The 72,089-nt window shown below is 32.3% G+C and overlaps 3 protein-coding genes, 1 long non-coding RNA gene and 1 other non-coding gene across 8 annotated transcripts; 2 read left to right on the top strand and 3 right to left on the bottom strand.

The window, feature by feature from the left end:
• The first annotated feature begins 15,212 nt into the window (after positions 1-15,212).
• Positions 15,213-26,551, top strand: LOC126720250 (cysteine-rich receptor-like protein kinase 29). The gene is made up of 5 exons (XM_050422565.1): positions 15,213-16,038; positions 24,472-24,609; positions 24,727-24,796; positions 25,975-26,125; positions 26,243-26,551. Exons 1-5 carry the CDS (start codon positions 15,213-15,215, stop codon positions 26,549-26,551), a joined length of 1,494 nt encoding a protein of 497 aa, XP_050278522.1.
• A 4,413-nt stretch (positions 26,552-30,964) lies between these two features.
• LOC126720372 (putative cyclin-B3-1) lies at positions 30,965-49,268 on the bottom strand. Of its 3 annotated transcripts, none has more exons than XM_050422789.1 (25): positions 39,892-40,026; positions 39,557-39,611; positions 39,416-39,473; positions 39,244-39,307; positions 38,707-38,758; positions 38,533-38,578; positions 38,349-38,442; positions 37,998-38,030; positions 37,663-37,720; positions 36,458-36,515; positions 36,293-36,350; positions 36,042-36,074; positions 35,897-35,951; positions 35,667-35,715; positions 35,287-35,374; positions 34,507-34,555; positions 33,920-34,264; positions 33,713-33,835; positions 32,825-32,914; positions 32,525-32,686; positions 32,355-32,414; positions 31,989-32,087; positions 31,667-31,845; positions 31,384-31,589; positions 30,965-31,293 (listed from the first exon to the last, which is right to left on the bottom strand). In XM_050422789.1, exons 2-24 carry the CDS (start codon positions 39,569-39,571, stop codon positions 31,454-31,456), a joined length of 2,004 nt encoding a protein of 667 aa, XP_050278746.1. In that variant the 5' UTR covers positions 39,572-39,611; positions 39,892-40,026; the 3' UTR covers positions 30,965-31,293; positions 31,384-31,453. The 3 variants fall into 3 exon arrangements, with proteins under 3 accessions (XP_050278746.1, XP_050278748.1, XP_050278747.1); XM_050422791.1 differs by having other exon boundaries at positions 36,458-36,503; XM_050422790.1 differs by lacking the exons at positions 39,557-39,611; positions 39,892-40,026 and adding an exon at positions 49,210-49,268.
• TRNAI-AAU (transfer RNA isoleucine (anticodon AAU)) lies at positions 40,201-40,274 on the bottom strand. Its single transcript has one exon. It is a non-coding gene; the product is annotated as a tRNA-Ile (tRNA).
• A 4,972-nt stretch (positions 49,269-54,240) lies between the features above and the next one.
• Positions 54,241-68,426, bottom strand: LOC126720371 (2-dehydro-3-deoxyphosphooctonate aldolase). Of its 2 annotated transcripts, XM_050422788.1 has the most exons (15): positions 67,800-68,426; positions 67,639-67,699; positions 67,411-67,508; positions 66,443-66,539; positions 65,338-65,403; positions 64,895-64,954; positions 64,696-64,770; positions 64,500-64,584; positions 64,086-64,144; positions 62,632-62,676; positions 61,934-62,032; positions 61,549-61,596; positions 61,373-61,420; positions 54,744-54,821; positions 54,241-54,536 (listed from the first exon to the last, which is right to left on the bottom strand). In XM_050422788.1, the coding sequence occupies exons 2-14, from the start codon at positions 67,672-67,674 to the stop codon at positions 54,765-54,767; spliced, it is 873 nt and encodes a 290-aa protein (XP_050278745.1). In that variant the 5' UTR covers positions 67,675-67,699; positions 67,800-68,426; the 3' UTR covers positions 54,241-54,536; positions 54,744-54,764. The 2 variants fall into 2 exon arrangements, with proteins under 2 accessions (XP_050278745.1, XP_050278744.1); XM_050422787.1 differs by lacking the exon at positions 54,241-54,536 and having other exon boundaries at positions 54,538-54,821; positions 67,800-68,425.
• Positions 68,427-69,516: 1,090 nt separating this feature from the next.
• On the top strand, positions 69,517-71,337 carry LOC126720370 (uncharacterized). Its single transcript, XR_007653360.1, has 2 exons — positions 69,517-69,721; positions 71,045-71,337. It is a non-coding gene; the product is annotated as an uncharacterized LOC126720370 (long non-coding RNA).
• The last annotated feature ends 752 nt before the right edge of the window (positions 71,338-72,089 follow it).

Raw genomic sequence — 72,089 nt, 5'->3', positions numbered from 1 at the left:
GTAACAAGTTTTCAACAGGCAGTTTTTGAAGGTGATTCAGAGTCCATTATCAAGTCTTTACAAGGAAGTGGTATGGAAATTCATTGGGTGGTCACATTATTAAAGACATTTTGTCTGATGCAAACTCTTTAAAGAGCTTTTAGTTTTTCTCTCCTATTATTAGGCAAGGTAATGCTGTTGCACACACCTTATGGTCTGTTTGGAAGTTTAGAGAGGGAGGAAAGTAGAAGAGAGTAGAGGGGAATAGTTATCCTCCACCTTGTTTAGATGTTTTTAAAATTAGTAAGGGGAAATGGAGTAACTAGTCATTCCTCTTGTTTTGATGTTTTAAAAATTAGGATGGAAATGAGAGGAAATGATTTAAATAGACAAATTTACCCCTATTTGAAAATGAACTTGCAACATCGGTATATGATTAATTTGTTAGATTAAATAATTATTTAATCAACATTCTCATTCCATTAAATACCACTAATAAAAGTATAAAACAACTATTAACTATTATAAAATAATTTTTATTACCTCAAAATTTTTTTTAATAAAAATAAATTCAAAACCCAAACAAAATTCAAAAAATTTCTCAGTAAATAAAATTTCCAGTTACAAACAAGCGAAATTACCATAATACCCTTGTACAAATTTATCAAATTTGGAAAAAAAAAAGAAAAAAAAAAGACAAAGATTAGAGACACAATAATTTTCATTTCCAACCAAAAAAAAAAAAAAAAAGATAATTAAAGATTGATCGAGAAAACGAAAATCAGAAACTAAACGAAGCACCGGAATCCAAAATAATGGCTCAGAAAGAGCTCGCTACACTGGCACCGAAATCCGGTTAACCCTACCTTCCTCCTGCAACCGAAGACCGGTTCACCTCTCTCTTCACCTTCGATCCGAATTCGAAACTGAACCCCTCTGATCTAACCCAATCCGACGCCGCCACCGCTGTCACAACAACGTCCTCACTTGACACCTCCATCGTAGTAGCAGATCTGAATGAACTCACACTAGATCTATGATGAACCTTCAACAAGTTGTTCATAGAAGAAGAAGACACCGTTGTAACGGTCGTCGTCGTTGTTGATGATAAAGCGTTTGTTGCTATTGTAGAGTTCGTGTTTGTGTTTGTTCTGGTCGTTGTTGTTGTTGGAATTCGAGGTGTTGAAGCAGTTTTGGCACATGTTTAGGGTATTATGGTAATTTCGCTTGTTTGTCATTTGTAGTGTTAAATTTTCTCAGGAAACAAACAAATATTATTTATATAATCGGTTTGTAATTTTGTTAATTTAGAAAGGGTAAATTGGAGAATTTATTTGGCCAATAATTTATCTACTTTACTCTCCCTCCAAATCTCTCCAATTTGGGAGAATTAAAAATGAGGGGTTAGAAATAGTTAAAACTCCTCCAAACCCCTCCAAACTCCTCGACGTCCTTCCTTAAAAAACTTCCAAACAAGATAATTGAATTACTCTTCCTCCCTTTGCTCTACTCCCCCTCCATTTTTTAAACTTCTGAACAGGCCATTAGTGTAGAAAGCAAGACTTTCTTTTCCTTTATAAGTTTGGGTGAAATTTGTTCCTCCTGATTTATTTTCTATTTTGCTGACTGACTTTTCAGTCCATGAATAAAAGGCAACATATTCTTCTCCTCAAAAAACAATTAGAAAAAAAAAAAAAAAAAAAAAAAGTCGCACATTTCACATGGAAAAAAAAAAGTAAAAAAGGGTTGGCTGGGTAACGGTGGCTCACATCTGATTTTACACGGATAAATCAATGAGTCAACTGACTAAACACGGTCTAAAAAAATAGCAATGATTTAACATCATGAAGGATGGCTGAAGCTGTAACACAGCCGAGAAAGTTTTAGAGCCAAACCTGAACGCACAGGGAAGAAAAGTTGCCTTGTTGAGACTTTTTTTTTTTTTTTGTTGAGAAACTGCCTTGTTGAGACTTGAGAGAGAGATTTCAACTTGTTTGTGGGGGATTATAAGTTCGGTACTCTAAAATTTCCGTATACAGACGAGCCACAAATATATTTGCTTTTCCTTTTCACTTCCACCGGCCACATAATTTTTTTAATCAAACTATTTTTTGGTTTGATAAAAAATATTGTTTTTTTTAATACTGACTAATGGTTGGGACTTTAATTAATAGTGTTACTCATAGTTGTTAAAATGTGAATCATCTCGTAAATCGATTTTTTTATTTTTTTATTGTATATTATAAGATACACAGACACCTAATAAAATTTATAAAAAAAATATTATAGATATACATATAAAATACATATTCATTATAAATTTAAAATAATCAACTAAATACTAATTTAAAATATTGTAAGATCCACCTGCCTTTGAAGCGTTGTATATTGACTCTTCTTAATATTCAATGAAATTTGCTTTTGGTTTCAAAAAAAAAAAAAACCTATGGCGTCTACTCCTGATGACCAAGACACCAATCAATTTTTGGTGTAGACAGGAATTAAACCCCAAATCTCTTATTCAACCATCAGAAACTTTACCAGTTAAGCTAGCTGGAACCCACAATCATTACTTATGTAATAATATTTAACAAAGCTAACTAAATAAATTAAATTAATAATTTCTAACTTACACATTCAAATTAATTAAAATCAAACGTTATAATACAAGACATATGTGCCGAAATAATAATTTTTTTTTTATACTTATAATATTTTTAATTTTTGTAGTTGGCCCCTCTTCTAAAACCATAAGGCTCCTCTTCTCCCCAGTCAATTTAGCCAACCTAGCACAACTAGCAACTATTCAACCCAAAAACTTAATAAAAATAATAAAAGTATTAACAATGGTAATTGTATTTTAGCAACAAAAAAAAAAAAAAATATATATATATATATATATATATATTTTACCACTAAAGAACCAAAAAAACCATGTATTATTGGAGAAGCTAAAACTAAATTTTTAGCAACTATAGTAAATTGGTATAAATATCAGTTGATTGTAGGAAGTTGTTAAAAATAAAATACAATATTTTATTAAAATTATCTCTCTTCCTTCAATTAAAAAACTCAAATTCTCTCTTTTCCTTATTATTTTAATGAGTTGTTTATAGTATTTTAAATGAAGTGGTAAAAAAATAGAAAATTTGATGTTAGGTGTATTGTAAAGTGAGGAAGTAAAAATAAATAATGTAGCTTTCTAAGGTGCTAAAAAATAAATTTTTTAGCACCACCATTGTGAATACTCTAAATTCATAAAATAAATAAATAAATAAATAAAAATCCTACCTAGCCTAGTATTAAAAAAAAAAACATTATTTTGTTTGTTTTTTTGGTTTTTTTGGTTTTTTTTTTTTGATAGATGATTGCATCCTAATGTATTAAGAAACAATAATTTTGTATATTTATAATTTTTTAATACCATATGGATGCTTACTTGGAGTGTTTTTTTTTTTTTTTTTTTTTTTTTTTTTTTTTTTTTGCTTACACTCCAACCCCCTCTAACTTAAAATCATTGGTCCGTCTAATTTGATGTATCGTACAATTCATTAGCATTTCTTTCTGATAAACCTTTACAATACAGAACTTTTTATACACAATTAGCTTGTAACCCATGCATATGCATGAATACACTTAAAGATATACAATAAGATGCATAATATAATATATATATATATATATATATATATATAATTAAAATACTATTGATAGTCAATTTTATATTTTGTTAACTCTTTAAAAAAAATTGTAATGATATTATTAGGTATAAAATGTAAATTGTCCATGTTTTTATTATTATTGTGAAACACTTTTTTTTTTTTTTACGATTTATTTATTCTAAACTCTTTGGTTTTAATACTTAATAACTCACTTAGATGAATATTTATGATGTGGTCCCACATTTGATTCTAAAATTAAGAAATAAAACTCTTTGAGAATAAATAATTTAGAACACATGGCGCAAAATTAGAACTCTAATTTGGAATTCTAATTTGAGTTTCTCTCAGCTTCACCTATTATTATTATTATTATTATTATTATTATTATTATTATTATTATTATATATATATATATATATAAATTAGATTCTTAGTATTTTGTACTCATTAACTTACTTGGCACAAAGAGTAAAAAACTTAAGCAGACACATGGTACAATAGATTCTTAGTATTTTGCACTCATTAACTCACTTGATACAAAGATTAAAAAAATGAAGTAGACACATGACACAAGCTTAAGTGGATAATTATGGTGTAGTTCCCACTTAAATTTAGACACATGGCACAAAATTGGATTAAAATTTCAAATTCTAATTCAATTTTCTCTAAACTTTACCTATTAATATATATATATATATATAGGACAAAATTGGCATCTGTCCTTTTCGGGCAAAATAAATAGCATTCTACCCCATTTTCCAAACTAATTAGGGAAATATCCCTCTTTTGAAAATCGACTTTCTCAAAATCGAGTTAAAAAAAAAATTCAGGAGCCCTACAATGGCGCTTTAAGGAGCCTATAGTGACGTTTTAATGACCTATAGTGGCGTTTTGTAACTTGATTTCCATGAAGTCAAGTTACATGCAATTGTTTTACCTATAACTTGATTTCATGGAGCTTGAGTTAAAAAACGCCACTATAGGTCCTTAAAAACATCACTATAGGTCCTTAAAAACGTCATTATAGGACTTAACTTGATTTTGAGAAAGTCAATTTTCAAAAGAGAGGCATTTCCCTAATTAGTTTGGGAAAGGGGGTAGAATGCTATTTATTTTGCCCGAAAAGGGCAGAAGCTAATTTTGTCCTATATATATATAGATGACTTATAAATTTGAATTTTTTTTAGTTATATGATTATGTTTTTTATGGTTTATTATATTGGACTCTTCGTTTTCTACACTAAATTAACTAATTTGACACAAAATTTTAAAAATTTAGATTAGATAAGACACATGCCACAAAATTAAACGTTAATTGAAATTCAATTTTTACACTAAACTAGTCGCTAACCCATACGATGCACGGAAAATGTATTGAGTACAATATATAATTTAATCTTTGTTTATTTTACTACAACACCAAAATTGAATTTGTAAAATAAAATCATATAGCTAAAACATTTGTTAACAACTATACGTTTCAGACATTTATTAAACTATATTATTATTATTATTATTATTAACTTAACAGTATTTTAATATATGATACCTACTCAACTAAACAGTTTGATGAATAAATATATTACAATCTATAATATAAGCCAAGAAATAAACTTTGAAACCAATATGAACAAAATCCACGTCAAACAAAACCATTTCGATCATTAAGAATATGACTCACTAAAGTCATGAAAAACACAGGATTCATTACCAAAAAAAAAAAAAAAAAGCATCTTTAGTCTTTATAGATTTTGCCTAAGTACCCAGATACAATGACACATACTCACACAAAAAGAGACATAAACACGAACAATTAAAGAAAAAATAAGAAAAACAAAAGAGACGTAAACACGGACAATTAAAGAAAAAATATAGGAAAAAAAAGTTAGGAATAGAAATATAAGATAAAGATGGGTTACCCTCAAAAAGAATAATCCATGGATATGTTATTATGTTAAAACTTCCAAAAGGCCAAAAAAAAAAAAAAATTTAAAAATCAGAAGATTCAAAGTTTCAAAAGTATTGAAATAAAACAATATATATATATATATAAATATATATAATTACGCAATAGAGAAATACAATAGAAAGAAGGGAATCCATGATTATAGCTTTTCCACTTATGTATTGGACTCCTCTCCTTATTCGGTCAATGCATCAAGGTTAGGGTTATTTGATTTGTTCAATAAAAATTTGAAGATTTAATTAAAAGATTCAGGCCCAGCAATTAAATAAACAAAACAACAATTGACAAACTTATAAGAAAAAGCAACAAATCTATAATTTTTATTGAACAAATCAAATAACCTTGATGCATTGACCGAAGAAGGAGAGGAGTCCAATACATAAGTGGAATATGTGAATTGTGAAGCATGAGCCGCCCTAAAAAAAATCTTGAAGAAAAATAAGTTTTAAGGAGAAAATTGTGTTGCGGCAAAAATAAGTTTTTGGGGCTTAGGTTTTCTACGCAAGCAATTCTTAAATAGGAGAGAGTAGAGGCGGTGGGAGAGTGTCCTTATTTGGCTAGAAGTCTAATTTGCATTGGAAAATGAAAACAGTGATGAGGTGGAAAATTTAATTTAATTTAAATATTGTGCTGACGTGGAAAATTGTGGGAGTTTCAAAAGTTTCGGTTTTATATATATATATATATATATAGATTAACTCACTTAGCACAAAATTCTAAAATTTAGATTAGATGAGACACATTGTGTAAAATTAGACTCTAATTGAATTCCAATTTAAAATTTAATTGAATTTTCTCTCTATTTTACCTATTATTATATATATAGATATGATACATACCATATGATACGTATTACATATCGTATGATACTGACAATTATGGTGTTACTTGTAAAGAAATAAGTTAATACTACTAATTAAATTTGGGAACTTCTTTAACTTGGGGCTTTAATTAGGCTATTGCCTAGCTAGCTTAGTGGAAGAGTCGGCTCTCGAAGAGTTCCTAAAATCACTCCCCTGATTAGTTGAAAAACATGCAAACGAAAAGTCATAAAGAGCACTTTCCATACTAACATTCCGTCTTGCGTCGCAAGTTTTCTTCACCAATTGAATTTTCAAAGAGAAGCCTACCAACGATAAAAAGAGCAACACGTGAAATGTTTGAAGAACAAATCACCGACCTTTTACTAGTCAATGATGACTCATATAAAAAGTAGAATTGCAAAAACCAATATGGGAGGGTAATTGGTTTACATTGTAATGTCAATGTGAATCTTTTCATAAAAGTGTACAACAATGTACATATTTATGTGTAGTTTACAATATAAATCTTACATTACTAATACAAAGTAAACTAATAATTTTTCATTGGAGGAATGCCATCATCACATGTATCACACTTGCCATTTGAAATGGAAGGAAGGTAAAACACAAATTAATCACCAATGAGTTCTAGATAATAGTATATTATGAAAATTATAAAATTATTATAAATTTTAAGTTAAATTATAAATTGCAATCTCTAATTTTGTCCAAAATTTAGTTCAATTCTATAAATTTTTTTTAGATAATTTCAGTTTTCTAACTGTATGTGATAGTCCTTTAATAATTTAAATCTTCTTAAATTAAAAAAAAAATCCAAAAACAAAAACAAATAAAAATAATTATTTAAAAAAATATTTGATTTCTCTCCCTAGCCACCATCGAAAGTCTCTCTCTCCCTCTCTCTCTCTCTCTCTCTCTCTCTCTCACATCAAAAATTGATTAGTGTCTTGGTTTGATGTAGGTGAGAATTGAACCCCAAATCTCTTATTCAACCATAAAAAACTTTGATAGGCCAAGAATGTATTGACCCCTTGTGATAAATCAATTGATTAATTAGCTAAGTTTATTAATTAATCAAATTAACATGCAAAGCATGTGATAGCACAAACAAATCACCAATTATCTAAAGTGTGCAACGGAAAATAAATTAACACGATGATTTGTTTTCGAATGGAGAAACCTACACAGCAAAAATCCCACTGGGTGATTTTAAGGTCACCACTCCCGAGAATCCACTATTACCAAAATAAACGGTTACAAGTAAAGGAATCCTAGTACTTTATACCAACTTACAGTTGAACCCTTACCTCAATACCCAATTGGATTTGTTCTGTAGTAACAATCTCTCATTTTCAATGCACGGCTCACAGTATGTGACTAACCAATTACGCGGATCCCAGCATGCGACTTGATCACCAACTTGAGAAGGATATTGGCTGTAAAGTTCTTCAACTCATCACACGATGAAGATCATGAAGTTGCTTGGTCACAAAACCCTAAGGTGTGCAAAACACAGCAGCTTCTTCAAGAGAAAGAAGAACTAGGGCAAACTAGGTTACCGGTCACACCTTTCTTCACATTTGTGGAATTGTGATCTTGTGCAACTGTGCGTCACCTTTTACGGCCCTTAAAATAATCCTTATATATGTTTAGAGTTTTGAGAAAAGAAAGGCCAAACATACATTCACAAATTAGATGAAAATTAGCTTCAAAAACTGAACTTGATAAATCTCGACAGATAGGGCTGAAACAGCTCTCTTTAAACCTTGCTAGATGCTAGCTGTTGAGCTTTAAAATCCTGAACTATTTGACTTGATTCTTGGATAGACTTGCATAGTTTTAACACTTGAACTTGAAACCTTGTTTATTGAAGCATTAAACACATCCTAGATCTACCCAATTACAAGTAAAGTGCATTTTGTCAAAGGATTAGCCAATTACATAAAATATTAATATATGTTCCTAACATCAAATCACATACGTCCTAACAAACATTACTAGTTGAGCTAATTGTGTTCCACTGAAAAGGTTTGATCTTTGGAACCCGATATATGACAAAAGTCCTCACAATAGAGAACGCAAAAAAAAAAGAAAAAGAAAACAGGAAATAAAAAATTTTATACCCACGGAACTTTATGGAACATATCTTACTTAGAAGAGATTAGATCTTTTTTATTTTATTCTTTTTTTTTATAGAGTTTCAACTTATAATGTCTACTTTAGATAACTGTGCTCTTTATTATCAAACCAAGACACTAATTAGTTTTTTATGTAGACGGAGATTAACCCCAAATCTCTTAGTCAACCATAAAAAACTTTACTAGTTAAGCTAATTAGGTCCCATTGAAAATGTTTGATCTTTGGAACCTGATATATGACAAAAGTCCTCACGATAGAGAACCCCAAAAAAAGGAAAATAGGAAATAAAAATTTTTATACCCAAGGAACTTTATGGCACATATCTTACTTAGAAGAGATCAGATTTTTGTTTTTTAATTTTTTTTTTTTATAGAGTTTGAACTTATGATGTCCGCTTCTAATAATTGTGCTCTTTATCATCCAACCAAGACACTAATCACTTTTTTATGTAGGCGAGGATTGTACTTCACATCTCTTATTCAATCATAAAAAACTTTACTAGTTGAGCTAATTGGGTCCCACTGAAAATGTTTGATCTTTGGAAACCAATATATGACAAAAGTCTATAGAGAACCCGAAAAAAAAAGAAAATCAGAAATAAAAATTTTTATACCCAAGGAACTTTATGGAACATATCTTACTTAGAAGAGATCAGATTTTTTTTTTAATTATTTTTTTATAGAGTTTCAACTTATGATGTCCGCTTCTAATAACTGTGCTCTTTATCATCAAACCAAAACACTAATAAATTTTTTATTTAGACGGGAATTGAACCTCAAATCTCTTATTTAACTATAAAAAAAGGTTACTAATTGAGCTAATTGGGTCCCATTGAAGAGATCAGATATGATTTATAAATGATGAATTTAAGAGGTAAATTAAACCTACTTCTTTGTATGGTCGAAAATGAATTAAGAATTCACATATCAAACACATACGAAGTGAGAGTGTGAGAGAAATAAATAAAGTAAGGAAGTCAAACCCAAAAGGACCAAAATGACCTTGTTTTTTAAGTGACTAGCGATGCATTTTTAATGGAATGACTAGATTGCATAATAGTAAAAGATTGAAATGAAAATTAAAGAATTTTAAAAAAAAGTTCGAGGGTGTAATTTATTACATAAATTTTAGTATTAATGTAGCAATGAATATAATTAATTAGTGGATTTCAAAAACAAAAATAATTGTTAGAATTAGTGTCCATTTGGCATTAGCTTTTTTCTTAAGCTTTTATATTTTAATTGTTTTATATAACTTTATAGAAGCTGAATTTTTTGTTTATTTTTTCAAAATATAAGTATAGTTTAATACACTTTTAACCCAAAAAAAAAAAAAAAAACAAAACCAAAAGTTAAATAAATTAAAGTTTGTAAATTTTTTTTTTTTTTTTTTGGAGAAATCATAAAGTTTGTAATTGATGACACCAGAAGTTTATTTTGTAAAATTATATATATATATATATATATGTATATCATATATTATATAATAAAAGTAGAGTTTAGACGTCGTGGTTGCGCCAATTGGCATCACCAAATTGCAAAAAAATTGTTAGATTTAAAAAAATATATATACTAGTTAAAGGCCCGTGCGTTGCACGGCTTGATGATAAAATATATAGAATATATGTAAAAATAATTATTATAACAAAATAAATAATTCTTATTAGTTGTGTTATAATATTATTTTTAGTTACATGTATCAAACTATTTGCATATGAATTCTGCATTTAATGAATCTATATGTGATTACAAACCTTTCCTAGGATATGCTTGAAATATTTTATAACAAACCTAGAAAAAAAAAAATCAAGACTTTCTTAGGATATGCTTGAAATGTTTTATAACAAACCTGGAAAAAAAAATCAAGAAGAAAATTAAATTGAATTAAAAAAAAAAAAATAGAACCATATAGATTGTAAAGTTGCATATGAGTCTATGACTGCTTTAAAATAAAATTTTAAAAAGTAGCTATCATTTCAACTTTGATTTTACTATTTTAGTCAAATAAGTTTAGTCAAATAAATTCGATAATTGCAAAGGAAAAAAAAAAAAAAAAAAACCCTATTTTATAGTGATGGCTGAAGAGTAAAAATAATCAATGCACAAAAAAATTGATATTGGAAGAATGATGACTTTTTTAAGATTATGAAAATTCAGGAATTAAAGTTCCAAAATTTTGCAATTAAAAACCAAAAAAAAAAAAATGATTAATGAAAATTTGTTGGGAATAAAAAATTATACTAATAATTAGAAAAAAATATTAATTAATGTTGCAAACCAATACACAATACTATGCATACTTTACATAAATAAGTATTAAGTCATAATATTCAAAATATAAATATAAAAAAAGAAAAGAAAAAGGGAACAACATGAATAAATCCAATTAAAAAAAATAAATTTCATTTTGTTTTAAAAAAATTATATAAAAAATCCTATTAACTTAATAGTGGTGTATTTAAATTATTCAAAAAAATAATAATAAAGCATATACTTTTGTGCCTAATCACATCTAGCAAATAATAAAGCATCCAAAATATTGAAAGGCAATTTAAATTCATGTGTGCTTGCATGAGATAAGTACTTATCCACCTTTGCTGGAAAAAAACACAAAAACAAAGAATAGAAATACATACCTGTAATACTTTGGATGGTAGGTTTGATAAAAACTTTTACTATGGATTTAACAGACATCAAATTGCCTAAGTAATAAGGAAAAAAAAAAAAAAGGAGAGTTAGATTTTTAAACAACATAGAAATTATAAAAGAATGAGAATTATTAATAATAATGGGGGAGAGCAAAGAAGAAGAAATTGTTATGCCTAAGAATATATAAGAATACACGGAAAAATAGATAATAATAGAAAATAAAAAATATTTTGATAATATAATTAAATTTAATAACAAATAAAATGAAAAAAAGAATTAATTCAAAATTTAAGATTAAAAAATAAATTGTACTTGTGCACTTAAAAGAAATTTAATTTTTATTTCTTATTTTGATATTTAAATAATTTGTTTTAGTGTTGATTTCATTCAAAGGATTATAAGTTATATCAACCCTAAACCAACATATATATCCATATGTAACATTCTATATTAATAATAAATAAAAACATAATACTCTAACTTAATGTAACATTCTAATTTACTTATAAATAAATATAGCACCCTAACTTAAAGTAATGTTTGTAATTGTATTGTGTTTTAGCCTTTAAGAACACACACACACACACACACACACACACACACACATATATATATATATATTTTATCATTAAAAAACACAGATATTAATATTACACACGAAAAAATAATGAATTCAATAATTGAAACGGTTGAAAACAAAATTAAGCCAAAACCTCAATTCATTAATGAAAAAATATCCAAATTTTTGAGCTTAAAAAAAAAAAAAAAAAAAAAAAAAAAAAAAAAAAAAAAAACTGAGTTAAGTAAAGATTGACTTACATAGAAATTTGGATGGATGGATTCTCTCGTATCAATTTCATGTTTGACGGCAAATTTTGCTTTTAATTAAAAAAATATAGATTACATGGAACAAAGCACCAAACAAAATCCATAACAAATTAAATCCATTTTAAAATATTGATGTCAACAACAAATAATCATGTAATAAGAAATTAAAAAAATACAAATATATTCCTTGCTATATTGACTTCTAAAAAAAACACTAAAATGTGTGATCAAACATAGAATTTCAACCTATCTATAAAACTTGTTGATAAAAATCATATTATATATAATAAAAAGGCAACAAATAAACAAAATCTATTCAATTTGATTAAAAAAAAAACTACCTGCGAGGTTGTAGGTAGGGCACAAAGGAGAAGTGAAGAATATAGCAAATAATGAAACACCAAAAAACTCTGTGTATATATAGTGAGAATTTTAGGTTGTGGAGAAGATGATATGAACAAAAAGAAGTAGTTTAGGTGAAACTCAAATACTTTTTTTTTTATTTACTTTATTATTAGGAAAAAGATGACATCTAAAGAAGAAGAAGAAGTAAAACTCAACTTAACTTATTTTTTAAAATTATCTAAAGATGATTTATTTACAATTTTTTTTTTAAATATTTCAAGCACCTAATCTAAAATTTTTTAGATAAAAAGGTGTCATCTATATCAATTAACATAGGCCTTCATATATAATTTGGCCAAATAAATACTCACATTCTCTAGTTTCAAACTCAATTCTTGAACTTTCTTCTCAGCTTCATTTACCCGAGATTAAGGCCTTCGTCCCTTTTCAGTTTGTCAGCCTGTATAAAATATGACAGATCATACAGCAGCCATGGTTTTCAACAGTGTAAATAGTTTATTTGCTTGCCTATATCTTACCTGCTTCTCTAATTCACCTGCACGTGCATTAGCCTCTCCGATCCGCTCCTCAACATCTATCGTTCCTTTTTTCTAAAAATAAAAATATATATACAATAAGTAATAACATAGAAATCTTGTTGACACAGAGTTAAGTTATTGGTTTTGGGAAGTCCAATGCTAAATGCTAATGCCTCACCTGGAGAGAAGCAACCTCACTCTACAACGACGCGATGCTATCTAACTTTTCTTGAATGACTTTTTCCTTCGCCGCTATAATCTCTTCCTTTGATATCAATTCTTTGGATTTCTCATCAACTTACGTGAAGCAATATTTTTTTTTTAAGAGATAAAAATGAATTAGAGTCTTAATCTTTTGAATTAGAGATAATAATGAATTAGAGTCCTGATTAATCTAATACTAATCTACAGTTTTTTTAAACATGAATTAGAGTCCTGGTAGTATACTGTTCATTTTTAGTTCTTTAAAAATCTAAAATTTTAATAAAATTTCTGCAATTCGGTGAAGCCACGTGGTGCAACCACGGCGTCTAAGCCCAACTTTTATTATATATAATATGATATATATATATATATATATATATTTGTCCTTATCTTCTTCTCCTATAATTTTTAAGTTGATAAAAATTTTAATTTGATTACAATCCAAAGTGAAAGAATAGTTAAATAAGGACTCTAGAGTCTAGAGTGAGATCAATTTTAAATCTTTGTTTTTTATAAGGATATAACTTTTTGAAAGTGTTTCAACCTATAACGTCCGCTCTTGATAATAGCTCTTTATCATTAGACCAATATACCAGTTGATTTCCGGTGTAAGTAGGGATTGAATCTCAAATCTCTTATTCAACCATTAAAGACTTTACCAGTTGAGCTAATTTTAACTCACATAAGGATATAACTTCTTAATTTGTTGAAGTTTTACTGAGTTATTGGTTTTTTTTTTTGAAAGAAATGATCATTGGTTGGATTATGGATGGACAAAATTTCATCTTGGTATGGTCAGTCTAACAAATGATTTTTTTACCTAAATTATATTACTACACATTTTTATTAAAATAAAAAAATAAAAAAAAAGCAACGTTATTAGCATTTTTAGATTTTCAAAATAAAAAAAATACATAAATTATATTAACGTAAAAAACAACAACGTTAGTTCATATTTTTTGGACTTTCAAAAAATAGATATAATATTTTATTCTTATATTCTTCTCCTATAATTCACAATTACACAAATTAGATTCACATTAGACTATTTGTTCATATCAATTTCTTCAATGTGGAGTGTATATATATCAAATAATTCATAACAAATACCCACCATATGGTTTTTTCCCTCTATTCTTCTCTCCTTCTACCTACAACATTGCAGGTATGTATTTTTTTGTGTAATTTTTGTCTTATGTTTAACCTAATTTTATTAAGTTTTATCCAATTTATATGGTTATGGTTTAAGAATCAATCATTAAATATGCTTAGACATTTTTTTTTTTATTATGGTTTGAGAATCAATAATTAAATATGCTTATACATGATTTTTTATTATTTTGTATATAGTATATGAATTAAACGTTTATGACATGGGTTCCAGTGGTGATATGTTGTTACACATTTATATTTAATATGTTTAGACATGATTTTTTTTATTATGGTTTGAGAATCAATAATTAAATATGCTTATACATGATTTTTTATTATTTTGTCTATAGCATATGAATTAAACGTTTATGACATGGGTTCCAGTGGTGATATGTTGTTACACATATATTTAATATGATTAGACATGATTTTCTATTTTTTTTATATCATATATGAATTACACGTTTATAACATGGGTTCCAGTGGTGATATGTTGTTACACATATATATTTAATATGATTAGACATGATTTTCTATTTTTTTTATATCATATATGAATTACACGTTTATAACATGGGTTCCATTGGTGATTTGTTGCTTCTGTTGATCAATTTTGACTTAGAGAACAATCTTATTTTTAGCTTATTATTAAGCATGTCTTGATATAATTTGATGGTAAATTGTTCCATCTATTTTATTATTTAATTTTACTTAAATTAAAAAATGTTATCTTATTTTCTTTAGTTTACACATGATTCTTGATTAAGCCGCGTATTGCACGGGCATAACACTAGTATATAGAGAGAGAGTAATGGAGTGGTTGTTATTGGGGAGAAAATTCTTATGTGAAAGGGATGGATTATAATCCAGACTACCTAATAAATTTCTGTCTATGAATTCATAATTCATAATTGAATAGGGGTATAATGTTTTCTCTCGACAATTCTAGAGCCTTTCTTTTGCTATCACTTGTAGTTATTGTGCTTATCAGCTCTTGTAATTCCGAGACACTAGACTACAATAATTGGAATTGCAGGACGGAACTTCGATCTATTAATGAAACCAAGGACTATTATTACAAATCCAATCTCACAGACCTGCTGGATACTTTATCCATCAAATCTCTTGATAACTACAGCTTTCACAATGACACCTCTAGTAATGGTGTCATCTACGGCCTCTTTCTCTGCCGAGGTGATTTTTCTAGTAACGACTGCCAAAGATGTGTCGGCAATTTGAGAAGTTTCACCAATCGTAATTGTTCAAGTGGTAGAAGAAGCATCACGTGGCTTGAAGACCAATGCATGATAAGGTACTCTGACATTAATTTCTTCGGAGTCGCAGATACAGAGTATTTCTCGGGGTCCTTGATTGGCGAGAATTATAGTTCACCAGCAGACGCTAAATTAGGAATACTTGATCTAATGACCGAACTAGTAGATGAAGCTTTAAAAAGTGATAAGTTGTTCAAGGCAGGTAATCGGGCATTGGAAAACGGGAATGGTTTTGTATATGGGTCGGTACAGTGTACAAGAGATCTCAATAGTACGGAGTGTAGCAAATGCCTAAAAAGGTTTATGAAAGAAATCCGTGACTTTTGCGAGGCGGGGATAGACTGTAAGGTGCTTGCCTCAAGTTGCCTTCTAAGGTATGCCAACTCCTCTTTCATAGAACAACCACCAGTGTCGCCGTCCCTCTCAACACTGCCGCTGCTGCCACCGTCCCCGTCACAGAGGCCGCCATCTGGTAACGGTAAGACATGTAGATTTCTATTTCACATGGTAATTTTCCCTGCATATTTTGGCTTTATTAAATTTAGGCCCATTTGTATATCAATCCCACCGTTTGTGCATAGAATTTGAATTATTGGGATTAGAACAAACTAATCTGAAACCTTTTTTTTTGGGAAAGATTATCTCATGTAGCAGTCGTAGGGAATTTTCCTCGCATAGTGTGGGTCTCACAGGTGCTTGGGATCAACACTATGTTTGGAGGCTCCAGATGGTGGTCTCATCATATCATTTCATAAGATATGGGTATTTTTTTTTTATATTTTTTTCCCTCTCTGCTAGTGGCCATTTTTAACTCAGGAGTACATGATTTGACCAACAAAAATAATCCCAGGACCATGGGACTATTAAATATTTTGAGATTATTATATCTATTGTTGAATTTTCATAAAATTTCTTTAAATGAAATTTATCTTCTTGGTGTATATAGAATTATAGATTGAGAAAATGATCATCAAGTTAGAAATTTATCTTCTTGGTGTATATAGAATCATAGATTGAGAAAATAATCATCTGCATTAGTCAACTAGATCTGTTTCGTCATGATCGTTGGATGAAAATTATAGTCATGCAAAGATAAAGTTAAATGTTTTCAGCCATATGATTTTTTCATGGATTTTTTTTTTCTTTACCAATTCTTTGCTAGTTTGATCTATAGTTGGTCCTAACCAAAGTTTTAAATTTTATTTCGTACTGTTCGGTAGTGATTTGATATTTTTTTGAACCAATAGCCTAACCACTACTTTTCCCTACTCTTTAAACTTTACATTTATCGCTTATTGTACTTGTTTATGGCTTATAGTAGTATTTCGGGTTATTGTACTTCATTTACTCTTATTCTGCACTTAGATAAGTTAGAGTAAAAGCAATTAAGCCATTATTTAAAATTGAGAGTCTAAACAAGGATTAGTGTTTTCACACTAATTGAGCTTTCATAGTGGTTAGGCTATTGGTTCAAAAAACACCCTATAACAGACTCTAGACTTAAACATGAGTTTGGGAACAATGGCAAAACTCACGCGCACCTAAATCTAAAACCTGTGATGAACTTGAAACATATATTCTTATAACCTAAAACATTTGCACAAAACACATTAGACCCTCAAGGTAAAGCAAGTAATAAAATGACAAGTGTAATATAACAAGTAAAATGCGATCAAATAAACATGATGTGAAACAAATAAGAGCAACTTGATCATACACCAAATAATCATATGGAAATTACTACAATGATTATATAACAAAGCAAATGATCATCCGAACATACAATCAATGAAGCAAAATAATATAAGAATGTATGCATGTCTAACACATAAACACAATACGATGAGAACAACAAAACATAAATACTAAATGTAACTCAAAGCACCATATAGAAAACAAGAAAACAAACAGAACATGGTTTTCTTGATAATAAATGTCTTCTCTCCCTTGGTACATGCATCTCTCTTAATACTTTCTCTCCCTAAGAATGTTCACAAAAAAATAAATTTCTCTATCAGAGAATGTGCACAAAGTTCAATAATAGGTTTATCTTCAACACGTGTATAATGTGGATTGTGGAGCATGGACTTGTGGAAATCAAATAGTAGGTCAAGCGCGTCAGGTTATAGAATTGAGCAATACCAGTCTGGTGGCGGTGAGGCACGTGAAGCCAAGGGATGCAATCTATGATAAATTGGTGATTGAAACAATGGCAAAGAGATTATTTCTTGCCCCATTAGTACACGTTTTCCTAGGTAGTAGGATAACTGAACTAGTTTTCTTTCACTCTAGCTATGCATTTGAATTTAGATCAGCTACATTATCATTTTTTTTTTTTTTACAATTTTCTTTGTTTGCGGCAGACCAAACCGTATGTTGCGGTATCTATTCTTTTTTTATTTTTTTCCTTTAGTGTGTTTATTTCTTATGTGGTGAGGAGTTGTGATTTCTGTGTCAATTAACATAATTGAAGAATATTCTTTGCACTCCATGGCTGTGTATCCCGTGTTTACAATAATTATTAATTTTGGTTTAGCAAATATATGCCCTTCATAACAACATGCTTTTGATTTTTACAGGAACAACTCGAACTGTCATCGTCATTGTTGTCACGACTGTTATTGCTATGATATTTGTCGTTAGTATTTGCATCTTTTTTCTGAGAAGAAGTATTTGCATCCTTTTAAGGGTGAGAAAACCAAAGGATTCTATTGAAAGTAAGTTCAAAATGTCGTTTGTTATTTTGAAAGCTATCCTCATATATTATAAAATATTGCAGCTTTAATAATGTGAAGCATAGTACTTGGGACAATATTATATACACGCACATTAATAATGGAAAGTAAATTGTACATTGTAGGCAAAAAAGATTCTTTAAAAGTGGCAAATATTTGCTACTTTTAAAGTGGAATGTAAATTGTACAATCTTTTAATTGGCCAAAAATGTACACTTTGCATTCCATTATTAATGTAAATTAGTAATTTTTTATATATGTGTGTGTTTGATAGAAAGTTAGAAACCATTCTCATAAAATTGGCACATGACTCACTCTCCCTTATTAAAGTTAGAATTTTTCCTCCCGAAATATGCAACATTCAACAAAAACTTTCCCACATAGTTTGAAAATTTGGTTGATGAATTGGCACCAATGTCATTTTAACTGTGACACTTCTTAGATGAAAAAGGAAAGGATAAACTATCATTCTTTGGTCCCTAACATTTGCTTTATGTGTCAAAATGGTCCTTAATGTTTTAAATTTGTAATTATAATTCCGATAGTTTGGTATTGTCTCAAAATAGCTACTGTCGTTAAGCGATGGTCGAAAAATACAAACGTGACTAATGTTGATAATAAATCAAATTATGTTTATGACTTTATACCACTAAATTGCCATGTGTACTCCCATGTGGCCTGAAATTAAAAATATAAAAAAAAATAAAAAATAAAAACTAAACTAAACTAAATTAAACTAACTAAATTGGTATTCACAATTTTCCACAAATTGTGGATTTCAATTAGCTCAACTGGTAAAATCTATGATGATTGAATAAGAGATTTGAGATTTAATCCCCATCTACACCAAAAACCGTTTGGTGTCTTTGTCTGATGATAAAGAGCTATCATCAGGAGTGGATGTTATATGTTGAAACTCTCTAAAAAAAAAAATTCCACAAAATCAACTACATAAATCTAACTAAATTTTCTCTCAATCTCTATACACAAATTAAATTCAAGCAAATACACAATCAAAAAATGCATCACATTCTCACACCCAAACTACTTCCTTACCTCACTTTCTGAACCACCAAACAACTTCAAAATCATGCATTCATTTTTATTCTCTCAAAATCTTAAATTTTCATTTTCCCTTAAAATTGAGTTGAATTAGAGGAAGTGAAATTAAGTTTAATGAAAATTTCACTGGAACTCCTAAAATACCCCTTTTTTTTTTGAGAAACAAATACCCCTATATATTCAATCTTTTCTTTTAAAATGATTCTATTCATTTCCCTTTATATTATTCCTAAAAAAGGTTATTTACTTTTTATTCCTTTATTTAAAACATCCAAACAAGATCGCTTAATTTTATTCCATTCATTTTCATCATTTAAATACAATCTATTCATTTCCATTCCTTTATAATTTACACATTCCATTCCTTTATGGACCTCTAAAAAAGTGTTAGAAAGTTAAAAAATAAAGAATAGTGGATGAACTTTGGTGCTCATATCTCCAAATTTCAATGATTTTATTAAACTTGAGAATATGGAAAACCCTAAGGGTATGTTTGGTTGGGTGGATTTTAGGGAGGATGAAAAAAAAGGGAGAGAAAATGGAAGAGAAAACACTTTTGATGGTTGTTTGGTTGGAGGGAGGGGAGAAAAAAAAATTGGTGGGACTCGAGTGTTTTCTCCACGGGCCCACCAAAATGTTTTCTCTCCAATTGAAGAGAAAATATCATGCCAACCAGATACCATATTTACCACTTACATTCACAGTTTACACTGTATTCTCTTTTTTTTTCAATGTCTTGCCTTTTTCTTCTTCTTTTTTTGCTGAATTCGTCTTTCCTTTTTATTCAAATTTTCAAACAATTTCTTTTGCTTTTTCGGGCACGTTGCCTCTTTTTTTCTTTTCTTTTTTTGGTTTCCTAGGCTGTGGGTGTGATAGTTGTTTTGTTCTCCTTTTTTTTTTTTCTTTTTTTTTAACTAGACATGATTTTTATTTTTAAATAAATTGGGTGATTGCTTTTTTTTTTTTTTTTGGTAATTTGTCACTTTTTTTGTTTTAATTGGACATCATTTTTTAACAAGGGAATATAAGTAAATTTATATAAACTCGCTATTTTCTATCCTTCCACTTTTCCACTCCCAACCAAACAAAAATGAGAGAAATTAAAATCTTTTCTATCTTTCCACTTTTTCATCCTTCCACTATTTTTTATCCTCCCACTTTTCCACCCCTCCAACCAAACGGGCTCTAAGAGATTTGCATTTTATTTGATTAAGGGTTCTAAGCATTTATGGTGTCTGGAAGATAAAGATTTGATTTGGGGTTTGGGGCTGACTTATGGAGGAGATGAGCGGCTCGCCTATCAAAACAATTTTTTTTTTTAAAGAAATTTAGTTTAATTATTTGATTTGGGGTTGGGACTGGCTCGAGGGAGGAGATAAGTCTTATAACTCAACTAGTTGACAATTTTTTATGTTTCTAACAGAGGTATCTAGGGTTCATATTTTCCTTCCCCATCAAAAGTCTCGTAACTCAATTGGATAACACCTCCTAGTGTTTCTAGGACATCTAGGATTCAATTTCTCATTTCCCATTATAACTGTCAAATTATAAAAAAAAGCTATAGCTATTTATTTAAAATTTTCTCAATTTTTTTTTATATTATAAACACTGACAACATTATTATACCACAAATAAAAGTTAGTTCGCATATTGTTGTTTGCTTTCACGTTAAGTAAATAAATTTTTCTTGAAAAAAATTAATAGAAATTTATGTTTGATATGATATATTTATTGGCTAATAATTGCAAATGTGTTTGTAATATGAGATTATGAAATTTGCTACAAATATTATGACCAGTCCTCTTATATGAGTAACCATTTATCAATTACAAGCTCCTCTATTTCAGTGTTTTACTATAATTTAAAGAATGCGATTGTATCAATTGAATATGTATTAACATATTCCTCTCGTGAATCTATTACGCTGATTTAAAGAATGTGATTGTATCAATTGAATATGTCTTGACATGTTTCTTTTGTGAACCAGTGGATCAAATAACAGGAGTGGAATCCTTGCAATTCGATTTCATCACTATTAGATCTGCAACAGACAACTTTTCTGATGCAAATAAACTTGGGAGAGGTGGATTTGGGGCAGTTTACAGGGTAGGAAAACATTATAATATGAAATGAATTATTTTAATATCCGAGTTGAACAATTTTATTTCTACTTTTTATATATATATATATATATATATATATATATATATATTCACGTGAATATAGGGTAAGCTACTTAATGGACAAGAGATAGCTGTGAAAAGACTATCAAGGAACTCTGGACAAGGCAATCTAGAATTTAAGAATGAGGTCTGGTTAGTGGCCAAGCTCCAACACCGAAATTTAGTTAGGCTCCTTGGATTTTGCTTAGAAAGAAGTGAGAGACTTCTTATCTATGAGTTCGTACTTAATACAAGCCTTGATCACTACTTATTTGGTACTGTTTCATTTCTTAGTTTCTTTTTTTTTCAATCAAAATTATTAGATTCAGTAAGGAATATATATGTATAGTGTTGAAAAAATAATTTTTTAAAATATGTTATTAATTGAATCTTTAGATCCAATGGAGCGTGCACATTTAAATTGGGAAAAACGTTACAAAATTATAAGAGGCATTGCTCGAGGGATACTATACCTTCACGAGGATTCTCGACTTCGAATAATTCATCGTGACCTTAAAGCTGGCAACATTCTATTAGATGCAGAAATGAATCCTAAAATTGCAGATTTTGGAATGGCAAGGATGGTTGTATTAGACCAAACGGAAGGCAGCACAAATAGAATTGTGGGAACTTAGTAAGTACTATAACATGCCTGAGCTTATGAATATAATTGTTAATGCTTTTTATATTAACTAGATGATATCCTGTGCGATGTGCGGATTACTTTACAATTTCATTTGAAATCATTTTATGTATATTAAAATCTACATATAATACTTAATACTTATTTTTTTTGTATAATATTTATGTTTGCCCACAATATTGTTAACTTTGAAACTTGATTTTCTTAATTCATATTTTATTAAAAAAAATTGTATAACACTATAAGATTATAATATATTATAATATTTACCGTTGAAAGTAGATTTTATTTTTCAAATTGATTAAATGATTTTGAAATCTACAAATAAGAATTTAAAGTATAAAATATTTTTATATCCTAAAATTACATAAATTTAAGCAACCTATCAATCACTTTCTCAGCCACTCTATTCTCACAACCAAATATGGAGACCTTGATCATAAACACCCAATTAATTATCTCAATAAAATTAAGGAAATCATTTGTAAGTATCAACAAAAAGAGAATGTGATTAAACAAAGAGAAATTTGCTAAAAACACATTCATTTATCAAAATTCAATTCTCTTTAGTTGGGCTTTCGTATCCTTTAAAAAAAAGCAAAAAACACTTTTAAATCACGATCGATTTTTGTTTTTATAACTATGGCTCATACCGCACAAAATAGCAGTAAACAAAACTTACAAAGAAACTTACAAATTATGAATTCTAACACAAATTTTTTTTTAAAAAAAAATAGCTAATTAACTTCATAAATAATCAATTAGAATGTTTCTTTTTCTTTTTATTTAGTTCTAAAAAAATATATTTATAACTTTCCCAAACCAAAATCTCAAACACACAAAGACTCCAAGTGAATCATAATCTTCACAAAATCTACAATGTCTGACTTCAACATCAAAACCGTAAGCTATCGTCACTAAATTAAAAACGCAAGCCCCCTTCCTTGGTCACAGCCTACTTATACAGGTTACAATTAAATGATACTACAACTTTGGAGTTATCTAGGTGTCATTGAAAGGTTGAAAGCAAATGACATTGTTTTTTGTCTAAGTGTATTTGAGATAGGATGCTATGAAAGCTATGGACATGTGTATATAAAGGAGTAAAAATGAAAAGGGTGAATGGAAATGCAGAGTTTTTTGTGTGTGTAAGAGATGCAAAGTCTTGAAATATTGAACCAAATGAAACAAATAATAGTCTTCAAACACTGAATAAATAATGTAACAAAAATAGTCTTGAAACATTGAACCAAAAGAAATAAAGAGTCTCTACTTTTAAATTTGTTCTTATCTCTAATGTGGTTTAAGAGTATTTCAATTCTCTTCATAGAGTGCACCACATGACAAAACCTCATGCTCTCTCGCATGAGGTCTCTGCTTATATATATAAATATATATATATATATATATATATATTTATATATATTATTGTTAAAAAACTTCTCAAGGTTGGTACCATTAAGCCTAGCCAAAGCCCTTTTTAATCTGCTGTTTTGTTAGTTAGAAAAGCTTTTGTCTCTTGGAGAATGTTTATAAACTATAGGGCCTTGAACCAAGCTACTGTTAAGGATAAATTCCCTATTCCAGTTGTGGATGAACTTCTTGATGAGTTGTTTGGTTCCACCATATTTTCCAAATTGGATTTAAGGTCTAGATACCATTAGATTCTAATGAGAGTTGAGGATATCACTAAGATATCATTTAGAACTCATGAGGGGCACTATGAGTTCTTGGTTGTCCTTTGGGCTTACCAAGGCACCTTCCTTTCAAGCACTCATGAATATGTTTTCAATCCTTACTTAAAGACAGTTTGTACTTGGTTTTTTTTTTTTTTTTTTTTTTTAATTATTTTCTTATGACATTGTGGTCTTTAGTAAAACTCTGGCAGATCATTTAAATCACTTTAAGGGTAGTGCTAGACTAATTGCTTTGGAGCCATCTCTATGCAAAGAGAAGCAAATGCTTTTTTGGTTGTACAAAAGTGGAGTATTTAGGGCATCTTGTGTCAGGTGAAGGGGTTAAGACTGACTCAAAGAAGACAGTAGCTTTGCAACAATGGCCTACACCTACTAGCATCGAGGCTTTGAAGGGAATTTTGAGCTGAACTGGGTATTACAGGAAGTTTATTCATCATTATGGTCACATACCTTTGACTAATTTTCTCAAGAAGGATGCCTTTACTTGGTCTGATCAGGTTGAATTTGCATTTCAGCAACTCAAAGCTGCTGTGGCCAATCCCCCTGTCTTGGCCTTGTCAGATTTTTCCTAGCCCTTTGTTATTGAATGTGATACTTCTGGTGTGGGTATAGGAACTGTTCTGATGCAAGGGCAGAGACCTATTGCTTTCCATAGCCAATTCTTGAAGGGTAGGAGTTTACATCTTCCCGCTTATGAGGAGTTCTTGACCTTGGTTAAAGAAGTTAAAAAGTGGAGACCTTATCTTCTTGGTAAGCCTTTCGTTACCAAAACTGATCACTAGAGCTTGACGTTCTTGCTGGATTAGAAACTAGGCACACCAGCATAGTAGAAATGGATTTCCAAACTTTTGGGCTATGATTTTATAGTGGATTACAAGAAGAGCCAGGAAAACAAGGTGACAGATGCACTATCAAAGTTAGGTTGTCTTCTGAAGAGGTAACTGACCCTAATGCCCATTTATTTCTCATCACATTCCCTAGTATTACTTGGATTGAGGATTTGCTGTAGAGTTACCTCCGTGATGAATTAGTGCAAAAACTCTTAGTTGATCTTATTGAAGGAACACCTAACAAATACTTTACTATATATAATGACTTGACTCTCTATAAAGGCAGAATCTACTTGGGTCCTACATGTAGCTTGAAACCTAAAGTGTTGTCTCATATTCATGACAACCCATTAGGTGGCCATTCTGGTTACTTGAAATTACTTACAGGTTGAAACAAGACTTTTGGTGGGTAGGTATGAGGCCTGACTTGAAGAAACACATTAAGGAGTGTGTTATGTGTCAATAGATGAAGCATGATACTTGCAAACCAGCTGGGTTATTACAGTCATTACCCATTCCTTATGAACCTTGGTCTGATATAAGTATGGACTTTGTGGAAGGCCTTCCTAAGTCCCACAGGATGGATGTGGCATTTGTGGTGGTAAATAGGCCTTCCAAAAACAACTAGGTCAGCATGTGCTTCGCATTCCTATTCTACCAGCTGTGATTGATGTTTGTGTTTTCAATCCTGAACTAATAGCAATGCTGCAGAAAAGGGAGCATAAACTTTGATCAAGGACCATTATTGAGGTATTAGTTCAATGGCAGGGTCGTTCTGCAGAAGATGCTACCTGGGAGCAGCTACATAGTCTTCAATAGCAATTTCCACTCCTTGTGGGCAACGTGCTTTTAGGGGAGGGAAATGTTAGGATATTGGTTATAATTTTGTAATACCTGCCAAGTTGTATAATTGGCCTAATAGTTAGATGGAAATTGTATTTAGACATGTGCAGGTATTGTATTAAGCACATGGCTTGGAAGTCGTTGGTAGGTAATTAGTTACCTATGCCAACTGGCAAGGGGGATCAGAGTTAGTTACAGCAGAGTTAATTACAGTAGTTAGTCTTAGTTGAGCTTGAGGGTTTAAGTCTGATTGTGATAGTAAGAGAAGGCCTTGAAGAACTAATTCCAAAAGCTACATTTGTTCTCTTATTCATCTTTAATCTCTTCCATCTTTCTTAGGAAGTTTGGTTGTCCTTGAAATGAACAAGAAACACCCTTATCTGTTGCAATTACATAATATCTTGATTGAATCTTAACATGATTTATTAATATTGATATGCAGTGGATATATGGCTCCTGAGTATGCAATGTTTGGACAGTTCTCAATCAAGTCAGATGTCTTTAGTTTTGGTGTGTTAATTTTGGAGATCGTGAGCGGCCAAAAAATTACTTCTTTTTGTAATGAAGAGAATACAGAGCACCTTCTAATCTATGTGAGTATTAATATAAAAGGGTAGATTTCCTCCCTGTTTTTTGAAAAAAAAAAATAATTATAGGAATGTAATTTTTCTTCTCTAACATGGTATGTCCACATTGATATATTTCTACAGGCATGGAAAAATTGGCGTGAGGGAACAATTTCAAATCTCATAGATCTCACATTGAGCAGTAGTCCAATAACTGAAATAATGAGAATTATCCACATTGGACTGCTATGTGTTCAAGAAAATGTAGCTGACAGACCAAATATGGCTTCAGTTGTTCTCATGATAAATAGCAATTCTATTGCTCTCACTACACCTACACAACCTGCAAGTTTCATGCGGAGCAATATTTTGCCAGCCACATCATTGCAACAAGACATTGGTTCCAACGTATCTGTCAACAAGGTTTCAATTACTGAGTTATCTCCTAGATAAAGATAATGTTTTACCAATAAGGGTTGTGGCAAGCACGTTGTCTAGAAATTTCACTAAATGCAATTCATCTGACTATATAGAATTTTCCTGGCATATCTAGAAAAATATAATTTGAAAATGCCTTACAGATTGTCATGCCCCAAAACCAGAATACTTGAATCCTTTCCAAATCCTAAGGTATAACAAGGTTTTTTTTTTTTTTTGATAAGTAAGAAATTAAGATATAACAAGTTTGCTTTATCAATTACGTACTTATTTACTCATATGAACTCGAATCTTAATTTCTCCAATCCACATAATGTATATAGAAGATTGATCAGATCATGAATCCATGATTAATTAAAGAAACCAAGTCAGTTTTACACTACATGTTTCTTCGAATTTGTTGAATGAGGTAATATCGGGTGCTCCTGATTAAATCATAGGAACATTTTTCTTGGCTTTCATCATAGAAATTTCACTTTGAGTTGTTGTGCATAAATGTAACCCATTAAAAATGGTTCATGCTTTATAAATCAACTTACCACAACACCTTAGATCACCTAGGGCTAATAATATCAAAGAACGTGCCTTAAAAAAAATTCCCTCCATTAAAATTTGTAGTGAAATTAGGATATCAACAATAGTACTTCGAACTCTGTAGAGTACGAGGAAAGAGGTCTATGCTTCGTTGTGTTTAAGTGTATTGCCATGAAAGAAACAATTTCCCTCACCATTGCACCTTATCGTCATTGTGCCTCAAAGCACTTTCGCCTTGTCAATTTTGTGTTGGACTCTGGCCTAAGCTCGATGGAGGGCATGGATAGATATCAAATTGGGGTTAGAGAACTCAAGCTTCTCTCTTTCTACTCTTACAAAATTCTACAAAAATTTCTTTCTTAAACTCTTCCTCGTTTTTTTTCCCCCCAAAAATGGGGGTATTTATAGGAAAAATGAGAGAATGGAAGGCTAGCATTGGTGTACCATGTTATCCGCCTTGTCAGTATTTTTCGTCTTTTTCTGATTTCTGGCCCAATTTTCATATGGCTGTTTGGAGGCCTTTCCAAACTTTGTTTTCTTCAAATTATATATACATAGAAAGCTCTGAAAGTCTAGTTTCTAATGGTCCTAGCCTCAGTTGATTTGGAGCTACAGTATTTGAGATATCTCACTTGGAACGAAAGTGACACAAAACCAAGAAATTTTGAATGTTTTTTCTTGAAAAATTCATATCTTTTAATCCAGAGTTGATATCGTCGAGCCCTTTTGGTAAAAATTAACTAAGACCTTGTTCTTCAAGATGGTCCAGCCTGTTCATTCCAGTTCTTGCCCAGTCGATACAATGGATTGCGCAAAGTCAAGTAAAAAACTACCAATTTTCCTGGAAAAATACAGTAAAGACTTTATTAGGGTTTTGGTATTTTTGTGGTATTTCATTCGTTTTAACTCTAGTTGTGGCCCGTAAACTATCGTTTCAAAGGGGAAAATAGGCCCTACTAGATGGTCTAATATTCAAAACAATCCAATGGTCGAATAAAAAAGTTAACTTTTCAACCACATCCGATTAGGGTTTTGGTTAGATTTTCTGTAAAATTAGTTTTTCAAATGTTGTGAATTTTTTATTCACCATTCAAACATGTTGTATTTATTTTTGCCCTTTTTGGTTTTGACATTCATGATTTTGCACATTTTCTAATTTTTTGGTCTTTGTTTTGACAGGTGAATCGGAGTCGGACAAAATACAGTATCGACAAGAGGTATTTTGATCATTTTAACAATTTTGGGGTATTTTGGTCACTTTAGAGGTTTTTGGGTATTTTTGGTCATTTTAGAGGTTTCGAGGTTATTTTGGTCACTCAAGAGGCTTCAATGTATTTTTGGTTGTTTTGAGGTTTTAGGAGGTATTTTGGTCATTTTAATGGTTTCAAGGGTATTTTAGGCATTCTAGTGATTTTAGGAGTATTTTAGTTATTATAGTGGTTTCGAGATTATTTTTGTCATTTTAAAGGTTTCAGAGGTATTTTTGTCATTTTAGAGGTTTCAAAGGTATTTTGGTCATTCTAATGGTTTCAAGAGTGTTTAGGTCATTTTAGAGGTTTCGAGGTATTTGCATTTTCATTTTTGAGGTTTTGGGGTATTTTTTGTCATTTTAGAGGTGTGTTAGGGTATTTTGGTCATTTTGTAGGTTTAAGAGTGTGAGAGTGCCTTTTTTTGTGACACTCAGGCCCAAGGATCCCAGGCCGAATAGTTTGTGGTTTGATGGACCGGTCTTTGATTCACCGTAACTAACAGGCTGTTTAAGAATCAAGTAGTGCATAGGGCATGCTTCCTACAATACATGTAAACTAACAAGCAAGGATATTCGTATTGAAAGACAAATCAAAGACAGCAAGGTAAATGCAGAGAACAGAATAACAAAAGCACAAAATAAAGTTATAAGGATCCTTAAATCAGTGAAAAGTATTTCATTGAAATTTTCTTTGTTATGGTTACAGTACGCTCACTAAGACGTGATACAAGGTTCAAGAAAACTCAAAAATTACAGTCTTGAATGGCTATTCCAACCTTCAAGACTTGTAAAGTTTGATTCTTTTTGAATCTGAGTATGTGCAATAGAGGCTTTTATAGGATACCAGGAAGTAATGTTACTAACTTTCCCTGAGTTTTCTCTTCTTTACAGAATTTTATCAATAGTTCTTTCACTCCTAAAATCTTTGCCTTTCTTCGCAACCTTTCCCTCCTTTTATAGTGATATTCTGGAACCTCAGGGGAACCATTGGTTCCCCTGTTTTGTCCTCTAGTCAACAGGGCATGTATCGTGCCCATCACTCAGTAGGTTCTATTCCCTATTTTTTCATCCTTTAGTTTCGATTTCTTTGAAATTCTATGACTGGCTACCTGTTTCGAGACATGCTGAGGTCACGCCTTTCTTGATCCCGTTTCTTTGGCAGTTCTTCTCCTTTACCTTTTTTCTCAAACGGGCGGATCCCATTCTGCTGGTTTGAAAGTCGTTCACTGTTATTCCTTTTTTTGTACTTCTCCATTCTGGTTCCCCGAGGCGCTTCCCACTTATGCCATGAGAGGTTGCTGATTCTTTCTTCTTTTCTTCTTGGGTCGTTTGGTGCTTGTGGTTTCTACTCTGTTTTTTTTTTGTCCTTTTCTTTCGAACTGTCTTAATCTTTCGTTGACTGTGCTTATACGCCTAGGAGGATCCGCATCTCTTGGTGGTCACTGAGGATCCTAGCTATTTCTTCATCAATCTCTTGACGTGGGCTTCTCTTCCTTTTCTTTCTTCTTTTTCTCATAAGCTTCTGACCTCCCTTTTCTTCCTTCTTGACACTTCTTTTGGGCTTCAAGCCTCTTGGACCTGCCATTTCTTCTCTTTCGTGCCCCTCCCCCCCCCCCCCCCCCCTTGCACTTATTTCTTTGGGTTTGGCTTATTTCTTTGGGCTAGGCTCACTTCTTTGGGCTTGGGCACTATGATCTTTTTTAGACCTCAACAAAGAGTATTTTAGTTATTTTTAGAGATTTTGAGGGTATTTTGGTCATTTTAAAGGCTTGATGGATATTTTTGGCAATTTAAAGTTTTGGTCATTTTGGAATTTTTTAGGATATTTTGAACATGCATTTTAGTCATTTTGGCAATTCAAAGGTATTTTGGTCATTTTAGAAGTTTTGGGGGGTGGGGGGGGTATTTTAGAGGTTTTTTGATATTTTAATAATTCTCATGAGTAAAATAAATTTTTTTTTTAATGTCGGCAATTTTGTCAATTCAGTAAATCATTATATACCCACCAATGAATAGTGTTAGATTACCTCCATTTAAAAAAGTGATGTAATTAAGGCGATGTGATATATTTTATAATCTTAGAATATGATAATGTTAGAAAAAAATTAAATGAACCAAACACCTTAATGTCACATTAAGTTGATATACATCACATTACACCCTCTTCAACCATTATTATTATTATTATTATTTATTTTTTATTTTATCCTGTAGGCTATACATCTGGGTTTATTGGTAAAATAACATTATTTTATTAATAATTAATAAAAACATTGTTGTAAAAAATTTATTTGGGAAAATAACCTATTCACAAAATCATGTTTTGAAAACACTTTCCGTCAAAAGTTGACGGGACATAATGTAAAATTGAAAACACATTTAATTATATCACATTTTGCACTAAAATTGCATTTGAACACAATTCCTTTGAAAAGTGCTATGTCTACAACATTTTTAAAACAAATCTTAAGTGATAAGTTATTACTAAATGTTACTGATTATTACGAATGAGAAAAAAAAAATTTAAGTACCAAATTCAAATTAGAACCAATAACAACTTATCACATATGATTTGTTATGAAAATATTGTAGACGTAATACTTCTCTAAGGAATTCATTAAAAAAAATGACATTACTAAAAGGAATTGAAATGCAGAACATATCATTGATTAGCAATGGTGATAATGCTAGGGTACAACATGCAAAGTTACAAGTAACTTGGCTAGAGCACAAGATGCAACAAGTATCTTGATATGAGAACTGTAATGAAAATCAAACCAATTTTACCATGAACAAAAATAGAAATATCAACCACAGTACATGGGCAGCAGCAGCTGGCAAATCAAGGCGCTTCCAAGAAATAATTTGGAGAATGTCCAAGATTAACAACCAGCGGAGGTCTATTTCCTCAATTTTGTATAATCGCTATGAGATAATACTTCAAGGATGAAATTAAGTAGATCTTCCTGCATAACTTTGAGAACAAAAACGCTTTTTGAGATGTGCGGAGGTGATAAAAAGTGGTATGTAATGCAAAAGATTCAAATTGAGCTGAAAATATCACCTGCATATTTTCCAGTATCATTAGGTTTTGCTGATCTAATTACAGAGAGAAGCTATCCACACAAGTCAAATCAAAGAGGAAGCCTATCTAAAGGTTTTATTGCTGCAGCACCACCGAGATCAGGCCTCATGTACTTCTCATATGAGACTCTCAACTGTCCTTTTCCAGCAGCTTTATGGGATCTTATGATCATCTGTGCGCAATCCCTGCAGCAATCAAATAAACATAATTGAGATTCTAAGGAGAGTCAAAAGTGAAGAAGGTGCTGAATCTTAAAAAGTACCTGAGTTGGGACTCTTCATAGCGTGCATGTTTGCAAAGCAGAGGGGTCCAAGCTGGAGTCATGTGCAGGGTACACCTTGCAACATAGAGAGCTGATGCACATAGCAATGAGGGCTTAAACTTAAGATATTCATGTTCAACTAAGCAGAGCTCGATGAGGTAGAATGCCAGGTGTTCAAGCTGTGAGCAATTTCCACAAGGAGTTACAAACAATCAGCAAACAAATTGAGGATCGCAATCATATCTAGTCCACAGATTAAACAAAATCTGAGCATTTACTAACTACAATTCGTAGAGTGGGCTTTTAAATGCTACTAAAATACCTTTGAGTCTGACTGAGCAGCCTTAAGAAACCTTAACATGAACACATAAGGAGTAGCCACATTAAGACGAAACTTCAATTGCTTAAGAATGAGCCTCTCCTGGAGAGCAAAGTCAAGGTGCTTAGTTAGAATCAATAAAAAGTGCAACTATAAATGGCTTTTTGACAAATCATCCACATCAAAGGTTCGTATACAAAAAGTAAAAATTCAGCAAACCAGTAACGTTTTATATATATTCCCAGAAAAAAGGATCATTTGGACATATGAACTCTGTAAACATATTCATCCTCATTGTATACTCCACAATCTAATGAAATGAGGAAAAAGAACTTGTAAAAGAATGCTCTTGAGTGGATACTAGCATACCATTGCAAGCATTTGATCTCTTGTGTACGACTCGGCTGAGATGCTGATTAAATCCTTGACCTGTATTGAAAGGAGCACATAAATCAGGTAAGCATGTAAATTGGAAAAAACTCATGACATTAAAACAAGTTGTGATGAGAAGCACGTGAGTTGTACTCATTAATACTTGCCCTTGGATGCCAAAAGTCTTCATATTTTGATGCTAGCAAGAGCGCAGTAAGACCAACCAACTGCATTTCATTCTTCTTTACTGAAGCTTGTGAGAGATATCTGTCTAACAATGTCACCATGAGATACAGAGTTTCTTGCATCAAATCAAATTTGAAGTGTACCTGTAACAAGAGTGATAAAAATTTCAGTGAAGAATTGGGCAAATCATCAGAATGCATTGATAACCGCTATGGGAAAAGCAAAAAGAGAGAAAAAAGAAAAACATGTAATCAGAATGCTTTGGAAGAAAAGGTATGTACCTCAATTAACCAATTGATCAATATGCCCCGCATATGAGCTGTAATGTCTGTCTGAATCGACATGTAATTTTCCATTGATGGATTCTGTGCCTGCAGTCAAGCCAATTTAGCATATAGGCAGATCATCAAGCTGAACCGGTTTGGACAGTAGTGCTAGAATGCCAAACTCAGACAATAACATAGAGCTAAGATTTCAGGTCCCATATGTCTTGACAGAAAATACAACTTAACAATCATTAACTAAACATAAACAAAGCGAATAATGTCATGTCAATCAAACACATTACTCCTGTTAAAGGCAACCATGAAAGTGTAAAGCTTCTCTTGATAAGATCTAGCAAAAGAAATTGTTTGAAAAGTCATACTCCTTTTCCATTTGTTTATTTAAGTTTATAATAAGAAGGATTATTTAGAAAATTGATAAACCTTTTAATTTTAGAGAAAATGTATTAAAAGCTGTCTCCTGAAATAGTTGGAATTTCTAAAGAGGACAAAACAAAATGCGACAGAGGGAGTACCAGTTACCATCTGTTTTCTTCATAACTTTAAAAATGAGTGATAAATCAAGTAATCTCTTATCAGACTGTCTTGTCATAAGATACAGATAATTAAAAACTAAAACTGAGAATATATGCCACCGGCATACTTAAAAAAAAAAAAAAAAGGATTTGCTGTAGATACCCACAGATCCCAGGTAGATTGGGATCCCATTCCTTTGATTTCATTCCTCTTTCTACTTTATCAATTACCAAGCTATTGCATTACAACACTTGAGAAATATAATGTAAAAAGTTTGTTACCATACTATCCTGACCAGAATAAATAAAAATAAAATAAAATAAATTGGTAGAAGAATAAAGCAATAGATAGGAAGACATTATACATCACCTCTGTAACCCAATAGTACTGATAGATCTCATCAACATATTCAGCAACTTCTAGTTGATTGCAATTGTCATCAATACTTGGTAGCTTTTCCAGCTTCATAACTTCACCGCATCCCTCCAGTAACTGCAAGATAAGACCAATTGTAATTGAAATTCGCAAAAAAAGGGTAAATACATTACATTAAAATATAATATAGTATGCCTCAACCTTTGATCCTGCCATCAATAAAGATGTATAAGATCTCCTCCGTTTCGATTTCTTGGTAATGACATCCGATACAGTACTTGGATTGCCATTGCCATCAGATGGAAGCTGTCCTTGAGTAGCTTCAAGTGGAACCACAACTGCAGCACCATCAGATGGAAACTGTCCTTGAGTAGCTTCATGTGGAACCACAACTGCAGCATTCTCAGAAATAGAAGATGTCACTGCTTCCTCCTTGTTCTTAGAGGAGATTGTAGCAACAGATGTTGACTTGCTAATATTTAATATGTTCTTGGATTTTAAAGTCCTTTGTGCAAGGGTAGCCTGGAGTGTGGTCTTCACAGTTGGCTGTATCATTAATAATATTAGAAGGGAATCAAATTGCTGATACTAATAAAACATATTGACACATCTAGTAATGAAAAACTGATTAATTTTGATACTATTGGTTTTTAAGAAACAAAAATTGGATTCTCTGGTAATTATTGATAAAGTTAATGTAAGCCCAATATCAAAACAACATGGAGCATCATTAAAATTTATATAAATTAAAAAAATAAATAAACTATGTAAAAAAAAATATCACATACCCTCACAGATTTTCTTGTCAATGCATGAGCCTCCGCATTAGTTTTGCCCCTGGCATCATACATGCAAATTAAATTAGTATGTAGAAATCTCAACCTTATCCAGTGAACCATCCTTGGAAACTGAAAAAGAAAAGGTGATATTAAATATATTTGCTTACAATTGCAAGTACAAAGTAGTAAAATGAGATTATTAAAGTTGAAAAGGCATGTAAAGTTTCTGTGTTCCTGTTTCTGAGAAAGGAAAAAGAAAAACAGAATCCAAACTCTACATAACAGCCTGACATTTCCTTTTCTCTAAAAATTTGGAAAGACACAAATTGCTTAAAGTCATATGTGGCATCTACAAGAAAAAGAAAAAAAAAAGATTCTGAGCACACGTCCATCAGTATAGGCAAAGAAAGAGAACAGTAGTCATATAAGGTGAAATATTCACGGTTTAAAAATGCTCTATGTATATATTAACACCATGCAGAATAGTTTTAGCTAAAGAGTATGACTGGGGAATCCAAAGTCAAGCTAGAATCACATTTTCTGCTTGTGTAAGGTCAAATATATAATTACAGTAGATTTAAATGCTTTAATTAGCAGTATTAACATATAAATACACTCCCATGCCATGTGCAAGCCTTGCAGACTAGAACACTAAGGGCAAGTATACTGCCATTTCATTTATGCAGAAGCAGAATTGAATGAACAACTAGCAAGATTATTGGAAAGATTTTCAAGTACATCTAAACAGTCTGTGAGATAATAATGCTTGTATGTATCATTGTTACTCACATTATTAGGAAGCCATCACTCATTCGATTCTGCCAAAGATGGCTCCTATTGTTTATCCGGGATGCTACTTTCTTGCCAGCTTTAGGAACTGAACCCAGCAATAAAATTATTAACGACAAAAAAAGAAAAAAGAAAAATCAATGCAGATTTAGTTTAGCATAAATGCATAAAATGATTACAGCTGGCCCATTTATGAACAATTTTCTAAAATTTAACATTGTAATTAATTTAAGAGAAGATATACATATGATGCACAGTAGACTGCATCATGTCTACAGGTTCTGGCCAACTAAAGGATTAACTAAAGCCAACAACACATTCTGATCAGTATAGCTCTTTGCCATTGCAAGTAAAGAACTAGGCAAATCACCATAGCTAACCTGGATATCCACTTCTTTCTTTGCCCTTGTCAGAACTTTCAGCATTTTCCTGCAACCGAAATAGATTCAATATAAAAAAGAAAAGGAAAAAATATTTAGCAACAAGAACCTAGAACTGGAGAAAGAAACAAATCATTAGAAAAAGCAGAAGAAAACTCTGCAATCCAGATCTTTATTTAAAATAGGAAAAGAAGAGAGAGAGAGAGGAGGAGGAGGAGAATCACAACGACCTTTTGGATATTTGTCTGTGCCTGGGTCACCCTCTTTAGCACCGGTAAAGACTTCCTTCAAGCAGAGAGTGATAATAAAAATTGTGTCAATGGCAAATAGAAGATTTATTCATGTCACATAGAACATAGAATATTTGAAGGATACCTATTTGATATAAGAGAAGTTCTTATAGTCCTCCTGATAAATAAAAGAAAGTGTCATGAATAGAATGTCCACAAATGTAGGTTCTAAAAGACATGAGGCACATACAAGTTTAAAAACACTCATCAGCATAAGTTCTAAAAGACATGAGGCACATACAAGTATAAAAACACTCATCAGCAAAGAGCCTCCAAATGAGAGCGCTTATTCTAACAATATAAAGGGGGGAAAAGAAAAACCAGGGTTACAAATACCTGTCGTTGGTAACAACAGAATCACGGCTTTGACCCATGGTCTTGTTCCTGAAAGAATCTGAAGAGGCCTTCTAATGTTTAAAACTTAATATATTTTAAACCAAGTAACTGCCTATTGTAATACAAATCATAGAAATAACAATAGTAAAAAGGATAACAAATCACCTCTCTTGGAAGTGTGTACATCACCAACACCTTGACTTACATTTTCCTGCATTTTGCCCTGAATTAGAACCAAAAAAAAAAAAAAAAAATCAGCATCTCTTGCAGGAAAAAAAAAAAAAAAAGAATTCAAAAAAAATAATGTGAAGGGAGGAGAGATAAATATTTTTCTTAACATGTAAGTTTTGGCCCCAAGTGAAGGGAGGAGAGATTTGCACTAGTGACCTCTGCTTTATAAGGCACGGTCACTAGTTGATTGTGCTATCCCTTCGGGTTATTTACTAATATATACTAAGAAATGCTTATAACCAAGGAAGAAAAAGGAGTTTTTTGGAAACTTAGAAACATTATTCTTAAATAAGTCAACAAGTTGTGTTAGAAACAGAAAAACAACTGACTTTACCAAGCTATCATATTGACTTTAATTTCATGGGCATCCTTACAAATAATAGATTTTGGAAACTAAGTCCAAAGTCCAAACCCATTACCTGGAAATTCCAAAGATTAAGAGAAATCATTCTTTCACTTTGCCCTTCCCAATTAAGATATGCATTTTTTTTTGGTAAGAGATTCTTCCTACCCTCTTGTTTCAAGATCGTCACTTTTCATTATTTAATATGTGTCTGCGCGCGTGTGTGAGCGCCCATGCGCGCTTCTAGTAATAGAAGCATTAACTAAAAATCAGAATATGCTCCAATGTGAGTTTCATATATCAATTACCTTCTCTAAGGTTATCATTTCAAGATACTTGCAATTTTTTAAGAAGGGGACTTGATGCAGTTTTAAAACCATTTTTTCACCATTTAGAAATGAAGCAGTAATTAAGCAAGTTTTTTAATCGGATATTTTGTTCATCATTTTTTATTAGTACATTACACATGCACCAATGGGCTTTGAACCCGCACCCTCATACTTGGCCATTCTTGTGTGAAGCAGAAGTTCCATTTGAGCTAGAGCTCATTCGCCTATTCCATTCTTCATTCATTGAAATGGTATACTAGCAACAAATCTTGATACTTTTTAGCAACATTTATCAAGTACAAATACCATTAGAATAAATGAGTCAGCATCATCGATTAGAATGTTTTATACCTTTCTAATAAATATATTATAAAAAGAGACAAAAAAGCAGAAGATCAGTGCAATGAAACTGTAAAGGAAGCTAAGAATCAGTACAAAATTATTTCAATCGGTTTTGGTTTCTATACCGTAAAGGATTTCCTTGATGATACATTTATAGTCCTTCCACCTGGACCCATGGAAACCCTAGAAAGAAACAAAATAAATGTTGTACTTGATCAAAAAAATTTACTAGCATGGAGAAACTAAAAACAAAAAACAAAAAAATAAAAGACAAAAGAAGATACAGAAAGACCCATGAAAACATACTAAAGAAAGTACTAATATTTTCTTTTAATAAACCATTTTCATAATCAAGACTGCTATGATATATAAATCCTGAACTATGAACATATCATTTTGACATGCATGTAGATGAAAATGAATGATTATAAGCCTGCTAATCAAGGTTTAGAGTACATACCGTTGCAAAGATGTTCTTTCACTTTTACTTTTCCTGCAATGCAATAGATCAGGTAGCTTTAGAACCCTACTAGTTCCAGAGCCAAAAAGGCTAAAAACCTATAATAGCATTCTGTTCCCTATTCTTTGAATTTTTTTTTTCAAAAAAACAAAGGTACTATCAAAAATTATTTCAAGGGGCAGGAAGCAGCAACTTATAATCCAGACATATATAATTACAAGGATTTTAACTAAATAAAAACACACAATGGGAAACTCTCTCCCCCCAACAACCCCTCTTCTCCCCAAAAAAAGGAAAGAGCAATAATGGTAAATTAGAAGGTAATTTTTTTCAAAATGAAAAGATACTCACGTAAGCTTGAGGCCAACCGGCACTGCCTTCCTTGAAGAGTTTCCCTGGGCATTGCTGACATCAGCAAGTGCTTTTCTTCTGACATTTGTACTTGCTGAAAAAGCCAGTCTAAAACTGTTAAAAATAGTTCTCAAAGTATAACTCAAGCTCCGTTGACAAATTTACTCTATTTAAAGAACCTTACCAGAGCTAATTAGTTTGCCTTTGTTCTTCTCCATATTATTCACACCCTTCAGATAAGAAATAAGAATGAATGTAAAATTCCATACTCATAAAAGCATCAACATTGTCCATATTCTCTATACACTGCTACTAAGAGCAACCAAAACTACCAAGGAGAGGACTGAAGAAGTATTACCCGAACACTAGTCAGATTAGCCCTTTTACTAGCAATTACAGATTTCCCTTCGCTGAAAAAACAACAAGAGTAGATAAATAAAAACGAAGTAAAGAAAATACAAGTTCCCCTTACCCCCATGTTGGTCGCCAAGAAAACCAAACTAAGAGTAACTGAGTTTCATGCTACAAAATAAGAATAAGTAAATTTTATGCCTTATGCTGTTTTCTTATTCTAAAAGTGTGAAACTAACCTCATCTAAGAATGTACAACAAAACTATTAAAGTTTGATAAACCAAATTATGTCAGCAACAGCAGCCAATATGCATAGAAATGATAAACCTTACATTGTTGCCAACAGGGTCCACTCAAACAAAACAAAAGTACTGAACAGCTGCTAGGCTTTCATAGTTTAACCCTCTTGTTTTGTTGAATGGAAACCGCAGTAACATAAAACATAAAAATATTAAAAACCCATATATTTTTTTTCTTTTATCTCCTCCCTTTCCTCAAATTACTAATAATCTAATAACAAATAGCATGCATACATAAACTTACTTGCTATCAGCATCAGCTTTAGCTGGTTCACTTTCCACATAAACCTTCAAATTTCTAACACCCACTACATTCAAAAAAAAGACTTAAAATTAAAATTCAAAGCAACTTAACAAATTGCTAAGTTGAAGCGCGCTACACACACACACACAAGAGAATGTAATGAAAAATGTACCACTTTTGGAAGCGCGACTATCGTCGCCAACACGGTTCAAACCGGCAGCGAATTTTCCCTAACATTGTCAAGAAAACAAGCATGTAAAAAAACATGAATGAGCGAATCAAGAATCCGATTACAGGGTTTAGTGTGCCGTACCTTCGCAGTCACCATTGCGATACTCCTTTTCTTGATTCCTTCAAATTCTCTAAACCTGATCTAAAATTTTTGAGTGAAATTTGCAAAAAATAAAAATTAAATAAATAAATAAAATTCGCTAAAACCTAAAATTACTATAAAAGTTCATAATTCGCTAAAATGAAAAAAAGATTCATGAAATTAGGGTTTGTACGAAAAAAAAATTAAAAAATAAAAATTGGGCAAAAAAGAAAATCTATATATGATTGTTATCCCAAACCCTAGATCTTTCAGTATTTTCATAAAGAAAGTGATTGAGTGAGAAAATACAAAAAATTAGGGTTTTTGGATTGTACCTAAAAAGCTTGAGGAGATCTGATATTTTCTTCAGCCAGAGAGAGAGAGAGAGAGACCGTTGCGTTTGAATCTGAAGTGAATTTTCAGAGAGCGCTTTGTTTGTTTTTTGAAAAGAGTGTGATTTTACGTTAATATCCCTGTCCTTGTCGGGGAATTATTTGAAAAATAATGTGATTTTGGGGAATTGCATGAAGATAATGTGGTTTTACATTAATGCCCCTAATATTGTTGCGGAATTAGAAAAAGTAATGTGATTTTACGTTAATACCCTTGACGTTGTTGGGGAATTAGGGAAAAAGAAATTTTATTGGCCCATGCAGGTCTCGAACCTGCGACCTTCGCGTTATTAGCACGACGCTCTAACCAGCTGAGCTAATAGGCCAATTGTTGGAAATCGTTTTGTATATTAATATACTTATATGTTCTGTTTTGGATTTAGTGTGTCTAAATGCTTTAATACTAAATTTTCCTCCAAATTGATTGACTTCCAATAAATCACTCACATTGAACTTGTAATACACCAACAAAAATGAATTTTAACTATAGTGCCCAAAATTACAGAGCATTGTAGTTTAGGGAACATATCTTCTTTGCTACTTCTCTTTCCTAATCTCTCTTCCCAAATTTCACACACACACACACTCTCTCTCTCTCTCTCTCTCTCTCTCTCTCTCTCTCTCTCATACTCAAAAAAAAAAAAAAAAAAAGACACTCAAATACAACAACAACCAAAACCTTAGTCCTAAATCATTAGTCCTCATTCTTGAATGTACAAAGTTAAAATGAAAATGAAAAAAAAAAAAAAAAAAAACAAAACAAAAGATTCATGTAATTAGGGTTTGTACCAACAAAATTAACAATAAACTAGTCCAAAAAAAAAAAAAAAAAACTATACAAGATTCTTATTCCTAACCCTAGACCTTTTGGTCCTTTCATTCACATTGGAAACACATGGAAATAATTTTTTTTTTAAGTGGTTTGAGTGAGAAAATACGAAAAATTAGGGTTTTCTCAATTGTACCTAAAAAAAACTTAAGGAAAAACACTCAGATCTCTTCATTTTGATATTTTCATTGGCCACTTGAAAGGCCACCGCTCACTTTGCCTTTGAAAATGTAATTTTAGATTAATATTTAAAAAAAAAAACACTTTGCCTTCCGCTCACTTTGCCTATTGAAAAAAAAAAATGTGATTTTACTTTTAATATATTTTTTTAAAACACTTTTCCCTTTCAAAAAGAAGGGGTGATTTTACATTAATACTCTTATACTTGTTGGCGAATTAAAAAACAAAAGTGATTTTACATTAATATTTTTAAAAAATAATGTAAAATTAAAAAAATGATTTTACATTAATATATATATATATATATATATATTTAAAGAGAGAGAAAAAAAAAGTACTATTGGCCCATGCAGGTCTTAAGCCTACAACCTTTGCATTTATTAGCACAACGGTTTAACCAACTGAGCTAATAGGCCATTTGATATCTATAATTTGTATTTTTGTATAAGATTGTTTTTTATGTATACTACTTGTATTTTATTATTAGATTGTTTTTTCATTAGTATTACTCAAGTTATGAATATTGTTTCAATGGCTTTTTAGTCTGTAAATATTCAATACTAATAAGTGTCTATTTGGCAATGACTTTTTTCCAATAGCTTATTTATATAGTACTTATCAAAAGATGTAACTTTTAATAATATTTTTGTTAAATATGTAACAAAAAGATAAAAAAATCGATTATATCATTAAAAATAAATAAAAAATAAAAAATAAAAAAAAAACCTAAGGCAAAAAACTAAAAGCTTTCACCTTTACCCAAAAGCTCCCTAAATGTACCATCATGATATTACACAGATGGAGGACATTCCATCACTTGTGGAAACGGGAATTTTTTTTTTTTTTTTTTTGAGAATCTTGTGGAAACGGGAATTAATGCTTATGAATGAGATGTTTCAAGAGCTATATATATGATGATGCACAATATTGTTAGTGAGTTGATCGTCCACACACACGCCAATTGAAGTGTTGGAAAATCTGATTTTGCATCTTATACAAAACACACAGTGGAAGTAACAAATACGGATCTACTTCATTCATGAGTGATAACATGTAACCTTGAATTCTAGAACAAAGAATAGAAAGTGTACCTTGATGCAGTGAAATTCAAAACCAAGACTTAAGAATACCTCTAATCAACATCCCAATTCCACATACTGCCCAAGAAGAGTGGTCTCTCAATTAGTCTTTATGTACATTGATTCTCAAAGAAAGTTCTTTTTCTTCATTGTAGAGAAAAACTTTTTTTTTTTTATCATACGTACATTCTAACTACCTTGGTAGTTACTTTATTCAATAACTCTTATTAAATAAAAACTGATTATCTAATTGGGTTAGCCTTTTAGATCTGCCCAATTGGGTTTTAACTTGTGGCTTGAAATGGAACCAAAGGGAACAAATAAAACTCTAGCTCCAATAGACCTTGGGCTTATCTGTTAACTCTTGACAAGTTCAAAGTTACCATTAGTTATATTTAATACCACTATATAAATATAATTGCACTCTAGGCCTTATTAATAAATTATATCCCAAGACTCTAATGATATCATTTGACCATTCCATGAAATATCCATAGTGAACAAAGTCATAATGAACTGTCACTTTGTAAACAACTATTTTATCCTTGAGTACCCGGTTTAATCTTTTACTAAAGTGGACGCCTTGAATAACCAATTCTCATTAAACTTATCTCAAGGGGATATTTTGTGTCTCTATAAAAAGAGATTATGGATTTCATCTTGAGAATATGTGTTCCCTCAATACTACATGTGGTTACTCAACATATTGAGGTTTTGACCATGAATATTAAATCTCATTCCTGATATATCAAAGTAACCTACATTTCATGATCAGGTTCACTATCCTCTCAGGATTAAGAATCTATGAAATTAGAAGTCGTGAGATTAATTATTCAGGTGACAGTTGTTGATTGAATAATTAATCTCACAGTGGTTCAGTTCAATATGTCTTAACTCTTAAAACACATCAACACATCAACTAGAAGTCTCCACTTCCATGATCAAGATAAATCATCTTAGTTGATGTGTTATAGTCTTCATAGATGAAACGCTCAATTTCATCACCGACTACGAACTACGTTTTGAGTTTACAAGGAACTTATTATTTATATCTTCTGTAACTAAATCACATACAATGCATCTCAAAGACTATGATAATGTCCTATTAGTTCATTTATAAATAGTTTCATAATTAAACAATTAATTATTTATGACACGCCAAAAAATTGGATTTTAGGGCATAAACCCCAACATAAAGTACCTAAAGAACAAAAAAAAAAAAAAAAAAAAAACAAAGAACCTATAGAGAGCACCGGTGGGATGTTAGCCAAAGACTCTTTGAAAGCTAAGTTAATAATAGAAGAATCTCCAAGAACTCAGTAGTGTGAGAGCTAGGGATTTTCACATACCTTAAGGAAAAAGGGGCTCGGTGTTTATATAGTGGTGTAGAGCTGGCCCAAGATCCCTTGAAGGTAGGGGTTTTCCTTGTAAAGAAGATCCGGAGTTATGGCTTCGAGATCTCAAGGCTCCTCTTTCCATACTAGGAAGATATGAACATGTAGTAGGGTTTTTAGGTGTGGTATGGAAGCTATTTTCATATAGGGATACATAAGTGGAGTGCACAAGAATGTTGGTGGGACCCAGTGTGCTCAACCGTTTGTATGTGATTTATCCATCAGTATGGAGATGGAGGATAAGATGCAATCGTCCATTAGTACATATACTAACCATCTGTCAGGAGCAAACATGGAATACTTCACGGATCCTTGGAGACCGACGGGTATTTTAGGAGAGTATGGTTGTGAAGGGTGGTGCTCACATCGTCGGGTCTTAAGGAGCCAAGGTGTTCAATCCCAACAGATCACATAATTAGAATTTCTCATGAGCCGAAAATAACCATATCAATATATATATATATATATAACAAAATTTTCCTCCAAATTAATTTACTTTAAAAATCTAGTAAATCACTCACATTGAACTAGCAGCACATTAGCAAAAATGCATTTTACTATGGAGCTCATCCAAAATTACTTTGTTTAGGCAACATATCTTCTTGGTGGATTCTCAACCAAAAAAAAAAAAAAAACACTCAAATATACACCAATAAATCACCAAATAATTGTTTTCTTTTTTAAGGAAAATAACAAAATTCAATTCAAATATCTTTTAGTATTGTTGATGGGTTGGTGATTTCAATTCTCAATTTCATATTTACACCCACATTTAGATCTCTTCAATATACTCTTTGCTTTACTGGAATCTACAACACTGTTAAGATCAATAGCAAACCCTCATCTACGTTTTGGGGTATAGGGGGTTGTATGCATGGTTGTCAAAATCCCGATCTGGATCCTACGATCTTATGATTTTATGATCCCACCTGCTCAAAACAATCCAAATCTTTCAAGGATCTTAGCGATTGTTCAGGATCGTACAATTCTGACGATTCCAAATGATCCTACTTTCTTGTAATATTTTTTAACTTGATAGAAGGCTCAGTTGAACCAAATGAAAAAAGGCCAAAGTTTAACTACAAAATTGGTTGTAACTTAAGGCTACAAACACACTCAATAAAATAAATATTACAACATATTTTGAAAATCTAACCGTTGAATTGCATGTTCTTTATGTTTTTAATATACATGTTAAATTTTGTGTCAATCAGATATTATTTACTATATGATTTATAAGCTTATATTTTGTGCATAAGTTTAAATTACAAAAAACTTGTAATTTAAAATAGGGTAAAATGCAAAACTAACCCTCTAAATTTCTTCAGATTTCATTCCAGTCTTCTAATTTTGCATTTGTTCATTTCAATCCTCTAACTTTCAAGTTTATTCAATTAAGACTTTTCCATCAATTTTTGTTATATGTTGTGGTTAATTTCTCAATTTTATAAATTTTTCTTCAAATTTTTTCAATTAAAAAAGTTCAATTAATGATTGAAAAATATTTTCCAGATTTTTTTTTCAAAATTTTTTAACAAAAGTTAACAGAAACACATTAATTAAATAAATCTGAAAATTAGAGGATTGAAATGAACGAAAGCAAAGTCAGAAGACTAAAATGAAATATAAAGAAAGTTAGAGGATTAATTTTGCATTTTAGCCTTTAAAATATTTATTGATGACATAGCTATTAATCTTTAATTTTCTTGAAATTTTACAAGCATAGAGAATATAAGAAGAAGATGTAATTCAATGGTGGATTTTTTAAAATTCACCTCTAATAAAAAGATATTAAGTAAGTTTGTAGTCAAAAAGATATTAAGTAAGTTTGTAATCTAAGACTACAACTAATTTTGTAACTAAACTTTGTCCAACGAAAAATAACATCTCAATGGACCAAGTTTTGCTATTCTAATATAGAGAGATAGAGTGTTAGTTGAACCAAATGAAAAAAAACATTCCAATAAATTGACACATTTTGAGATTTTTGTCCTCTTTAAATGATGTTTACAAATGGATGTAATAATGTATGATAATTACATCAAATGGATGCAAATTTTTGGTTTTTTTATGAATGTATAATTTATGTGATTATTTAACATACCAATTTGTTTTTTTTTTTCCTCAAATAATGTAAGATCTTACGATTCACGATTCCACCTACCTCCCACGATCTTACGTAGAATCCCAATTTTGACAACCTTGGTTGTGTGGGTGATGGTGTGGGCAAATGTGCAATTGGTTATGCTTGGTAGTGTGGGTTGCAATGAAGGGCAATGCAAAATGAGAGAGAGAGAGAGAGAGAGAGAGAGAGAGAGAGAGAGAGAGAGAGAGAGAGAGAGAGAGAGAGAGAGAGAGAGAATAATATTTTAAGAAAATGGAGAAAGAAATAAAGGTTAAAAGTGAATTTTATTTGAAATTAAGTAGGTAAAATATAAAAGTAGCTTCTTAAGTTAATAATTGGCACAAAGATTGGCTATGCTAATGTGAATACCCTTACATGACTATTCCTAAAACTATCCATGAATACTTATATAAAAATAAAATTAAAAAAAAAAAAAAAACTATCACGTATATTAGATTATATGACTCATTAAATCATTTAGGGTCAGAAAAAAAAAAAATTTGGTTCAGCTTTTTGAAACTGTGATTTTTGAAAAAAAAATGATGGTTTTAAAAAGTGCAATATGAAATTGAACTTAAAAAACCATATATATATATATATATATGGTAAAAGTTATCAAAATGTGTTTTAAAAAAAAAACTAAGGGTATGTTTGGTACATTGAATGTAGATTACATTAAGAATAGTAAATTTTATTACTGGGAATAAAAGACATTGTAATGGAATAACTATTACTATTCATAAGTTTGGTTGTTACATATGGAAAGCTTGTAAAAGATAATGTATAAGGAAACTTTATATATTTGGAAATATATTAATTTTAAAATTTATTATATATACTAAGGAATAGCTATTATATCTATTTTAAAGAGGAATAACTATTCTTCAATTTAAAGAATAGTCATTCCAATGTAATAACTAATCCATGTAATAAAGATGCAACCAAATGACCGAATTGCTATTACACATGAATAACTATTCCATTACAGAAGTTATTACAGCATACCAAACGAACCCTAAGGGTTTAACTAGCACTTGTAAAAGTGGTGTTTTGATATATAAATTACTAAAAAGGACAATATATATATTTAAGGGAATTTATTTTATACTTTTGGTTTCACCTTCTTATTAAAATAAATACATAGTAAATAATAATATTAATAATATATTATTGTTATTATTATTATTGTCTTAGTTTGTTTTTGTTTTTGTTTTTTTTTTTTTTGAGGAGCAAGTTGTGTGGCAGATACGAGATGTGCTGAAATTAAAGGGGTAAAGTTGGGTATTAAAGTTTGGTATTTTCCTTTTTCATCATAAGAAGTGTCACGGTTAAAAGGATATTTGGAGCCAACTCCTCAATTAAATATTCAAACTATGTGCTAAAAATTTTGTTTGAACTTTGCATATTTCGGGCCCGCGGGGGGGGGGGGGGGGGTGGATTTTTTTTTTAGAGGAGCGAGTTGTGTGTCAGATGTGAGATGTGCCGAAATTAAAGGGGTAACGTTTGGGTTTTAAAGTTTGGTATTTTCCTTTTTCATTGTAAGAAGTGTCACGGTTAAAAGGATATTTGGAGTCAATTCCTCAATTAAATATTCATATTTACACCCACATTCAGATCTCTTCATATTTGGAGTCTACAACACTGTTAAGATTAATAGCAAACTCCTCTGTGTTTTGTGGTATGGGGGGTTGTGTAGGTGATGGTGTCGGCAAATGTGCAGGTGGTTATGCTTGGTAGTGTGGGTTACGGTAAACATGGCAGTAAAGGGAGTTGGGTTTTGTGAAAAGCGGTGAAGGGAGTGGGTTGCGATGAAGGGCAATGCAATGTGTGAGAGAGAGAGAGATTTTGGGAAAGACACAACAAAATATTTTAAGAAAATGGAGAAAGAAAGAAATAAAGGTTAGAAGTTGATTTTATTTGAAATTGAGTAGGTAAGATATAAAAAGTAGCTTCTTATGTTAATAATTGGCCTAAAGATTGGCTATGCTAATGTGAATATTCTTACATGGAAAATTATTATGTACTCCCGGAGTATCATAAATGCGTACTCCTCCCTTTTACATGAATGGTGGGTCCCACTGTACTCCGGGAGTACACAATAATTCATGACTATTCCAAAAACTATCCATGTATACTCATGTAAGATAAATCTAGAGTTGGAGCGAAAAATAAATAAACATAAAAATATCTCCAACTATAGTTGTTTAAGTGTTTGGAGAAAAGAAGACTCACTATATAATGATAGTGTTTATAAAATGTGTCTTCTAGTCTATGGCCTTTACCTTATATATTTCATTTTGATAGAGACAAACTATATATATATAAGCTAGACTAGGGACCCTTTTAAATTAAGATTTGTTCCATAACCCCTTTCATCAAGGAGTTTAAAACTAGTAACTTCAAAGCGTTTATTAACCAAAGGGTTATACCAATTGAGAGTTACTTAGAATTTGTTATTCACCATTTTACCATAACGTCTTTCACAAATAAAATCCTTAAGACATGAGTTTTATCTTCACTCAAATGTGGGCCACATAAAATTCTCTTTAAGGAGATATAATCCTACATTCTACCACTTGGCCCACATGAAATTTAAATAACTCAATAAGTGATTATCACTATGCTATAGTCACGATATTATCCATGTCACTAGTTGTGAAATGCTCCCACTCAAATAAAGAATCCAATACATGAATCATGGCGGTAATGCCCTCAATTATTATGAATACTTTCTTCCATGTATTATAATGTATGGTAATCCTGACATTAGTACTTTATGAGCCATTAATTCTTTATGAATAGACTACCTATTAGCCATTCAGGTCCTCTTTTATACATCCCCACGGATATATCATCTTTATATATCTCTACAAATATATCTAACTTAATACATATACTTTATGTGCACAAATAAAAATCATATATTTTCTTCTCCAAAAATAACCAAATATGTGTTCAAAACATAGAATAATTAGAGAGAAACTAAAAACCAAATGAGTTAACAAGTTCCATATGTCCAAAAGACTTTTATACTGATTTGCCGGCAAACCTTTAGTTATGAAATTCACATATATTAGCTTAATAATTTTAACACAATGGACACTTTCAATTTCTTAAAATTCTCTCTTAGACTGAGTTATTTTATGTCGATATGTTTATTTCAGCTTTCACAATCATTGTTCTTAGATAAGAAAATTATAGCCGAGTTATCTTTAAAATCTTTAAAGGTCTCATCATATAATTGACAACCTTAAGACTTATCCATAATGTTTGTCTTATAGCTTCATAGCATATAGGATATCTTACATGATAAAATCAAATCACTACTTCCAAGTAGTATGTCATTCATATTTAGGTGTAAAAACAATACATTTACTCCCACTGATCTTAAGATTTCTAACACCCACTACATTAAAAAAAGACTTAAAATTAAAATTTAAAGCAACTTAACAAATTGCTAAGTTGAAGCACGACACATACACACACACGAGAGAGAATATAATGAAAAATGTTCCACTTTTGGAAGCGCCACTATCATCACCAACACGATTCAACCCGGCAACGAATTTTCCCTAACATTGTCAAGAAAACAAGTCTTGTAAAAAACATGAATGAACAAATCAAGAATCTGATTATGAGGTTAGTGTGTCGTACCTTCGCAGTCACCATTGTGATTCTCCTTTCTTTGATTCATTCAAATTCTCTGCACCTAATCGAAAATTTTAGAGTGAAATTTGCAACAAAAAATAAATAAATAAATAAAATTCGCTAAAGCCTAAATTACTGAAAAAGTTCATAATTCACTAAAATGAAAAAAAGATTCATGAAATTAGGGTTTGTAAGGAAAAAAAATTTTAAAAAATAAAAATTAGGCAAAAAAGAAAATCTATGTATGATTGTTATCAATATATATATATAAAACAAAATTTTCCTCAAAATCGATTTACTTTAAAAATCTAATAAATCACTCACATTGAACTAGCAACACGTTAGCAAAAATGCATTTTACTACAGAGCTCATCCAAAATTACTTTGTTTAGGCAACATATCTTCTCGGTTGATTCTCAAAAAAAAAAAAAAAAAAAAAAAAACCACTCAAATATACACCAATAAATCACCAAATAATTGTTTTCTATACCTTTATGAGGATTCCAGACGTCTAGAGAATTCATCTTGACCTTAAACCTGCCAACATTCTATTAGATGTAGAAATGAATCCTAAAATTGCAGATTTTGGAATGACAAGTAAGGGTGTGCAGCCATCTCATCAATCTACCAAAATTGATCCATTCTTGCCCAACCTGCCGGGTTGGGTCGGCTTTTAGGGGTTGGTGAGTTGGGTTCGATTGCCAAATTTTATTTTACAATGGGTTAGGTTAAGTGCGGGTCAGCAGATTTACAAATCCGCCTAACCTAACCCGACTCACATAGATTTGATATATATTTAAAATATATGTTATATGATTTTATTATTTAATCTTTTGGTTTGATGAACTACCAACATATATATAAGATTATAAATCAACTTTTTATTTGTGTTGGTTTGATGCACTAATCAAATAGTTTTTATTAGTTTGGTACTATGCTCAAGTTTGATTAGTAAATATGTTGCTATTTGTGTTGGTAATCTTATAAATTTATTGTTTTTATGCTTATCTCTCTCTCTTTTTTTCTTTTCTTTTTTTAAATAAATGTCCAACCAAAGGGCCAACCTGATTCACTTGGGTTGAGTTAGGTTGGACCCTTGGGATAGGTTGGGTGGGGTTGAGTTTTTTTCAACCCGACCATGGTGGGTTGGATTGAAAAACACCCTTAATCTGACCCATGCACATCCCTCTTTGCAAGAATGGTGGTATTAGATGAAACTAAAGGCAACACAAACAAAATTGTAGGGTCTTAGTAAGTACCAACATGCTAGAGCTAATGTATAGAATTGTGCATGCCTTTTCAAGTGAAATAACACCAAAAATGTCACAAAAAAGTTGGAAATTAAAAATTTTTGAAATTAAGATTACCATTAAAATTAAGACTTGATTTATTATTGATGAAATGTAGTGGATATGTGGCTCCATAGTATGGAATGGTTGGACAATTTTCAATGAAATAAGATGTCTTTAGTTTTGGCATGTTAATTTTGAAGACTGTGAGCAGTAAAAAAAAATACTTATTTTCATAATGGAAGGAATATGGTGTACATTCTAAACTATGTGAGTGGGAATATAAAAGGGTATATTTCCTTCTTTTTCTTTTTCTTTTTTTCTTCATTTTTTTAGAAAAGAAGAAAAGAAATAATTATGAGAATGTAATTTTTCTTCTTTAACATGGCATGTTCACATTGATATATTTCTACAAGCATGGAAAAATTGGCGTGAGGGAACAATTTCAAATCTCATAGATCCCACATTGAACGGTAGTCCAATATCTGAAATAATGAGATGTATCCACATGGAATTGTTATATGTTCAAGAAAATGTAGCTGACCAAGTATGGCTTTAGTTGTTCTCATGACAAATAGCAATTCTATCGCTCTTACTGTACCTACACAACTTGCAATTTTCATGGGGAGCAATGTTTTATCAGCCACATCATTGCAACAAGATATTGGTTCCAACGTAACTGTTGATAAGGTTTTAATTACTGTAGTATCCAAACCACCAACCTAACAAAACTGACCCAATCCAATTCAACCTGACACCTTGGAATGGTTTTTGTGGGTTGGGTTGGAATTTTATTTTGAGTGGCATGTTGAATTGGTTTCAAGTAGGTTTTTAACCCATCTAATCCAACTTGACCCCTATATATATGAGAGAGAGAGAGAGAGAGAGAGAGAGATTATTTTATTGCCTTTATTTTAATTTTTTTTGAGTTTGATTTATTTTGTATTTTAAAAATTAGTTCTAATAAATTTGAAAATTTGCAATACAATTTATGCATATTATGTGAATTTTAATAATTTATATAAAAGTAATTAAATAATTAATGAGAGTCCATTTTTTTACAAGCAGGGGCGGCACCAAGTGTAGTTTAGGGTGGTCATGTAGTTCAGGGTGGTCACATGATCACCCTGACTTGAATTTTTTTTTAAATATACCTTTAAAAAAATGAATTTTAAATTAATATGGGTCATTGACCACCCTAGAAAAAAAAAACTTGAACACCTAAATAACAATTTACCCATTAAAAATTAAATTCAACTTCTCCAAAATTTTGGTCTGATGAATGTTGAACTAAAAAATTGTGAGAAATGCTATGTTCACAATATTTTCGTAATAAATCTTAACTAGCTGGTTATTACTAGTGGATAAAAAAATAATTTCAATGGTATGTTCAAATTAGAACTAGTAAAAACTTACCCTTATGCTTTGTTGTGTAAATGTTGCAAAAATGTTGTGAATGTAGCACTTTTAAAAATTGCCCAAACAAACAAATTAGCCTAAAAGTCCAAATCAAACGTTTAATTTGATTTTTTAAATTGTGTTTTCAAATGGCATATTTTAAAATTGCTTTTTTTTTTTATTAAAAAAAATGCACACTTTTCAAATAGTTAGTTTGTTAGTACTTGCTTTAGTCTTTAGCCGAATTTGTTGGATTTATGTGATACATTTTTTAAAAAAGGTAATGCATTTTGTATATATTGTTACTTATTTAGGCAATATGTTGGTAATTGAAAAGGAGATCAGTAGTTTAATGATCGCTTAATTGTGTATATTGAAAAAGATGTACCTGATAACATTTATAGTGAACTATCATATCATATAACGATTTATCTTAAACTTTTTAATGACTACCTTGAAAAAAAATCTTAGAGCCGCCAAAACCAGAATACTTGAATCCTTTCCAAATGCAAAGGTATAACAAGTTTGCTTTATCTTTTTTTTTTAGAGAGTTTTAACCTATGACGTCCGCTCCTGATAATAGCTCTTTATTATCAGACCAAGACACCAATCAGTTTTTTGGTGTAGGCGGGGATTGAACCCCAGATTTCTTATACAACCATCAGAGACTTTACCAGTTGAGTTAACTGGAACCCACAACAAGTTTGCTTTATCTATTACTTATTTATGCATATGATCTAGAATCGTAATTTTGCCAATGCATATAATATATAATAATACATGATTGATCAGATCATGACTAATAAAAGAGACCAAGTCAGTTTTCCTCTACACATTTCGCCGAATTTGTTGAATGAGGTAATATCGGGTGCTCCTGATTAGACTATAGAAACATTTTCTTGGCTTTCTCAAGGTATCTTGCGAACCACTTTGAGGAGTTGTGCACAAATGTAACCCTTTAAATATGGTTCCTGTTTTATAAATCTTACCACAACATCCTGTATCACCTATGGACTAGCTAATAATATCAAAGATGGCGCCTTAAAAAATTCCCACCATTAGAATTTGTAATTGAAATTGGGACATCAAAAATAGCGGTTCGTACTCTGTAGGTACAAGGAAAGAGGTCTATGCCTCGTTGTGTATCAGTGTATCACCATGAAAGAAAGGATTTACCCTCACCATTGTACCTTGTCGTGATTGCGCCTCAAAGCGCTTTTGCCTTGGCAAATTTGTGTCGGACTCTGGCCTAAGCTTGATGGTGGGCATGGATAGATATCAAATTGGGGTTAGAGGTTGCAAGTTTGCATTGAAACACTAGTAGTAGATTAGGAGAAAGAATCCAAGACTCTTGTAGTAGGTCCTTCATATTTTTTTGACGACATGTCCAAGGTTTAAAATTTAAATCCCTCTCTCAGCACCAAAAAAAAAAAAAATAATAATAATAATAATTAAATCCCTCATTTTTTTAACTATTGATTTATATATATATATATATATATATATATATATTTAAATGATAGTTTAGTAAACTTGTATGTGACGTAGTTTTGTCATTTAACTTTCTAATAATCACATGCAAAGCATGTGATTGCTAAACTTAACCTCTAGATGGATTATGATTTACAAATTGTTAGGGTTGTTCAATTTAGGTGATTATTATAGGTTTTTATAAGTGCAAAGTGTTTTGTAAGTACCCAATAATTTTGGGTAGATCTAAGCAATTAAACAACCCCAAAAGAGGGGGGGGGGGGGGGGGGGGATTAGGCTATGTTTTTAACTGTTTTGAATTTTTTTGTTTTTAAGGGAAAAAAAAAAAAAAACACCAATTTTCTTGTGTTTTAAAAGTGGGAAACGCATTTGATTAGTTGAAAAGAAAAGAAAAAAAAAATTCCAAGAATAACGCAGAAATTTTGTTTGGTAACTATTTTTGAGAAAGTTCAATTTTTTTTTTTTTTTTTTGTTGTTCAAGTATTCACAACATTTTGTCTAGTCACTCCTAATGTTAATCTTCTCTAATACATCTAGAGGAATTTTAAACTCAAATGCTTTAAAAATAGCATTCACAACCTAGAGGAATTTAAAATTCAAATGCTTTGTATATGGCAATCAACTGTATAGCATGAAACTTGTAAATGAAAATTTCAATCTACCGTAAGAAAAATTGGCATTTAAATATTATAAGAGACAATCAATATCTAAGGTTTATAACAAGGCATCAATGATGCCTATAATTTGCAGAGCCAACATCAAACAAATCAATGATGCCTATTATTAGCCAACATTAATTCTGCATTTTGATAAATCTACTGCAAAGTACATATTGTAGATAATTGTGAGCATAATCAAATTTTGTATAATCAAAATTTGTATTTCATATCAAGAAGATTTTTCTTAGAAGGGACGACAAGCATAATTTAATTACTTCTCATATTGACTTTGGCAGTAAAAACCAAAACCAAAAGCAACAACAACCAAGCTTTAGTCCCAAAATTTTGGGGTTAGTTATGGATTCTCAACATACTAGTTAGGGTCGGCCACATATATAGAGATGATTTCTCACAAGAAGCGGCCAAGAAACTCCATACTCCATATTTTCTAGTTCATGCTTGTTCTGGTTCTAAATTCCAAATCTAGAAGAGAGATCTGACAAATTGGAATGACTAAATCAAATTCAAATTACAACAGAATGGTTTTTATGAAGGTCTGTAAAGTATAAACATTTCTGTTTTGTAGTATCTTAAAGGTAAAGACATTATCCCAAACAAAGACATTTTCAGTCAATTACAGAAACAAGAAACCTTAAAAAAAAAGAAAAAAAAAAAAAGAAAAGAAAAAGACCTGCTTGCTTACCCTTGAGAGAAGCCAATCTTCCTAATCACGGAATGGCGTGAGATCAATGTTCAAATGTTGCTTCCCCTTGCTTACTCTCTATGAGATATCAACATAGAACATCCAAGTCAATATAGAGTTTTGGCCTTTCGATCTAGTAAATAATTTTAATACACAATAAGTCAACCAAATTCTTGTTAATTTCATTTGGGATGTGAAGAATTCAATAAGATTGTATAAACCATCAATGTTACAAGAGACATCGGTTGGATCCTTTTCAATATTTGAGCTTGTACACTTCCTTGGTGCAATACAATGAAAAGCATTTAAATTTTCTATAAAAATTTTCATGTTGAAGACAGAAAATCAAACAAAAGTTTACATCCATTTTGAAGATCACTGGAAACATTCAAGTCACAAAACAAAACGCAGACAGCCACCAACTTAGACACACCCACCAACTCACACACACACAAATAACAAACATAAATGAAGACTATGCTTATGTAGCAACAATGCTGAGACAATTGAAGACCAACAAAACAAAATAATGAGGCCATTAATTTATAAGCTGGACCATGTATGGAAGTTTTTCTTTTTGATAAGTAATAAGAATTCATTGATAGAAAAAAAGATACACCCAAGCACACAGGTAGTATACAAGGGGGAGCAAGTCAAGAATGAAAATTACAAAGGTCAAGTAAATCCAAAATAGAAAAAGGATGGTTTCTCCACACAGAGAACCATTCAAGTAAGGTTCGGAAGAAAAGAAGCTTGAGGTCAGGCATAGCACGCTCAGAGTCTTCAAAACATCTACTATTCCTCTCCTTCCAAATACACCACATCAAGCAAAGAGGAATGATCTTCCAAATGGCTCCATTGCGGAGGCGACCAAAGTGACCTTGCCAACAAGCAAAGAGACCAACAACAGACGAGGGCATGATCCAACACACTCCAAATAAACCAAAAACCATATCCCATAACTCCGAGGCAGCCGGGCAATGAAGGAAAAGATGGTCAACGCTTTCACTACTACGCTTGCACATATAACACCAATCCAAAATGCAAACCTTTCTTTTCCTAAGATTGTCAATAGTCAAACATTTCCCCAAGGCTGCGGTCCAGACAAAAAAAGCCACTCTAGAGGGGATCTTCTGCTTCCAAATATTTTTCCAAGGGAAAAAATGCTCACTATGACCAACAAGAAGATGATAGTAAGAACTAACCGTGAACCCCTTACTCTTACAAGGCAGCCAAAGTCTCTTATCCTCCTCAATTCCCCTTACGGGAGTGCTATAAATGGAGTTGATGAAGCTCCTGAAAGCTTCCAATTCACGATTATGCACCTCCCTACAAAACTGAATCTCCCAATGGAGGACTCCATTGGAGAATCTCATAAGATCCGCCACACTTGCCTCTTTGCTACTGCTAATCCTATATAAATCGGGAAAGCGGACAGCGAGAGAGGAAGTCCCACACCAACGATCAAGCCAAAACTGCACTTTTGAACCATCACCAATCTCAAACATAAAAAACCGAGATAAAGAGTGCCACCCCCTGCTAATATTTTTCCACAAGCTGACACCATAAGGACTAGAGGAAGAGCTAGAACACCAACCACCCCGATCACAACCATACTTTACCTCTATCACTTGACGCCAGAGAGCATCCCTTTCTAGCCCGAATCTCCAAAGCCATTTCCCTAAAAGAGCTATATTGAAAGTTCTCAGGTTCCTAATCCCTAAACCACCTGAAGAAAGCGGGGTACACACCGTAGACCAATCAACCAAATGAAATTTGGGTTCATCTCCTAGGCCACCCCACAGAAAGTCCCGCTGAAGTCTAGCAATACGGTTGGCCACAGAGGCAAGAATAGGAAATAAGGAGAGAAAATAGGTAGGAAGGTTAGAGAGCGTGCTTTTAATTAAAGTGACTCTAACTCCCTTAGATAAATTAATTTTTTCCAGCCTGCTAATTTTCTTTCCATCTTCTCAAGAATTGGGTTCCAAATGGACTTGTCTTTGAATTTTGCCCCCAAAGGAAGACCCAAATATTTCATTGGGAGAGACCCTTGATTGCAGCCTAAGATAGCCACCAAAAGATCCATGTTATGGACAGCCCCCACAGCCACCAGCTCAGACTTACCCAAATGAGCACCATACGGAGAATCAGCAGATATGTATGGAAGTTATAAAAGAAAATTTTAAAATAACAAATAAGATTAATTTGACTCTTCTGGAAGTGATTGCTGGGCCACAAACTATCTGATGCTCAAGTGAAGAGTCCAGCAGAGAGAAGAAAGCGTATATGGATTAATAAAGAACCATGGAAGATTCAATCACAACTTGTACAAATTGAGAACCTTAGGTATCAACCTACACAACACAACAATAATTGAAATTTTCAGTTGAAAGCTATTTATGTTTCCCCCTTTCCTTTCCAAGGCTAACTTTGTTTCAAGGTGGTCAAAGGCAAACGGCGACCTTAAGGAGCCAAGGCCTGATGCTGATATCGAGTGAGGTGTGAGGCGACAAAAAGGTGCTAGCCTGATTAAAGTGAGGCACCTAACTCTAAATATAGTTATTATACATATAGAACTTAAAACATATGAACCTCATGTATTGAAATATTATAATCAAAGTATTTTTGAAATAGACAAAAGGCAAAAGGAATTTCTTTGATTTCAAAACAGGCTTAACATGGTTTAGGCTCTATTAGTTATTCTAACAATAGGTTTTACAACAAGCTTCTATGTATTAATTAATCTAGCAATAGGTTTTACAAAAAGTTTCTGCAAATTAATTAATCCTACAATCGGTCTTGAAACAAGATTAAATAAATAATCTAATTATAGGTTTTACAACAAGCTTCTATATATGTAATAATAAATTTTTTTATAAAACATTTCAGGTTCTCACCTTAGTGCCTTTCTCATGGCTTAAGGCAGTAGCCTTGCTCGCCTAGGCTCTAAAGGCAAGCACCATTGCCTTTGAGCCTTAGAGACAACTTAGTTTAGAGCCTTTTTGCAGGTATGGAACTGTCCGGGGAGCAGGGCCAGCTTGTATTCTTTGGTGCATTTGGAGAGAAAGAAATCAACAGATATTTGAGGGGAAGGACATGTCTATACCGAATCTCAAGTTTCGTTTCTTGAAAACTCTCTTTGAATGGGCGAGACACTCTTCAACCATCTCAATCTTTTCTCTAATGAAGTTTTTAGACTCTTTGCACTTGTATTCCTAGTGGTTTGGATCAGCCTTCGATGTCTAGGATAGATAGGGCTCTAGTTTCTCATGATTGGGAGGATCACTATCCGGATGTGATTTAGCGGGTTTTACCTTGTCCTATTTGAGACCACTTCCCCATATTAGTGGAGGCAGGAGGGATATTTAGGGGAAAGAGTCCTTTTAGGTTTGAGAACATGTGGTTAAAGACGGGTGGATTCACAGATAGGGTTCATTTTAGGTGGAATCGATATTCCTTCTCAGGTACCCCCTAGTTTTGTGCTTGCCAAGAAGCTGAAGGCTCTGAAAGAAGATATTATTTAGTGGAACCGCAGTGAGTTTGGAAATGTAGGTCGTCAAAAGAAAGAATTGTTGGAGGCCTTGAAATTATTGGATGTTAAGGAAGGGGAGTATGGCCTTTTTGAAGTGGAGATGGGTGAGAGGGTTGTGGTGAGATCTCAAATACAGAACCTTCTCTCTTTGGAAGAAATCTCGTGGAGATAGAAATCGAGGATGCTATACATTAAGGAATGAGACAACAATACTAAATCCTTCCACAAGGTGGCTAATTCTCAAAGAAGGTATAATCATATTAGTATGTTGGAGGTGGATGGGGTTATGTATGAGGAGGAATCAGAGATGGCGGACCAAGTTGTATAGTTTTATAAAAACTTGTACAAGGAGACAGAGGAGTGGAGGCCTTTTGTGTAAGGTTTGGAGTTTGATCAAATAGAGGGTATAGAGAGGGATTGGCTTGAATAGAGGTTTGAAAAGGAGGAGATTCTTCAAATTGTCAAAGAGTTGGAAGGGGATAAAGCTCCAGGTCCAGATGGTTTCACAATGGCCTTCTATCACCATTGTTGGGGAGTTGTGGAAAGAGAAGGCTTAGCTATATTTGAAGAGTTTTATCAACACAGTAAGGCAAATCCGTACATGTATATCTACAGTCCAATTCTCTGTCTTGTTGAATGGGTCTCCAGCTGACTTTTTTGGGAGTTTGAGGTGGTTGAGACAAGGAGACCCGCTATCTCCTATGTTGTTCCTGGTTATGATGGAGGTCTTCAGTAAGATGATGAAAAGAGTTGAAGGGGTCGGTTTACTTCAAGGTTTTAAGGCTGATGGCAGTCGGGGTGGGGGGTACGTGTCTCGCATCTGTTGTTTGCGGATGATACGATTCTATTTTGCAATGCAAATGAGGAGCAGATTCTACATGTTCGGATGCTTCTTCTTTGTTTCCAGGCTGTGACAAGTTTAAAGGTTAATACCTTGAAGAGCGAGCCGGTTCCCATTGGGGAGGTTCCTAATGTCCATGTCTTGGAAGAGATTTTGGGTTGTTGGATCGGTTCTTTGCCTATGACTTATCTTGGTATGCCATTGGGGGCGTTCCACAAGTCCCCCACTATTTGGAATCCTATCTTGGAGAAAACTGAGCAGAAGTTGGCTGGGTCGAAGAAGACGTATTTGTCAAAAGATGGAAGATTGGCATTGCTGAAGAGTACATTATCTAGTCTTCCTACTTACTTTTTTTCTCTTTTTACTATCCCTACGCATGTGGCCAATAAAATTGAGAGGTTGCAAACGGATTTCATGTGGAGGGATTCCAAGACACATTTGGTGGGATGGGACAAGGTGTGTGCATCTCTAGAAAATGGTGGGTTAGGAGTAAGGAAATTAACTACTCTTAATAAAGCCTTATGAGGGAAATGGCTATGGCGGTTCGGAGTTGAGGAGACAAGGCTTTGGAGAAGGGTAGTAGCTCTAAAATATGGGGAAGAATGGGGGGTATGGACCTCCAAGCTAGATAGAGGGGTACATGGATGTGGTTTGTGGAGAAGTATCCGAATGGGTTGGGAGGTTTTTAGCAAAAATATTCGGTTTGAGGTAGGGGTGGGGGATAGAGTGAAGTTTTGGATAGATCAATGGTGTGGGAAGTCTCCACTTCAATTAACCTTTCCAGGTGTGTATGGGATTGCTTCCAACAAAGAGGCATCAGTGGCTTCTTCTCTTGAACAGTTGGGTACAGAGGAACGAAAAAGCTGGGATGTTTGTTTCATTCGGAGACCAAATGATTAGGAAATGATTGGTGTGAATGAATTTATCCATACTTTGGGTTCTAATTTACCTCATACTGAGAATGGAGATCGTATGCGATGGAAGTTGACGAAGAATGGGTATTTTGACATCCAATCATTTTATAATAAGTTAAGAAACCCCTTGCCCATTATCTTTCCTTGGAAAGGTGTTTGGAAATTTAAGGCTCCTCGGTGAGTTTCTTTCTTTGTATGGACTGCTATATGAGATAAGATCCTTACAGGTGACAATTTGAGGGATAGAGGGATGGATTTTGTTGACTGGTGCATTATGTGTCGTTGTAATGGGGAGATGGTAGATCATTTGCTACTTCATTGTGGTAAGGCTTACCTATTGTGGAGTTTGGTTTTTAGATCTTTTGGGATTTCATGTGTCTTGCCAAGATCAGTTGTAGATACTCTCTTTGGTTGGTGGAATAGGCCTGGAAAGCATTCTTCTAGCATTTGGAATTTAGCTCCGTTGTGCTTAATGTGATGTCTATGGAGGGAACGAAATTGGAGGACGTTTGAGGACATGGAAAGTTCTGACGACCAGCTATTGGCTTCTTTTAGTGGCTCACTTTTTGACTAGTCTAGGGCTTGGGGACCCACCACTAGTAATTCTCTCCCTATGTTCCTTAGCTCTCTTCTTTGTAATTAGCAGCTTTTCTTTTTTCTTTCTTCTCTTCTTTCTCTGTAATTTTTCTCAACCTTATGTTTTTCTGCATAAGGTAGTGTTCTTGAATATACATCCTTATTACTTATCAAAAAAAAAAATCTTTTAGCTTTCTTTTCTTTCTTCCTATTTTTCAAATCTTTGTATACATCATGTATATGCTATTCATTTTTAATAAATTACAATCACTTATCAAAAAAAAAAAAAATTTAGAGCCTTAGAGACGCCTTAGTGGCACCTCATCTTGCCTGAGAGCACGGCTCGCATTTGACTACCATGCTTTATTTTGCATTCAATTTACTGTCCTGTACCAGCCAACATTAGTTCATATTGAAGTAGATATCAGAAAGGGAATAGGTTGAGAGGAATGGCTAAAATAAGAAGGAAGAAAGAAAAAAGGAGCTGAGTGTACAATTTATTGCACTATTAGGCTAAAATGACAACAACAACCAAAAAGAAAAAAAAAAAAAGTGACAATAAATACTTGTAGTTCAACAACCACATGCCAGTATTTTGATAATGGGATCTACTTCACATGAATCAGACACGTCTGCCATGTCGTAGATCCCATGAATCAGATATGTCTGCCATGTCCATGGTATTGCTCAAGAGATGTTTACTTCTATGACACAAGAATTAACAGATATGTGACCTCTCATATCAAGAAAGGGGAAACAAACTTACAGCAATTGCCACAAGCTCCTCCAGCAGTTCTTCCAAATTGCGCAGAGGCTATAGTTATAAATGAGCAGAAATGTTAAAGTTTTCTCTATTACAAAGTAGCCTTAATAGGAATCAAACTCTAAGAAAATTGCCCAAAATTGCCCATGTATCTGGGAAAGCAAGATATAAAAACTCACCCATTGGGTGGGACCATCAACAGGTGCATTCAAAGGATCATCATGCACCTATGCACCCAAAAGAAGCTTTTAGAAACACACCATATGATCTAAGGAAAGATAATAACATAAAGGTTTTAAATATATAGACCTTGGAGCTCACAACATTATCGGATTACAATATTAAAAGCTAAAATGGATAAGATTCCCATTTGTACACTTGTAACTAATAATAAAAACCACCGAAAATTTTACAGATGACAAGTCCTATGTTCCATTGTACCTATGCAACTTATATTTATAATCCTCATCTACTTTAATTTTCAGTAACCCCAAGCATGGTATAAGTATATTATTCCTAAAGAAGGCTGATACAAAAATGTTTGGATCCTGCAGATTACCGTACCTCCATGAAAATTCCATCAACTCCAACAGCAACTGCTGTCCTTGCAATGCATGGGATTAATTCACGAAGACCACCACTAGCAACACCTCCACCATCCAACTGAATGAAAAGGCAGAAGTTAAGCTCTTCACTAAGGTTAAAGGAATGATAAATTAAAATCTGCATGCTACAACAATTTGATAGTATTAAAACAAGTGGAAATCTCATGAAAGTAGAACAGGATAGAAACACGGCAACAAAAATCATCATGGACAAGCACTCCAACTCAAGATTCTTTACAACAGGATACTCATTATCCAATACCACCTAATATATACCGCTAACAAATAATCGTTTTCATTTCAAAGGCAGGATGATATGAAGAGGAATGAATTTGACAAAGAAAAGACCCTAGAAACAAAGAGTGGAAGTGCAATAAACAAGATCAAGATAAAGATAAGCATAATGAACTGGTTCTTATTTTGTTATGTTGACAGTTGGAAGAAAACAAATTATGGATATTATGGGGGATTGTTGCTTGTAGCTGGTATTACTGATAATAGTTCAATTTTCATTGTTATCCTTTTGGCGCTCGTGAAGTAGCACTCCAAATAATGAAAATTTTATTTTCCCAAAACTATTTCATTTGTTTTTTACACAAACTAAAAACTGTAGAAAAACTAGCCAGATTTGAAACAAAAATTTTAAGACTATCGAACCTTTTTCCCAGCAGGCTGTTGTAACGCATGTGTGACATCAGCTACCTGCAGTGAAACATGAGAATCAGAAAATAGTATGTAGATGAAGGCAGCATTAGCCTATATCACCTTGAGTATTGAGATTAAAAAGGATTAAGAAGTTACTAAGCATGCAATTGAAGCTTAATCAGAGGAAAAAATGAAGAAAGAAAAAAAAAGTTCTTTGAAAAAATGTAGAGGTGGCAGTTAGAGGTCACTTTAAACCATTGCTTAAATGTCAACTTGTTAAATGCCTACCCTTGTGTCAAACCAGATTTTGTTTCTCGTCACAAAACATATGCACTCACACATTCTATATTATCCACAGATTGACCTGTTTTGCCATAATTACCTCCGTATTCAGCTCATTTAGTCTGAATGCTACATGAAGAACATAAGCCAGATGAAGGAATAGGAAGACCTAGGATGAACAAGTTCAACATAATTTATTCTGCCTTTTCATAGGGACTGGACTTCAGAATTGATTGATTTCATTTAAAAGAGTTATTCAACAGATACTGGGTTGAATTAAGGTGTAGCTTTCAGTGTGTTTGGGTTAAAAGATTACCAGGAATGACTTAAATATCACAAAAAGAATAAATTTGTGCACATGTTGATTAAAACACCTTTGGTTGTTGAAAAATACCAAATTATATCCAAGAACAATGTAATGAATTGGTCTACTTGCATGTGCTTTTGTGCTTGTTATCATGGGCCATACAAACCTTGATGACCTCAGAAGACCATGATAATGAGGTCGGAATCTAATGCTGTAAGACCTTGTAATTTCTACTTAACACTTCATCTAATTAATAATAACAAGCAATTATATAAATAAAGAATAGCTTGCTTACTTAGTTCTTGCATTAAAAATCTAATCAGAGATAAACATCAGATTTGGAGAAAAAGAGTTTAAAAGTTGAAAAAAGAAGAGCCCTTTCCTCGAAGCTCTTGAATGCCTGAAAGAAGAATATATCCAAGTTTTGGAGACCTATCTCATGTGCTTTTGGAAATAGTAGAAATGTGGCATTTTACAATCTTTAAGAGCATATGCTAGTCAAAGATAGCACCCAGTGGTATTGTTTACAGTATGATTTCATGGTTTTCTTTGTTTAATGAGTTCCAAAAGGATTGCTTACCAATTTTTGTATTCATGAATGGACCAGCACATTTCATGAAATACCTAATTTTTTCTTTTCCTTTATGTTTTAAGCCTTTTGTTGTTTAGGGTTGTGTACTGCTTAAGAATGCCACAACAGATTATTGTAACTTTGGGGGATGCTCTTGTTCCATAACATTTCCTGCTTTAATGAACTTATTCCCAAAAGAAAGTCACAATATATATTATCCTTTATTTAAAAAAAGAAGAGATGATTACTTAAATTACATAACATCACAATAAGAGAAGCCTAAAGTAAAATGAACAGTTGACTTACAACAGGAGAATTGGCTTCTCTCATCCATTCGAAATTGCGCGGATCAACAATCAAATCATCTAGATGCCAAAGCCCAAATACAGTGTCAATCGAACTAGAAAATATCAGCAATGCTACCATGTTTGTTATACCAATACACTCAAATCAATGACTAAATAACGCAAAACTGGAGTCAATTCATGAAAATTTAAGGCAAGAAAGGGGGAGGGGATTTGTACAAAATGAGATTTTGCTTTTGAATTGAGCATCATAGGTAGTGGGACTGGCACAAAGGCATTACCAAATTCCAAAATGGATACATAGATGGCATTGTGGCTCAGCTATATCTTATACTAACTGAAAGGGGGCTTGTAAAGTTAAAGTCAAACAGAGATTATCAAAGAGAAAGACAAAAAATTGTGTTTTATAACTTACTATAGCCAAACATAGTGCCTCTCTCACAAACCATCACATTTGGATTTCCAGCCAATCTAATTTTCTCTGCAGAATTTACCATGACCTGCAAATGTGAACATTAATTACTTAGCAGAATTCCCATAACAATACATATCTAGCCTTCAGCTAAAATATGTCAACAGAGATTCTGACTTATTGGAAAAATATCACTCACAGAAGGAGCACAGAACTGGCCTTTCTTGATATTGACAATTTTCCCCGTCTTGGCTGCCGCAACTAGAAGATCTGTCTGTCAATGTAAGAGGTCACAAATGAACTAAAATGAGTGGCATGCCATATCATACAAGCTTAAGTCATCAAAATTCCTTATCATGGAAGGACAAGGTTCCAAATGAGAAAAATATTGACTTAACCTGACGACATAAAAATGCTGGAATCTGAATAATATCTGCTACTCTTCCAACTGCTTCACACTGGCAAAATAAGAGAAAAACAAATGTTGGAAATGATTCATCATATGTTGAACACCAATTCCAGACTTTCTTACCTTTTATATTAGCAGCAGCATTCATATATCAAAAACATTACAGATAACAAAACAAGAAGTACTAAAAATTAAAAAAGAACATTAAGCACATGAATCGGGCCAAATTGTAATTTAATATCTCATGTTATAAGAGTGCGTACAGAGGCAACAGGGCACCAGGCCACCAGCCACATGACAAGATCCATCTAGGAACAGGTAAACCAAGAACAGAAATGCCACAACAAAGAGTATTTCCTGACATATATCTATACACAAACACTTAAAAACAAGCACATTTACTTATCTTTTGAAAGATTAAACAGAAATTACCTGGATTGTTTCGTGCACATCAGTCACTATAGGGATGTCATACGCCAATTTAACCTTCTCAAGCATCTGCAATCAAAAAGGACATGTGGAGTATGACTGGAAATTTTATTGGTCTAGATAAATAATTGTGCTTTGTGCATATGCATCAGTAAACATTGCACATAGTCTATTAATGAGAGAGAACACTAAATAACTTCTTTTTATATAATTTTATTGACAAAAGGGAAAGCAATTGTACAAAGGATGTTTACACAAACTAACCTAAAGAATTACATGAACAGGAATCAACTTCGCATAAGGTATACAGATACATGTAATAAACAATTTATCATGATGCCAACAAATGCTCATCTGAGCTGAAATTGAAATCTTACCAAATAATAATATTATATCTAGTTTATTCCAAACTTTTTTATGAATTTTATACATACATATAATTATATGTATATCCACATATATTTGAATATATCAAGTTACAACAACTGTGACCTTAAAGTATATGTTCAGCATCTTAATTGGATATCAATAATATCCAAACTATTTGAACATTAATGAGAAACTGCAAAACCTATAGCTGGCAATGCTGCATGTCTAAAATGATATAATTTTAATCCCATGCAAAATTTTATGACTTTGATGACTCTAATGTGATCTAAAGTTTTAAGTTACTGCAACATTCATGGGAAATACAAACCCAAAAAAAAAAAGGCATCCATGGATGACATGGTATAGGCTGCCACTTAGAGTTTTCATTGCTATATGTAGATATAATTATTTTCTGGACATCTTTTTTTTTTTTTTTTTTTTTTTTTTTGTCAACCCTAATTCAATACCATGAGAAATTTTGAACATTTACTTAAGGTCAAGCAAAATATCTTCCAACAACAGAACAAGCCTTTGCAAACTATATAAACGTTATGGTACTTGATTAATGTTTATCTCTGGTTTGATTTAGACTTTAGTCTGTTCAAAGACACTTATTTTAACATTTACAAAGCAAAAAATAAAGTTTGAACTTTACACTGAAAACTTTAGACATCTAGCATCACCAATATTCAAAATCTCAATTAAAAAATGGATTAGACAAAATAACATGAGCTAGCACCTTTAAGCCTTCAACCATTCCAGGACCCCGAAATGATTTTGAAGATGTTCTGTTAGCTTTGTCAAAGCTTGACTTGAAAACCAATGGCAACCCAACTCTACAAGATTAGAAAGAACAATCACTAACATGGGAAAAATCTACAATAGAACATTTCTAAGTGCAAGAGATGAAGAATTGAAATCCTATTTCCCTTTTCTTCTGATGAACAAAATACAGGGGTCCATGACTCAGTCCTCTAGCTACAATAATCATAATGATGGAGACGATATAAAGCAAAACCCATCTTCTTCAACCTTCTCTTTTTTTCAATTCAAATGAAGAAACATAATTCTTAACCACATTTTGAACGAGAATATAAATAAACCCATATTCCTCAACCTCTTTATTATTTTCATATAAACAAAACAACCATCTTTCTTTCTTTCTTTTTTGTTCTTAATGCAAAATTTTGTAACCTCAATAAGAACTTCCAAATAAAAATCAATGTATAGCTGAGACCTCTATCTCAAACAGAACCTCCTTTCCTCCTACGAACAAGATGGATGGTAAGGTCTTATGTTCAAGGCCCACCGGGTGCATGAGTAACTTACCAATAAAAATATCTCACCCCTCACCTATAATCACCACCACTGCCTCATTGCTCGAATCCAACCCTTTGAAATAGAATCACACCTTCCCAATTCAATTTCCCCTTTTCATCTACTCTCTAACATCCATTAAATTTAGCAGATCCTTGAATTCTGCTAAATTCAGCAAAGAAGAAGCATTTAACCAAACCACACTTATCATCCGATTGTACAACCACAAACCCATTTGAGGTTATTGCCAGTACTGTATTTAATGCCATGAAAGGCATTGAAAAAACCCAATCCCAATTCAGCATTGGCTGCCTCAGGTCATGTTTGATATAAAAATTACAAAAGTATTACATAGATCCTAAGAGAGAGAGAGAGAGAGAGAGAACATACTTTGCTGCAATAGTCTTAATGTGCTTAGCCATTCGAAAAATATGCTCCTCGGATTCAATCACATTGGGACCAGCTAACAAGAAAAACGGGTCAGCTGCCTGTTGAGATTATTACACATTCACAAACACACATTAGATCATATATTCATCCAAATCCCAAATGCATAACAGTCCATGAATGACACAAATAGTTAAAGAAAGAAGAAAACTTTTTGCAACAAATTCAAACCTTGAGCTGGTTAAAGAGCAGTGCTGATGATTCCATCTGGACCCAGATGACAATTTCAAATCTGCATGCAAGAATTTGGTTTCAAATTACATAATTTTGACACCCAACAAATAGAAAGAGGAAATGAATTAAGAAAAACCAAAAACAAAATTCCTACATACATTTTCTCAGCAACCAAACGAAAGATCTGACTGGAAAAATGCGTTGAGTGACTGAGTGGAAGTGTTTTATATTGCGAATGCTGTAAATGCTTTCAGAGTACCGACACAAAAACAGAAAAGACGATAAATCTTATACCCCCAAAGTTTCGGCTATTACCAACTAGATCCAAAATATTTCAAAATTGACCAATTTGGTCCCTAACACTGTCTGTTTATCACGTTACACATTTTCTCCAAATTTCTCTGACCTCTCTCTCTTCTCGAGTCTCTGCTCTCTCTCTCTCTCTCCAACCCAAACCACTCTCCTTTGACACACTCTTTAACTGCCAGTCTCTCCTCTCTCAGGCAGCGTGGTTGTGGGTCGCCGGTGGTGGAGTCTGGTTTGCTGTGGGTTTTCGGTGGTGGTGGATTTGCTTTGGGGGGTGATTGTGGGTTCTGATTTGTCGTGGGGTTTTTGGGTTGTGGCTGGTGGTGGTTTACGGTGCCTAAATTTCAAAGGACGTGTTAGTTACAGCTGCCTCTGTTAAGAATTTTCAGCTTGTTCACCAAAATGTTTCGGTGGCAGAACAAGAAAAAGTAACACTACAATGAGTCATTATCAAGCTAGTCTTCCCTGAATTTTTTTTTTTTTTTTTTCTCTCTCAAAAAAACAAATTTAGACTATTAATTGAGAATTAAGATATATAGTGGAGAATAGAGAGAAGGACATTCTATTTACTAACAAGAGACTCTCTCGTTCTCTTTTGCAACACTAGCATAAGCTAGAGTAGCATGATTACATCGTTAAAAAAAAAAAAAAAAAAAAAAAAATCTTCAAAGTCCAAACAAATTTAAAAAAAAAGTGAATCTTCACTTCAAAATCTCTGAATGTCCAGAAAACCAGAAAAAAGTGTCAAACGACACCTTGATTTACAAGGACATCAAAATGATGAGTTTTTTTCTTTTTCTTTTTTTTTTCTTTTCTTTTTTTGGTTTTTTTTTTCCAACTTAGGAGCGTTATTATGCCCGGCAAGGTTGCCCTGCAACCTCCGCCAATCCCATAGTTGATACAACACCTTACTCATTCTCCACAGTTCCATGTTTCTTTTCTCCCTTAACATCCGTAGCCTCCTTATTCATGTTTTCTGCTTGCTTCCTTTTTGCCTAGGTTCCACATCAACAATTGAAAAATTACTAAGAGTCTAAGGTCTTATGGTAAGCCTCTTCCAACTCATCATTGCTTTTGAGCTTTAAATTGTAGACTTCTCCACGGACTCAACTACTTTTGGGCTATGCATTGCCACTTCTTTTGGGCCGGCCGCTACTAGTACCCTTGCTACCTTACCCGCCACCACAACCAACCTTAAAACGTATCTCTGATCCCTCAAAACCCACTTTGAGTCCCGCTTCAAATGCTACCCCACTAGAATTAACATTATCCTTATCCACTTTTGTTTTCAAATTCCACTTTTCATTCATGGGATTATCTTCCTTGACTTCCACTTCTATAAGATCGCATCCATTATTATCTTGAAACCCTGTGGATCCGAATCCTCTCCATTTCTATTTGAAATGGACAGTGTCCATTTTATGGACAGGATTCGTTTGAAATAAATCTAAGGTCTAAAGCATGCCACGTCAATTAAAATCCAACTAACTTAACTCAGCAAGTTCAACCGGGGTTAGTTATAAAGGTTAACTCTTTTCTCTGCCTTTCAGCTACCCAAAAAAAAAAAAAAAAAAAAAAACTCTCTCTTTCTTCAGATCTTTCTCTACCCAAAATTCAAAAACTCTCTCACACCATTACTCAATCTCCATGGCTACAACTTGCAGTCACTGTGTCCCACACCTCCACTACCGACGGAGTTTCGGTACGTTCTTGTCTCTCTCCTTCAGCTGCTGGAGGTGCTATCGTCTGTGCCACCACCACTAGTGGCCGCCGGGTCCTCCTCTCTTTCTCTTTATTGTCTTTTCTCTTTTATTTTTCTTTTTGTTTCTCTTTTTATTTGCCTTTTAGAAGTGACTGAATCCCTTAGAGTTTTATTTAGTGACTGGGTTTCCTTTTGAGTATAAAGCTTGATGATCTGCTTTAGGTTTGAAAAATTGGGGCTTTTGGGTACAGTCAAATGTGTTTTGATTAAGTATCTGCCTGTAGTTGTTGTGTGGTGTTGTCTTTGACATCAGTCCAAAAATTATGTTGCTTTGTCATGAACTCATGATGTATGCTAAAAATCATTATGAAATTTCTCTTCTTCTTTTTTTTCCTATTTTTTTTTAGGTATTTATTCCTTTTCTAAATTTGGATTGACTATGCAGATGGGTATTTTGCTGGTGGATAATATATTTTGTTTCTTGTAGTTCATTTTAAAGATATAAATTGTGGCTCTTGATAGGTAATGAGGTACAGTGTTTGTGAGCATAGAATAATGATTCTTGATTTGTTATGCACAATTGGTTTTCTAAGCTATATTGCTACTCACACTCTTATTTGCTATTTTTGGGCATGAGCTAATTCTTGGTCAGAGTTTATTTAACAGCTTATGTGACATGACTGATGTTATGGCTGGATTGCTATGCTCTCACCATAATGTTGTTGCATTGATCCTGACAAGTATATTGACTTGCTATTTAGAAACTATTCAGGTTCATAGCTTGGACATTTGACAATTTATGCTTTATTTTGAACCATGCTCGGTCCAATTGCATATTATCTCTTAACTACCTATAGGCATTAGGAATCTACTTGAGGTTATACACACACACACACACACACACACACACACACACACACACATTTTACTTCCTCTTTCTTGTGGAAAATATTTGCATTTTTGGTTTCTTGAATTGTTACCAATCATGCCTAACAAGTTTGGCCCAAATTTTTAAGTTTATATGTTAAGGCCTTCCAAAATATTCTGGTGATGCTATTTTGGTTCAAAATAATGTTTGAAATTTTGGTGATGCTATTTTTCTTTTAATAAAAAATTGTCAAATATTTCTAGTTGAACTTTAATTCTTCTGGGGCATTTCTATGTTATATAAATATGGTATTCATTTATTAACTTTAATTCTACTTGGACATTTCTATGTTATTCAAATATGGTACTAATTTAGACAATAAAGTAGAAATTGCAATTGGATTTGGGCACAATTGAGCTTATGAACAAGAGTTTGTTTATGCACTTTTTTATTTTCCATTTATTGTCGAAAAAGGTTATATGGAGTAATAACTAATAACTATGTCTCTCTTGTTTTCTTATTAACAGGATAAAATATTAGCCTCTGCTGCAATGAAGTTCAATGTATCTTGCCAGAAAAATGTTTTGAAGCATTCCATGAAGTATTGAAGCCATGTATCTTGCTGTCAATAGGCTAATTTTTCAGTATCAATGAAACACTGAATGTATTCTTTAGTTTTGACACTTACTAGTTTTCATGTTCATATACAAAAACGTTTACATGGATTTAGAGTACAAACCAAGAAGAATGTAATAAAATATAGTTATTCTTTTATTGATATTGATTTGAGAATGTAATAAAATGTAATTGATTGTGTGCCTTTTATTTCTAATTTCTTGTAATGCTTCAAATCGAACAATTTTGATGATGCCTGTACAATCACAAATTGATGGAAGAGTTTGATTCAAAAATAAACAAAGCTTTATTAAAATTGATGGAGATCAAGGCACCACTTCAAAGGATCTCGTTCAAGTACCAATTGGGCTGGTTATGAGAGCACGAGCAAAGAAGTTCAAGGATGTACTTAACGGACTCATCCAAGAGTTATGGGCTCAAGCAAATTCGTGGAGGCCCATTGAGCATGATCCACGTGGGCAACAAAAAAATCGTCACCTTGATTCAAGTTCTAGAAGGATCCGGTCAAGGCTAAGAATTGGCATGAAATATTTTGGGTCTATGTAAAAAACATTATTCTAGGTTTAGGTGATTTATTTCCTTGTTTTTAGGTGCATTTAATGCTTTTTAGGTCAAACTTTATTCCTAATATGGTTAGGTATCAATTAGGAGTTATTTTAGAATATATTTTCTAGTCTGTCAAGTTTTAAAGAGCTCTTAAATAGTCCTCTAAGTCTGTAAACGTTTTTGAGATTTTTATTGATAAAACTTGTGAGGTTTTTTCTCTTTGGTTCTTTGAAGAACTACTCAAACTTATCGGGAATTCCCGTAGCGTTCATCTCGACTTATCAAACGAAGTTTCCACCACCGTTTGTGGCGTCTTCCTTATACCGAGGTTCTTGTTTGTCATAAACAAAGTGTCGAGGTCTCCCATTTGAATCTGTCCATAGAACGATC

The sequence above is a fragment of the Quercus robur genome, chromosome 4 (assembly GCF_932294415.1).
Source record: "Quercus robur chromosome 4, dhQueRobu3.1, whole genome shotgun sequence".
Lineage (NCBI taxonomy): Eukaryota > Viridiplantae > Streptophyta > Magnoliopsida > Fagales > Fagaceae > Quercus > Quercus robur.
Note: the sequence above shows the minus strand (reverse complement) of the source record. Positions and strands in the feature narration are given on the sequence as shown.

What these genes read in the sequence shown, in the direction of transcription:
- LOC126720250 (XM_050422565.1), top strand. Translation starts at nt 15,213, where the DNA reads ATGTTTTCTCTCGACAATTCTAGAGCCTTTCTTTTGCTATCACTTGTA. An exon ending in GTGGAGACCTTATCTTCTTG is followed by an intron (nt 24,610 to 24,726) that starts GTAAGCCTTTCG and finishes ATGATTTTATAG; the next exon opens with TGGATTACAAGAAGAGCCAG. An exon ending in TTAGGTTGTCTTCTGAAGAG is followed by an intron (nt 24,797 to 25,974) that starts GTAACTGACCCT and finishes ATTGATATGCAG; the next exon opens with TGGATATATGGCTCCTGAGT.
- LOC126720372 (XM_050422790.1), bottom strand. An exon ending in AAAGCTGATGCTGATAGCAA is followed by an intron (nt 38,759 to 39,243) that starts GTAAGTTTATGT and finishes TTGTTTTTTCAG; the next exon opens with CGAAGGGAAATCTGTAATTG. An exon ending in AAGACTTTTGGCATCCAAGG is followed by an intron (nt 32,415 to 32,524) that starts GCAAGTATTAAT and finishes CTTTCAATACAG; the next exon opens with GTCAAGGATTTAATCAGCAT.
- LOC126720371 (XM_050422788.1), bottom strand. Translation starts at nt 67,674, where the DNA reads ATGGAATCATCAGCACTGCTCTTTAACCAGCTCAAG. An exon ending in ATGTGCACGAAACAATCCAG is followed by an intron (nt 64,955 to 65,337) that starts GTAATTTCTGTT and finishes TTATTTTGCCAG; the next exon opens with TGTGAAGCAGTTGGAAGAGT. An exon ending in GCCAGTTCTGTGCTCCTTCT is followed by an intron (nt 64,585 to 64,695) that starts GTGAGTGATATT and finishes TCACATTTGCAG; the next exon opens with GTCATGGTAAATTCTGCAGA.